Source organism: Aquarana catesbeiana, linkage group LG11, assembly GCF_042186555.1.
Source record: "Aquarana catesbeiana isolate 2022-GZ linkage group LG11, ASM4218655v1, whole genome shotgun sequence".
Lineage (NCBI taxonomy): Eukaryota > Metazoa > Chordata > Amphibia > Anura > Ranidae > Aquarana > Aquarana catesbeiana.
In genome coordinates, this window is record NC_133334.1 from 131,162,756 (window position 1) to 131,234,844 (window position 72,089).

Sequence of the window (72,089 nt, forward strand, 5' to 3'; positions counted from 1 at the left end):
TGCAGATGGGCACAGACGGGCACTGATGGCACAGATGGAACAGATGGCACAGATGGGCACTGATGGCACAGATGATGCACTGATGGCACAAGTGGGCACTGATGCGCACAGGTGGGCACAGATGGCACTAGATAGATGTCACTGTGGGCACTGTTGGGCACTTTTTGGGCGCACTTTGTGTTTTATTACTGAAAAAATCTACTCACTCACTATTCACAGAAGCTCTCTCTCCTCACTCGCTGTCTCTGTGTGAGGAGAGAGAGCCGGCAATGAGAGACGATCTCAATTGTTTACATTTGAGATCATCTCTCATTGGCCATGGCGATTGCGCTGTAAACGGCCACTGTGATTGGCCATTCACAGCGATCTGTGATTGGCTGTGTCCAAGGGACACGGCCAACACAGATTTTCCCCGAGGCGCGCTCATGAGAGCGCTGGGAATGAGGAAAGGGGACGCTGTCAATAGACGTCGTCCTGGCAATGTAGATCCGCGCTGTTGTAGTCATTTGGCAATAGCACGGATCTGAACTGGTTAAGCACTTGCAGATATGTTTCAATATTAGATTCCTCTAGAACAGGGGTCTCCAAACTTTTCAACACGAGGACCACATTGTAGATTTTACAAGTATTCGGGGACCAAAAAAAATAAGTTGTGTACAAATGAATGAATCATCATTCCCATCATCAGTGTCCCCAGCAGAGTTTTCCCCATTATCAGTGTCCCCAGCAGAGTTTTCCCCATTATCAGTGTCCCCAGCAGAGTTTTCTCATCATCAGTGTCCCCAGCAGAATTTTTTCCATTATCAGTCCCCCCCGGCAGAGTTTTCCCATCATCAGTGTCTCCAGCAGAGTTTTCCCATTAGTTGTCCCCAGCAGAGTTTTCCCCATTAGTGTCCCCGGCAGAGTTTTTCCCCATCAGTGTCCCTGGCAGAGTTTTTTCCATTATCAGTGTCCCCATCAGAGTTTTCCCCATCATCAGTGTCCCCGGCAGAGTTTTTACCATTTTCAGTCACCCCATCAGAGTTTTCCCATCATCAGTGTCCCCAGCAGAGTTTTCCCATCATCAGTGTCCCCAGCAGAGTTTTCTCTAACAGTGTCTCCAGCAGTTTTCCCCATCAGTGTCTCCAGCAGAGTTTTTCCATCATCAGTGTCCCCAGCAAAGTTTTCCCATCATCAGTGTCCTCGGCAGAGTTTTCTCCAACAGTGTCCCCAGCAGTTTTCCCCATCAGTATCCCCGGCAGAGTTTTCCCCATCAGTGTCCCCAGCAGAGTTTTCCCCATTAGGGTCCCCAGCAAAGTTTTCCCCATCAGTGTCCCCAGCAGAATTTTCCCCATCAGTGTCCCCAGCAGAGTTTTCTCCAACGGTGTCCCCGGCAGTTTTCCCCATCAGTGTCCCCAGCAGAGTTTTCCCCATCAGTGTCCCCAACAGAGTTTTCCCCATCAGTGTCCCCAGCAAAATTTTCCCCCTCAGTGTCCCCAGCAGAATTTCCCCATCAGTGTCCCCAGCAGAATTTTCCCATCAGTGTCCCCAGCAGATTTTTCCCCATCAGTGTCCCCAGCAGAATTTTCCCCATCAGTGTCCTCAGCAGAGTTTTCCCCATCAGTGTCCTCAGCAGAATTTTCCCCATCAGTGTCCCCAACAGAGTTTTCCCCATCAGTGTCCCCAGCAAAATTTTCCCCCTCAGTGTCCCCAGCAGAATTTCCCCATCAGTGTCCCCAGCAGAATTTTCCCATCAGTGTCCCCAGCAGATTTTTCCCCATCAGTGTCCTCAGCAGAGTTTTCCCCATCAGTGTCCCCAGCAGAGTTTTCCCCATCAGTGTCCCCAGCAGAGTTTTCCCCATCAGTGTCCCCAGCAGAGTTTTCCCCATCAGTGTGCCCAGCAGAGTTTTTCCAATCAGTGTCCCCAGCAAGGTTTACCCCAACAGTGTCCCCAGCAGAGTTTTCCCCATCAGTGTCCCTAGCAGAATTTTCCCATCATCAGTGTCCCCAGCAGAGTTTTCACCAACGGTGTCCCTGGCAGTTTTCCCCATCAGTGTCCCCAGCAGAGTTTTCCCCATCAGTGTCCCGAGCAGAATTTTCCATCATCAGTGTCCCCAGCAGAGTTTTTCCCATCAGTGTCCCCAACAGAGTTTTCCCCATCAGTGTCCCCAGCAGAGTTTTCCCCGTCAGTGTCCCCAGCAGAGTTTTCCCCATCAGTGTCCCCAGCAGAGTTTTTCACATCAGTGTTCCCAGAAGAGTTTTCCCAATCAGTGTCCCTAGCAGAATTTTCCCATCATCAGTGTCCCCAGCAAAATTTTCCCCCTCAGTGTCCCCAGCAGAATTTCCCCATCAGTGTCCCCAGCAGAATTTTCCCATCAGTGTCCCCAGCAGATTTTTCTCCATCAGTGTTCCCAGCAGAATTTTCCCCATCAGTGTCCTCAGCAGAGTTTTCCCCATCAGTGTACTCAGCAGAGTTTTCCCCGTCAGTGTCCCCAGCAGAGTTTTCCCCATCAGTGTCCCCAGCAGAGTTTTTCACCATCAGTGTCCTCAGCAGAGATTTCCCCATCAGTGTCCTCAGCAGAGTTTTCCACGTCAGTGTCCCCAGCAGAGTTTTCCCCATCAGTGTCCCCAGCAGAGTTTTTCACATCAGTGTCCCCAGAAGAGTTTTCCCAATCAGTGTCCCCAGCAAGGTTTACCCCATCAGTGTCCCCAACAGAGTTTTCCCCATCAGTATCCCTAGCAGAATTTTCCCATCATCAGTGTCCCCATCAGAGTTTTCTCCAACGGTGTCCCCAGCACTTTTCCCCATCAGTGTCCCCAGCAGAATTTTCCCCATCAGTGTCCCCAGCAGAATTTTCCCCATCAGTGTCCCCAGCAGAGTTTTCCCCATCAGTGTCCCCAACAGAGTTTTCCCCATCAGTGTCCCCAGCAGAGTTTTCCCCATCAGTGTCCCCAGCAAAATTTTCCCATCATCAGTGTCCTCAGCAGAATTTCCCCATCAGTGTCCCCAGCAGAATTTTCCTATCAGTGTCCCCAGCAGATTTTTCCCCATCAGTGTCCCCAGCAGATTTTTCCCCATCAGTGTCCCCAGCAGATTTTTCCCCATCAGTGTCCCCAGCAGAGTTTTTCCCTTCAGTGTCCCCAGCAGAGTTTTTCCCATCAGTGTCCCCAGCAGAGTTTTTCCCATCAGTGTCCTCAACAGAGTTTTCCCCATCAGTGTCCCCAACAGAGTTTTCCCCATCAGTGTCCCCAGCAGAGTTTTCCCCATCAGTGTCTCTAGCAAAATTTTCCCATCATCAGTGTCCCTAGCAGAGTTTTCTCCAGCGGTGTCCCCGGCAGTTTTCTCCATCAGTGTCCCCAGCAGAGTTTTTCCCATCAGTGTCCCCAACAGAGTTTTCTCCATCAGTGTCCCCAGCAAAATTTCCCCTCTCAGTGTCCTCAGCAGAATTTCCCCATCAGTGTCCCCAGCAGAATTTTCCCATCAGTGTCCCCAGCAGATTTTTCCCCATCAGTGTCCCCAGCAGATTTTTCCCCATCAGTGTCCCCAGCAGATTTTTCCCCATCAGTGTCCCCAGCAGAATTTTCCCCATCAGTGTCCTCAGCAGAGTTTTCCCCATCAGTGTCCTCAGCAGAGTTTTCCCCGTCAGTGTCCCCAGCAAAGTTTTCCCCATCAGTGTCCCCAGCAGAGTTTTTCCCATCAGTGTCCCCAGAAGAGTTTTCCCAATCAGTGTCCCCAGCAAGGTTTACCCCATCAGTGTCCCAAGCAGAATTTTCCCCCATCAATGTCCCCAGCAGAGTTTTCCCCATCAGTGTCCCCAGCAGAGTTTTCTCCAACGGTGTCCCCAGCACTTTTCCCCATCAGTGTCCCCAGCAGAATTTTCCCCATCAGTGTCCCCAGCAGAATTTTCCCCATCAGTGTCCCCAGCAGAGTTTTTCCCATCAGTGTCCCCAACAGAGTTTTCCCCATCAGTGTCCCCAACAGAGTTTTCCCCATCAGTGTCCCCAGCAGAGTTTTCCCCATCAGTGTCCCCAGCAAAATTTTCCCATCATCAGTGTCCTCAGCAGAATTTCCCCATCAGTGTCCCCAGCAGAATTTTCCTATCAGTGTCCCCAGCAGATTTTTCCCCATCAGTGTCCCCAGCAGATTTTTCCCCATCAGTGTCCCCAGCAGATTTTTCCCCATCAGTGTCCCCAGCAGAGTTTTTCCCTTCAGTGTCCCCAGCAGAGTTTTTCCCATCAGTGTCCCCAGCAGAGTTTTTCCCATCAGTGTCCTCAACAGAGTTTTCCCCATCAGTGTCCCCAACAGAGTTTTCCCCATCAGTGTCCCCAGCAGAGTTTTCCCCATCAGTGTCTCTAGCAAAATTTTCCCATCATCAGTGTCCCTAGCAGAGTTTTCTCCAGCGGTGTCCCCGGCAGTTTTCTCCATCAGTGTCCCCAGCAGAGTTTTTCCCATCAGTGTCCCCAATAGAGTTTTCTCCATCAGTGTCCCCAGCAAAATTTCCCCTCTCAGTGTCCTCAGCAGAATTTCCCCATCAGTGTCCCCAGCAGAATTTTCCCATCAGTGTCCCCAGCAGATTTTTCCCCATCAGTGTCCCCAGCAGATTTTTCCCCATCAGTGTCCCCAGCAGATTTTTCCCCGTCAGTGTCCCCAGCAGAATTTTCCCCATCAGTGTCCTCAGCAGAGTTTTCCCCATCAGTGTCCTCAGCAGAGTTTTCCCCGTCAGTGTCCCCAGCAAAGTTTTCCCCATCAGTGTCCCCAGCAGAGTTTTTCCCATCAGTGTCCCCAGAAGAGTTTTCCCAATCAGTGTCCCCAGCAAGGTTTACCCCATCAGTGTCCCAAGCAGAATTTTCCCCCATCAATGTCCCCAGCAGAGTTTTCCCCATCAGTGTCCCCAGCAGAGTCTCCTGTACATGTATGTCTGCAGATTTATGCCCATTTGCCTCTTGTTACTATAAACTGGCAAGGTTTACCCCATCAGTGTCCCCAGCAGAATTTTTCCCATCAGTGTCCCCAGCAGAGTTTTCCCCATCAGTGTCCCCAGCAGATTTTTCCCCATCAGTGTCCCCAGCAGATTTTTCCCCATCAGTGTCCTCAGCAGAGTTTTCCCCATCAGTGTCCTCAGCAGAGTTTTCCCCGTCAGTGTCCCCAGCAGAGTTTTCCCCATCAGTGTCCCCAGCAGAGTTTTTCCCATCAGTGTCCCCAGAAGAGTTTTCCCAATCAGTGTCCCCAGCAAGGTTTACCCCATCAGTGTCCCCAGCAGAATTTTCCCCATCAGTGTCCCCAGCAGAGTTTTCCCCATCAGTGTCCCCAGCAGAGTCTCCTGTACATTTATGTCTGCAGATTTATGCCCATTTGCCTCTTGTTACTGTAAACTGGCAAGGTTTACCCCATCAGTGTCCCCAGCAGAATTTTTCCCATCAGTGTCCCCAGCAGAGTTTTCCCCATCAGTGTGCCCAGCAGAGTCTCCTGTACATTTATGTCTGCAGATTTATGCCCATATGCCTCTTGTTACTGTTTGAGCCGACTTCAGCTCTCCTGCACCTACTGACTCCCGCCTGCTGCTACACATGCAGGCTGTATGTTGTAAGGAATTCCAATGTAACCACGGGGAAGCCGAAAGGTGCCATGCTGATGACGTCACCTCCTAGCAGCCAATCCACAGCGCAGCACAGCAGCCAATCCCCTGGCAGCACGGGAGGGTGTGGGGGGAGCAGCTTTGTATCTAGGACCTGCCAGACACACTGCCGATAACAGCAGCTGCTTTTAAAAGCCAGCAAATCGGAAGTGATGTGTTGGCAGAGCCTGGGTAAGCTGCGGGCCGGACAAATCACACCCGCGGGACGGATGTGGCCAGCGGCTGGGGTTTGGAGACCCCTGCTCTAGAATATGGTCTAATGTGGATATATCATCATCAAATTTAAGCACCTCATCCCTGGGTTTATAGGAGACAATTATGAATTAAATGGGATTATATTTGTGCAAAATGAAAATTAAATCAAAATTAGAATTAAAAAATTCAATATTTATTAACAATCATATATTCACAAAAAAATATGTTCATAACCCATATATTATGATCCGTATTTTTTGTATAGCGGTATAGATGTAGATCCCGACATGTTTTGCCTTAATATTGGGCTTCCTCAGGAGATGCTATCAGCCCTCCCGGATTTCTGCAATGTCACTTAAATATGTAGTCACTGATTTGCTCAAGTAAGGTGTCAAATCCACTGCAGAGCTGCAGGTGGCCACAGGAGCCAGACAAGGATCAAAAGGGTTGAGTAGTGTAAAGTGACACAGGGGTAAGGATCCACAGCACAGATCACTCACATACTGAGCTGGTTTCCTGTGATGTGTCTGTTGCCCCACGTGTCTCCAGCTTAGTCCTCTACCAGCGCTGTCCACTCTTCTTCCTCCAGGTGCCCCCTTAGCAAGCCATGGGCTATGGAAGCACCTGTGCAGGCATGCTCCCAGTCTGGGCTGTGTGCATTCATAGATACACAGTTCTGGCAAGCCACACCCCTGCCCTCTCCTCACAGGAGTTTAAATCCTTCTGCTGCTAGACATGGGGGCGTGGCCGGAAGCGGACGGAGATGTGTGTGGTGGAGTGAGCGCTTGTGTCCACCCTGCTCCAGGTGCCTGAAAACCTTGTGAACAGCCCGGTCTCCCTGTGATAGAATGCTGGTGCCTATCCTGTTCTCCCCCTGCCGTGCCGCTTAGCCACACTGCCGTGTACTGCCGTGTACTGCTTCCCTGGAGCTTGGAGCGGTGTCGGAGCGTAGTGGAGGAGGTAGTGGAGGGAGACAGACGAGCGGGGCTCGGCAGCCGGCGGAAGTGTGTGGTGAGGAGGACGCTGTGTTGGAGAAGCCCTCAGTGGCAGGAACACCGCCCGGTGCAGACTGTACTGGGGAAAGGTGAAGTGCCGGTGCGAAGATTGGAAACTGGCGGTGGTGATGATAGGAGGAGAAAAGTGGTGGCTGCTAATCAGTGCTGTGGAGACCTGTTTCAAATAACCGCGGTGGCTGTAGAAGTGAACTTTTGGGTCTGCCTACTTTAATAGAGGAGATACTCCTGCTGCAGCGCGGTATCGTATGAATTATACTTGACTTTGCTTGCTGTTCGTTATACCCTGTCTCTGATTTTACTGCATAGTCTGCTGTCCATCATACTGAGAACCCCCTGGTAGGATTGTATATTCAGAGGGCTGTTTGGAACCCCATGGGCGCAGATCAATTAAAGGTGTAACCTGCTTGGTAACACAAGTATAGCCCCGGGGGTGAAGTGGAGTGTATCACTTAGATATCAGCAGTCATACCAGGAGGTGGCGGGGGTGGCACTGGGCTAATAACCCTTTCCTTTCTCCCTGATAAGGACTGTGTATGCAGTATAAGGCTCAATTTCATAAAGAATAAAACTATCATGCCAGGAAGAAGGAAGGGAGAAGAGCATCCCAATCATGACACTATGGGAACCCAGTCCCTGCGGTCAGCAAAAGAAAAGGAGAAGGAAAAAGGTCTCTACCCTACAGTGGCAGGGGCAACTGCAGCGGCGGTGGCAGCGTCCGCTAAGTTAGAAAAAATGGTCCTGGCTGCGGAGCATACCCCGAATAAAGGGGGACAGCAAACCCTGAATAAGTCAGCAATGGACAGGAAAAGTCAAGGACAGTCGGGTCTCCACACAGGAACAAAAACCTCCTCTGTAAAAGGGTCAGGCACCACTGGTAAAGAAATGGAGGCCTCAGCTACTCCAATGGGTATGACAGAAGAGGAACCCTCTTTAAAAGATATTTTATTGGCAATAAACGCATGCAAGCAGTCCTTAGGGGTTCTAGGAGATCAAATGAAGGATATTAAAGAGGACCTGACCCTAGTACGAAATGATCTTAAGAAAACAGCAGAAAGGGTGGTGGAAGCGGAAAACAGAATTAGTGTGATTGAAGATGAGCTGTTACCACTGAAGCAAGAAGTGAAGATCTGGAGAGGAAAAATTGAGACCCTGGCGGGGAAGTTTGATGAGATGGAAAATAGACTTCGCAGGGACAATGTGAGGGTGGTAGGGGTCCCCGAGGGGAGTGAAGGTCCAGATCCGGTAGTATTCCTGGAAAAATGGTTGGTGGGGGTGTTTGGGAGGGAGACATTTACTCAACAATTTTCAATAGAGAGAGCGCACAGAATCCCCTTCAGACCCCCCCCCCCCGGTAGCCCCCCGAGACCAATTTTAGTAAAGTTCTTAAATTATAGGGACAAAGTAACCCTCTTGCGTAAAGCCCGAGAGATGGGAAAGGTCTTGTATAAGGATGTAAGGATATCAATATTCCCAGATTTCTCCCCAGATCTACAAAAACGCAGAGCTGGGTTCCTGGGGGTTAAATGTAGCCTCCAGAAATTCAATGTCTCGTATGCTCTCCTCTACCCTGCTAAACTACGGATAAATGCACTGGGGGGAAGTCAGATTTTTGAGTCCCCGGACAGTGCACTGGCATGGTTGGAGGAAAAGAAGGATCAATTGCCTAGGAAATAATGGAGGAAAGGTGTTGAATTTACTATATAGAGACAGGGCACAAGGTTTTTTATTATTCTGTCATATTTATTTCACATAAGGAGCAGGGTGGTAATGAAAGAAGGGTAATGGGTGTAACCTTGAGAGGGGATGTTGGTATATTAGGCTTTGTTTTTTGTTTTTGCTTTGAATGTTGGGGGGGTGGGGAGGGTGGGGAGGGTGGGGGGTGGAGGGGGGTGGAGTGGTTGGGGGGGAGGGTGTGGTATGGAAGGGTAGGTGGATATGGGCTGGCCATTAAAAATGCCCCTAGGGGGTACCTAGAATGGTATGGGGGGGATTGGGGGTCGGGGGGGGGGTCGGGGAGGGTGGGGGTGGGGGGTCAAGGGGATGAGCTTTGGGAATATTAGAATGCAATACAGGGTATTAAGTCACACACTCACGAAAAAAAGTTGCAATGATACAGTTAATTACACAAACTCACAAAGGATACAGATAAACACGGGGATAAAATTTAAAGGATGTAATGAGACAGTGGATTTAAGGTCTAACACACTGGGATATGTATGATTTGTATAGAATTGTATTTGTTATTTGGGTTAGCACAGAGATATCATTTTTTGTAGATGGTAAATATTTCGACGCCTGGGTAGATGTGGTAAAGCGAGAACTGAGGGTGAAGAGGCCGGGAATACCAAAACAACAGGAAGTCAATAAATTAGTAGGAACAGGGAAGATTTCCTTCCTTAAAAATATAAGGGGGTACCCTAGACTGGGCTCGGGTGGTTTTTCTTTTTTCCTCTTTCCCTCCCAGTATAGTACCTGGATCTTTGATTAATCAATGGGATCAAGGATAGGGTCATGGAATGTTAGGGGGATGGGCACTCCCTCTAAGAGAGCATTAGTATTTGACATGCTAGACTCTGTTAGAGTAGATATTGTTTGTCTGCAGGAGACGCATTTGACAAAGGATTCTATAGCTCAACTTAAAAGTAAAAAATATCGACATCAGTACCACGCGGTACACACCTCTTATTCTAGGGGGGTGGCGGTGTTAATTGGGAAAGAGACTGCGTTCTTCTGCAGGCAAAGTAATATAGATGCTGGGGGTAGGTATGTTTTTTTGCACTGCACTGTAGGGAGTCAGGAATGTGTACTGGCGAATATTTATAATCCCCCACCTTTTAGGCTAGAAGTTTTATATAGCTTGCTGGATTTTATTGTGGATAAACCAAACATACCTGTTATTGTTGTTGGGGATTTTAATGTTGCAATAAATAAAGAAATAGACAGATTTCCCCCAGGTAAGGAGTGGCAGGGATCGAATGGGAGCCGTATGGGCCAGTTTCTTGAGGAGGCCGGGTTGTGTGACCTTTGGAGGATGGGTAATCCGGGGGTGCAACAATACTCATGCTACTCAGGTGCACATTCCTCCTTCTCAAGAATAGACCTTGTCCTAGGTAATGTTATGGCCGCACATATTGTCAGTGATATAATTTACCAACCTAGGGGTATTTCAGACCACTCATTGGTGACAGCCAGGATGGCAACTGGGGAAAATAAACAACGTAGCCCCTGGAAATTAAATCCAATTTGGCTTGAGTTAATTGAGGACCCAACTGTGATTATAACTAGGTTACGGGAGTTCATTAGTCTAAATGAGGAGTCTACAGCAAGAGGGGTGATGTGGGACGCCCTGAAGGCGTTTCTGAGGGGTCTATTGATCCAGCAGGTTTCAAGAATAAAAAAAGCTTCAAGGTTGGGGGAAGAGAGGATTAGGGAGGAGCTACAAGTAGCAGAGAGGGAACTCGTGAGAAACCCTTCCCCAGAAAACCAACAAAAATGGGAAAATACACAGTCAGTATATAAAGAGGTATTGACTAGGAACTCTGAAAATAAAAGGTTATTTCAAAAACAAATAATATTTGGAGAAGGAGAGAAAGTAGGAAAAATATTGGCCCACATTGTTAAATCAGACTCTCCCCCCCCGACGATTCCCGCTATTAGAACTAAGATTGGTGAGATTACCTCCCAACCAGATAAAATAAATGAAACTTTTAAAATATATTATGAGGAATTATATAAGTCCCGGGGGACAGCGGGGGGGCTGGCACTGGACGAATTTTTCAGGAAAATAGAATTGCCCTCCTTGTCGAGGCTGGACGCTGAGGCACTGGAAGCTCCGATAACATTAGAAGATATTAAAATGGCCGTGAAGGAACTGGCCAATAAAAAATCTCCCGGTCCTGATGGTCTCCCTGCGGAGATTTATAAGAACTATGGGGAGATATTATTACCAGTGCTTCCCAGGGTGTTTGAGTGGGCATACCAGGAGGGGAAACTAACTGAATCAATGACGGAGGCCACAATAATAATGATACCTAAAGAAGGGAAAGACCCCCTGGAACCCGCATCATATAGACCCATCTCATTGCTGTGTTCAGATGCAAAAATCTTGGCTAAGATTCTCGCCTCTAGGTTACAAAAAATAATCCATAAATTAGTTCATCCGGATCAAACTGGGTTTATCCCACAGAGATCAACAAGCGAAAATATTAGGCGGTTTTTTTTAAATTTACAAATTCCAACTGAAAACTTGGGTTCCAGAGCTATAGTAGCGTTGGATGTTATAAAGGCATTTGATAGTCTTGAATGGGGCTTTATTTGATATATATTGAGGGCATATGGCTTTGGTCCCACTTTCAGTAAATGGGTAAAAATTCTATACAATGGACCCCAAGCAAAGATCAGAACCAATAATGTACTCTCGAGTAAGTTTTGTCTGGAAAGAGGTACAAGACAAGGGTGTCCCTTGTCACCTCTGATCTTTGCTTTGGCAATGGAACCAGTGGCCGCTGCGGTAAGACAAAATAGAAATATGGAAGGTTTCAGGAGAAGGATGAGGGAAGAGAGGATCGCGTTATACGCGGACGATGTACTTATCTTTCTGGGGGATACGGAGGGATCGCTCAGACAGGTGATGGGTATATTCTCAGATTTTGGGGAGATCTCGGGTCTCTCCATAAACTGGGAGAAGTCGATCTTGTTACCAATAGACCCAATTAAGCAAGGCCCCATTCTGGAAGAAACCCCGCTAAAAATAGTGGAGAAAACAAAATATCTTGGTATCCATATAACTAAAGATGTGGAGGATTTCTTACATAATAACTTAGCCCCCTTATTGGTGAAATTTAGGAAAAAGATTGATATATGGAAGAGACTCCCATTGTCGGTAGCTGGAAGATGTAACCTAATCAAAATGCTATGGCTGCCCCAGCTATTGTACATTTTGTATAACTCTCCAGTATGGATTAATGGCAAATGGTTTAAAAAAATGGACATGCTGTTTAGGGGGTTGATATGGAAGGGAGGGCACTCCAGGATTAGTTTACAAACATTACAGCTGGCAGTGACGGAGGGAGGTATGGCGATTCCACACCCTCGTAGCTACTTTTTGGCAGCTCAGTTGCAACATCTGAGAACGGGTCACGGTCCTATGGGTAATAACAACACTGCAATAATGATTGAGGGAGCGCCCCATAGGCGGGTTTTGGAGGTCTTGGAGGCAAACTCGTTTGTATTTAGAACCCCCACAGTCAAATTAATGTTAAAAGTATGGAATCTTATTAAAGGAATGAAGGACATGGAGGGAGAAGGGAGGTGTAGTCCTCTTTGGGATAATAAGAACTATCAAGAACTGTCAGAAATAGGTAAAATTATGACCTGGGAATCAAAGGGGATAGTTAAATTGGAACAACTATATGATGGCAATATGTTAAAGACCTTTGCCGCCTTAAGGGAGGAATTTGGTATCCCGAGTCACTCATACTTTAACTACATACAGATCAGGCATGCTCTGCAGGCCCAATTTGGGGAGCAAGGCCCGAAATGGAGTCAATCTCCCATCTTCCAAAAATTAGAGAGTGTGGAGGATTCAAAGGGATTAATCGCAGAATTTTACAAACATATATGCCGGTATAGCAGGGAGGAACCAGTTAAACTTAAATGCAGAAGAGAGTGGGAGTCGGACCTGGGGTCAATATCGGATGTGCAATGGAAAGAGATATTGGAGGGGAGTCACCAGGTCTCGGTCTCTCCCGCTCAGAAATTCTCGCATTTATTGCTTTTACATAGGGCATATTATACTCCAGAAAAATTGTTTAAGTATGGGAGAAGGGTTGATGACAAATGTCCTAGGTGTCATTATACAGGAGATCTGATGCACATGCTATGGAAATGCCCCAAGTTAGTTCGCTACTGGATGGAAGTAGTGGAGTCCATAAATAAGGCCTTTAACCTAGATCTTAGCGCAAACCCGAAAATGTGTATATTGGGGGTGGGAGAAGATCTAGGTAACAGAAGGGCGGAAAGAAATGCAGTACGGAGATGCCTCTACCAGGCAAGAAAGGAAATAGCGAGGAGATGGCAAGCAGAGAAACCCCCCACAATAGAGAACTGGTCCAAAACGGTGTGTGAAACAATAAGGAAAGAAAGGATAGTCTATGTAAGGGGAGGGAACATCAAAGAATTTGAGAAAATGTGGAACCCCTGGCTTATGAAGATGAACTACCCTAAGTATTGAAGATTTAGAGAGGAAAGGGAAGATGTAGTTTTTATATAATAGCAGTAATATGTAAGTAGGGTAATTACGAGTGAGAGTGGGCTGGATACTTGACTATAGACTAGGACCTGAGGGAGTAAAATGGGAGAAAAATTGAGAAAATACCTCTTATAGAAGTGACACACACATTGGATAAGAAGGAAGGTGATTTTTCTTCCTTCTTTCTTTTCTGTTTTTCTTTTGTCATGATGATATATGTATATTGTATGATGTGATGTATTTTGTATGAACATGAATAAAAAGCATTGAATTTAAAAAAAAAAATCCTTCTGCTGCTAGTGTCTCCTGTGAAACCAGGAATAAGGGAGAGCAGAGCTGCAGCCAGGGCAGCGCTGTATCAGGAGAAGTCAGGTAAGTGTTTAGGGATGGGGGAGATAGTTAGTAGGGTGTTTTTTTTACCTTAACCACCCTAGCGGTATTCCAGAGTGTGGCTCGGGGTAAATTTTCATTACCAAAAGCGGTAACCCCGAGCCACACTCGGGATTGCATCACAGGATCCAGGTAAAGTTACTTATCTTGTCCCTAGGACTCCTGCAATGTCTCCCTGCTGTGTCCATGGGCTGTGTCCTCCACTCGATCTATCACAGTGCCGGGCTCCATTCCCTGCAAGCGTTGCAACGCATGGGGATGGAGCCCGCCACCAAATTCAAAAAGTGAAAAACACAAAATACATATAGTACACTGTAATGTTACAGATTACATTAGTGTATCAAATTATTTCACATTCCTTTTGTCCCTAATGCTTTGTCCAGTGACCTGTCTGCAGTTTTATATTATATATACTGTTCTTTCTGCCTGGAAATTTGAGAATGTCCATAGCAACCAAAAAGTGTCCCTTTACGTCAAAAGCGGTTTAGATGAGCTAGAAAATAGCGATAATAAATTAGAATCACTTGCAGAATTGAGCCATAGTGATTCAAGGGGAAATTCGTCATCAAATACTGTAATGACAGCTACAATTCTGCAACTGAGCAAATTCCAGCGTTTTTGATTTGATTATATTATTGAATACATTTTATTATTATTATATTATTATTTGTTATAATTATTTATAGTTATTTATTATATTATAATTTATGAATTTGTGTTTCAAACTTTATCATACCCAGGATGTCTACTAGACTCTTACCACCAGGAAAGTTAATGCAGTAAATGCATTAAGGTAACAAACAGTTAGACTTTGGAACCACTTTAAAAGAGAAACGCGGGTTTGCAAAGAAAAAATATATTGTCTCACCTTGATGGCAGAAGCGTCAGTCTGATGCTGCAGCTGTCACCCAATGACTCAATGAGAACTGAGCATGCTCAGTCCTTGGTCTTCAGTGAGCAGTGAGTTGGTGACTGTCAGTCACCAGCTTTCAGCTCTGGCCCTCCAGCTCTCAATGAAGCATTGGGCTGTGGAAGGGGTGGGAGTGGCTGCCTCAAGTTCTCAGCGGCATGCTGAGAAGCTGAGACAGCTGCCATTCAGGCATCTGGGCAGATACCCACAATATCCCTGCAGAGCCTGAACCACCTTTGTGACATCAGCTGACAGCAGGCTTTTGTCAGATAAATCTGGGACACAGGAGTGCAGAACTAAATGTACACCTTTGGCCATACTTCTCCTTTAAGGAAGATGAAAGCTTGTGTCAGGCTTTTATCACTCCAGAACAACATACTCAAAGAGGTGCTGGGAACTTTTAGACTTGCATGTACAGTCAGATGAAGGACAACTTCAAACAAGCTCAATAACTCTGGCAAGGCAGTTCCCACACATTAAGTATATAAAGTAAAAAAAAAAAAAAAAACTACCATGCAGCCATGCTAATGTCTCTTGAGTGGCTATTCAAATGACTGGGTAGCAGCTATCATTGACATGTGTTCCCACACCTGCATTGATAATATAGAAAAATACAAAATGCACCGCTACTCCAGTTGCTTCAGTTATTTATACCCATCTATCTATATCAATAACTCAAATAGCAAAACAAAAAAATATATACAGTATGCAATATATATATATATAGATATATATATATAGATATATATATATATATATCTATATATATATAGATATATATATATCTATATATATATCTATATATATATAGATATATATATATATATAGTATGCAATTCCTCAAGAAATGTTAACAACAATAGAGTTGACTAAAATAAAGTTGATAAACATATATGCCAAAAAATATATAACGGACAAAGAGTGGATAACCCACACATACAGTCAGGTCCATAAATATTGGGAAATCGACACAATTCTAATCTTTTTGGCTCTATACACCACCACAATTGATTTGAAATGAAACAAACAAGATGTGCTTTACCTGCAGACTTTCAGCTTTAATTTGAGGGTATTTACATCCAAATCAGGTGAACGGTGTAGGAATTACAACAGTTTGTATATGTGCCTCCCACTTTTTAAGGGACCAAAAGTAATGGGACAGATTAACAATCATCCATCAAACTTTCACTTTTTAATACTTGGTTGCAAATCCTTTGCAGTCAATTATAGCCTGAAGTCTGGAACGCATAGACATCATCAGACGCTAGGTTTCATCCCTGGTGATGCTCTGCCAGGCCTCTACTGCAACTGTCTTCAGTTCCTGCTTGTTCTTGGGGCATTTTCCCTTCAGTTTTGTCTTCAGCAAGTGAAATGCATGCTCAATCAGATTCAGGTTAGGTGACTGACTTGGCCATTGCATAAAATTCCACTTCTTTCCCTTAAAAAACTCTTTGGTTGCTTTAGAAGGATGCTTCGGGACATTGTCCATCTGAACTGTGAAGCGCCGTCCAATGAGTTCTGAAGCATTTTGCTGAATATGAGCAGATAATATTGCCTGAAACACTTCAGAATTCATCCTGCTGCTTCGTTTCATTTCAAATCCATTGTGGTGGTGTATAGGGCCAAAAAGATTAGAATTGAATCGATGTCCCAATATTTATGGACCTGACAGTATTATACAGTCCTTGCCATTCCTGTGTAGACCATAAATCTATATATGTGCAAATATTTATCTTTCAAATACAGTTCACCTTATGACACAAATTATCCTAATCCATACAAGGGTAAAGTATTACACCATTTGAACCCTCCATCTGATATGCTAGCAGCTCACCTCCATGTGTGGACCTATGATATACAGTATATACAGTGGATATAAAGTCTACACACCTCTTTTAAAATGTCAGGTTTCTGTGATGTAAATAAATGAGACAAAGATAAATCTTTTCAGAACTTTTTCCACCTTTAATATGACCTATAAACTGTACAACTAAATTGAAAAACAAACTTAAATCTTTTAGGGGGGGAGAGGAAAACTAAAAAACTAAAATAATGTGGTTGTATAAGTGTGCACACCCTCTTATAACTGTGGATGTAGCTGTATTCAGAATTAAGCATACACATTCAAACTCATGTCAAATAGGAGTCATTACACACCTGCCATAATTTAACCACTTCAGCCCCAGAAGGATTTTTTTGCGATACGGCACTGTGTCTCTTTAACTGACAATTGCGCGGTCGTGCAAAGTTGTACCCAAACAAAACTGATGTCCTTTTTCCCCCGTTTTTGTTTTTTGCGCTATAAACAAAAAACGAGCAACAATTTTGAATAAAAAGCAATATTTTTTACTTTTTGTTTATAATAAATATCCCCCCCAAAAAATAAAAAAAATAATTTCTTCCTCAGTTTAGGCCGATATGTATTCTTCTACATTTATTTGGTAAAAAAATCGCAATAAGCATATATTGATTGGTTTGTGCAATTTTTTTCTTACTAGTAATGGCGGCAATCTGTGATTTTTATTGGGACTGCGACATTGCGGTGGACAGACACTTTTGACACTTTTTTGTGACCATTGACATTTATACAGCAATCAGAGCTCAAAATAGCCACTGATTACTGTATAAATGTCACTGGCAGGGAAGGGGTTAACACTAGGGGGCGATCAAGGGGTTAAATGTGTGTCCGAGGGAGTGATTCTAACTGTGGAGTATGAACAACAGATTGCTCTCCTCAACACTGACAGAACGGAGATCTGTCTGTTTACACTGACAGACCTCCGTTCTTTGTCTCTCAGGAGCGATCACTGGTTCCCGGCAAACATCGCGGCTGCCGGATACGAGCATCGGCTCCGCGTCGCGCCACGGGCGTGCGCGCCCCCTATTGATCTTAAAGTGACCGACGTATACCTACAGCGATTTGCCCAGGTGAGCCAACCTACCGCAGTAGAACTGCGGTGGCTGGTCGTCTAATGTTTAAAGTGCCTCTGATTACCTCCAAATAAAGTTCAGCTGTTCTAGTAGGTCTTTCGTGACATTTTCTTAGTCGCATCCTACAGCAAAAGCCATGATCCGCAGAGAGCTTCCAAAGCATCAGAGGGATCTCATTGTTAAAAGGTATCAGTCAAGAGAAGAGTACAAAAGGATTTCCAAGGCATTACATATACCATGGAACACAGTGAAGACAGTCATCCTCAAGTGGAGAAAATATGGCACAACAGTGAAATTGCCAAGAACTGGATGTCCCTCTAAAATTGATGAAAAGTTGAGAATAAAACTGGTCAGGGAGGCTGCCAAGAGGCCTACAGCAACATTAAAGGAACTGCAGAAATATCGGGCAAGTACTGGCTGTGTGGTGACAACAATCTCCTGTATTCTTCATATGACAGGGCTATGGGGTAGAGTGGCGAGATGGAAGCCTTTTCTTATGAAGAAAAACATCCAAGCCCAGCTAAACTTTGCAAAAACATATCTGAAATCTCCCAAAAGCATGTGGGAAAATGTGTTATGGTCTGAGGAAACCAAGGTTGAACCTGTTGGCCATAATTTCAAAAGATATGTTTGGCACAAAAACAACACTGCGCATGACCAAAAGAACACCATACCCACAGTGAAGCATGGTGGTGGCAGCATCATGCTTCAGGGCTGTTTTTCTTCAGCTGGAACTGGGGCCTTAGTCAAGGTAGAGGGAATTATGAACAGTTCTAAATACCAGTCAATATTGGCACAAAACCTTCAGGCTTCTGCTAGAAAGCTGAACACGAAGAGGAACTTCATCTTTCAGCATGACAATGACCTAAAGCATACATCAAAATCAACAAAGGAATGGCTTCACCAGAAGAAGATTAAAGTTTTGGAATGGCCCAGCCAGAGCTCGGACCCGAAGCCGATTGAAAATCTGTAGGGTGATCTGAAGAGGGCTGTGCACAGAAGATGCCCTCGCACACTGACGGATTTGGAGTTTTTGCAGTGGGCAAATAATGTCAAGTCAAGATGTGCCATGCTGATAGACTCGTACCCAAAAAGACTGAGTGCTTTAATAACATCAAAAGGTGCTTCAACAAAGTATTAGGTTAAGGGTGTACAGTTATGCAACCATATTATTTTATTATTTTTTTTTTACTTCCCTCCACCTAAAACATTTCAGTTTGTTGTTCAATTGAGTTCTACAGTTTATAGGTCACGTTAAAGGTAAAAAAAAGTTCTGAAATGATTGATCTTTGTATAATTTTTTTTACATCACAGAAACCTGATATTTTACCCAGGGTGTGTAGACTTTTTTATATCCACTGTAGGTCAAACACGCTATTTCCCCTTTAATTTTGGAATCAACTATGGTGGACGATGCTCCTCTTGGTATACACCTTATAGTGTCAGGTAATTATATATATGAATGCCTCTTTCTCAATCAATCACTTCCACTGAGAGATGTACTCAGGGAAATAAAACCAAGAAAGAGTAAAACCATCATCAAGCAAATTATAAATAAATCCATAAATAAAGACACCATTTTATTATGTACTCACATAGAAATATGGAAACATATACAATAGTGAATCTGTGATTTGTGACACACCATGTGACTCCTCCACCATATGTACTAGCAGCTCACCTTCATTTATTGAACTATTTATGAATAGGTCAGAAGCCTTTTATTATCCCTTTTAATGGGGATCAGGTACAGTATAACAATGGTCGTGTCTCCTCCTGGTGTGTACCTTTAAATTATGGATAAGTAATGGCCACCTTTCTTCCTTGTTCCACCACTTTCAATAAATGATGAATCAGTGCTCAAAGTAATAAAAATGAAACCATCATCATATAGATTGTAAAAACTCAATGTATTTATTAAAAAACTAAAGCCTTATGCACTCACATGAAAAACTGCATATAACCTGTGCTATGCAATCAAAGGTATAAATACTGGACACTGGTCTCTTAAGAAGCTAAAAGACTGGTTTAATTTATCCTGGCTATGCTGACATCACTTCTGTTGCCGTGATGATGTCATTGGATTATGTGATGTGATGCTATCATTGGTGGTGGAGCCAATAACGTCATCATCTCACCAGAAGTGATGTCAGTTTAGCCAGGAGAGATGGATTTGATCTTTTAGCTCTTTAAGAGGCCAGTGTCCAATATCTAGACACTGCCTCCCCAAGCACACTAAATAAATTGATTAAATGATGAAATTGTTACAGATTAGGGATGAGCCAAACATCCCCCTGATTCGGTTTTCACCAGAACATGCGAACAGGCAAAAAATTTGTGCGAACTTGTGAACACCGTTAACCACTTGCTGCCCGCCATATAGCAGAATGACGGCGGCAAAGTGGTTTCAATATCCTGACTGGGCATCATATGATGTTCTCAGGATATTAAGCCGCTGCGCGCCCCCGGGGGGGCGCACCACGGCGATCGTTGTTGCGGTGTGTCAGTCTGACACACCGCAACTCTGATCTAGGTAAAGAGTCTCTGACGGAGACTTTACCACGTGATCAGCCGTGTCCAATCAGGGCTGATCACGATGTAAGTAGGAAGAGCCGGTGATCGGCTTTTCCTCACTCGCGTCTGACAGAAGCAAGTAGAGGGGAGCCGATCGTCTGCTCTCCTGATGGGGGGGTCTGTGCTGATTGTTTATCAGCACAGCCCCCCCTCGGATCCCACCCAGGACCACCATCATGCCACCCAGGATCACCAGGATGGCCATCCACACTAGACCACCAGGTATGCCCCCCTAGACCCCCAGGGAAATACCAATCTGTGCCCAAGCAGCTGCCAATCAATGCCCAGGCAGCTGCCAATCAGTGCCCACTCCAATGCCTACCACTGCCAGTGCCACCAGGGATGCCTATCAGTGCTGCATATTAGTGCCCATCAGTGCCACAGATCAATGCCCATCAGTGCCGCCTATCAGTGCCCAGCAGTGCCACCTATCAGTGCCCAGCAGTGCCGCCTATCAGTGCCCATCAGTGCCCAGCAGTGCCACCTATCAGTGCCACCCATAAGAACCCATCTTTGCAGCCTTTCAGTGCCCATCAGTGTCGCCTATCAGTGCCCATCAGTGCCCACCAGTGCCACCCATGAGTGCCCATCAGTGCCTCCTATCAATGCCCATCAGTGCTGCATGTCAGTGCCACCCATTAGTGCCGCCTACCAGTGCCCATCAGTGCTGCATATCAGTGCCCATCGTCAATGCCCGTCAGTGAAAGAGAAAACTTACTTATTTACAAAAAATTTTTTAAGAAACAAAAGCAAAACTTTTATTTTTTTCAAAATTTTCGGTCTTTTTTTATTTGTTTAGCAAAAAATAAAAACCGCAGAAGTGATCAAATACCACCAAAAAAAAGCTCTATTTGTGCGAACAAAATGATAAAAATTTTGTTTAAGTACAGTGTTGTATGACCACGCAATTGTCATTCAAACTGCGACAGCACTGAAAGCTGAACATTGGTCTGGGCAGGAAGGTGTCTAAGTGCCCTGTATTGAAGTGCTTAAAGTCTATGGGACACAAACATAAAAAAATCAAAAGTGCTAATTTTAAAGGCTTATATACCAGTTATTGTGATAAAAAGTTTATGGGGACCCGGGTACTGCCCTAGGGGACATGTATCAATGCAAAAAAAAGTTTCAAAAATAACCGTTTTTTTCAGAAGCAGTAAATTTAATGATGCTTAAAGTGAAACAATAAAAATTAAATATTCCTTTAAATATCATGCCTGAGGGGTCCCCTTAGTCTGCCTGTAAAATATTGCATCTTTCCGATGTTTATTACAGTACCACAGAAAATTAAATTTCTAAGGGAAAAAATATTATTTAAAATTGCTAGCAGCTGTATTGTATTGTCGGCTCCCAGCAATACTAGGGCCTTCGGATCGGATATGGATATTAAGGGGAACACCACGCCAAAATGTAAAAAAAAATGGTGTGGGGGTCCCCCCCAAAATCCATACCAGACCCTTATCCGAGCATGCAACCTGGCAGGTCAGAATGGGGGGGATAAGTGAGCGTCTCCCCCCTCCTGAACCGTACCAGGCCACATGCCCTCAACATGGGGAGGGTGCTTTGGGGCCTCTTTAAGGCTTTCAGAACAATACACATCTCCATGTGGATTTCATTGCAATCACACCAGTTGCTGCCCTCTGCAGAACAAACAGTCTTTGGCTACTCACTGTTCTTGGTGCGTGAGGATCTGGAACTCTGCCATCTTTTTCCCACATCAGACTTCCACCATTTGTGACCAGTTGAGGGTTTTGTAGCTCATTGGTAGTGCAACACAGTGAATTTAATACACACCAGAAGTACATTTCAGGGCTGTTCCTGCCCACTTTTATTTAAAGACAGAAAATGTTCACAAATGTATAGCTTCCCATGCAGGAGGTTCTCACTATCAAAATGACAAAGAACAATATTCAAGCCTTCTGGCTCTCTCTAGCGCAGGCCACATGCCTTGGTCCTCCAGACCATCTAGCACCCATCCCCAGTGCTAGTACACAAACACTGTACCTCTTTCAGCTCTGCATCTTTCCTTTACAGCTCCCAGCTATTCTGTCTCTCATAGACTCTGACTCGGGCCTCTGGATTGGGGCACCTCTGACCCCTGGGTGACACCCTGTCTCTTGGCTTCTTAGCCTGTCCCGTCCTGGACAGCAAAGTGCAGGTATGTACCTTTTGTCTCCCTTACAATCTCTGACCCCCTTAGGAGAGTGGGGCACTGACCTCTAATCCTGATACTACTAAAAGAACAGCATACACCTGTGCCATTAGTAGGCCTCGCCATGCTACCATATATATATATATTTTCTGTTTTGCTTTTTGAGTTATTGAATATATAGATACACAGGTATACATAATTGAAGCACTTGGAGTAGGCTGCCACCATTCATTTTAGGATATTAGTAGTGCTGCATTTTATGATTTTCTATATTCCCACACAGCAAGGCGTGCCCTGAAGCACATCCAATGGCAGCCCAAGCATAGAAATGCAAAAAGGAGCTCTAGACCAAAACCAGATAAAAGAGTTCAAGGTAATTTTAATCATTGGTAAAAAAGTCATATAAAGACAGCACATGTGTTTTGGGGGCAAGATCGTTCCCCTTCATTAGAGCTACAATAATAGGCAAAAAACTGTCATAATGATGAAAAATTATGTCTAGATATGCATATGAGTAAATACCCCAAATTTTAGAACATATAACAACAAACTTGGCACATTCATTTCAGTTCTCTCGAATATAAGGCTGCTGAAACAGAAATCATTGGCTATTATAATAGGTATTAAAAGAGCAGCCTGAATTTTACTTCTTTGCACATTTTCTTTTTGAAGCAATTTAATATGCTGTATGTTTACAATATATGTCCACTTTGTATGTTATACTATGTATAGCACTTGTATCTTGTTTTAATTGAGACAACTAAAGGTCATGTGACAAGCTTGTTGTTGTTATGTGATGTTGTAGATTTTGCGGTATATACTGATATGCATATCTAGACATATTTTTTCATAATTATGACTATTTTTTATTTTTTTATTGTTGCCTTGATGAAGGTGGAGTAGTATTGCCCCGAAACACGTTGAAAGTTTTTATCTGACTTTTTTTTACCAACAATTAAAGGTATATTTATTTGGTTTTGCTCTGGCTTTCTTATTTGTATTTCTAGGGCTTTTATTTATTTTTGTCGGTGTCTCCATTTGGCTAGTTTCCATGCACTTCCTGTCCCTTTAGTGACTGTATAAGAAATTAGATTTGCCATCACTTCTTGCCTTGACAGTAAGCGATAGGAAATCTCCCCAACAGGGAAACAGACTCCAGTACAAATCTGATAGAGGCTATAACCCTTCCCTCCTCTATTCAAAACAAAAATGTTGATCTTCTAAGATAGCTTAGAGGAAAGGGGCTTGTGTCCTCTATACAGGAGGCAAATTAGAATGACAATGTTCTCACCTTCGCTGCTAATAAATATTACATGATGCCATTTGCCCTGGTTTTGCCAGAACAGTCCTTCATCTTGGCCCTCTTTCTCACTGATTTCCCAGGCCATGTCATTAGATCACAGCATCAACCTGAAAAGCACCATTGTGGATAAACCCATTTTGTTGGAAGGATGTCATCCAAACTCTAATGCACACTGACCACAAGCTGCAGACAGTTTCCACATGGACAGAAAAGTCAGTAATACCACAACTCTGCTGGAAATGACATTGCTAGTACCTGGTACCTAAGTTAAATCCCCCACACCTCTTGACTAATGCCCTGACTGCTGAAAAAGCTGCTTATTATTTTTTGTATGGTTTCCAGCATCACGAGTGTGAACATACAAGGCCAGAGAACAAAGAAAGAAAAGACCATATGCTGGGATAGCTTTCCCATTCAACTGAGTGTAGACACAGGTGCAACCATGAAAGATGCTGAAAGTGACCTGGGAGAAAGGGTGAATGGTGATGTATACAAGGGGTGCAGGTGAGCTGGGGAAAGGTAAAATTTGAGCAAGGGATTCAGGTGAGCTGTGGACAAGGGGTTTAGGGTACAGATGAGTTGTGGACAAGGGGTTCAGGGCTGTGGGTGAGCTGTGGACAGGGGTGCAGGTAAATTGTGGACACAGAATTGAGGGTATAGGTGAGCTGTGGAAAAGGGGTACAAGTAAGCTGTGGACCAAGGGTGCAGAGGTGCAGGTGAGTTGTGGATGAGGGATGCAGGTAAGCTGTGCATGAGGGGTGCAAGTGGTGTAAGTAAGCTGTAGATGAAGTGTGCAAGTGAGCTGTGGTAAAGGGGTGCAGAGACAAACTGTGATGTGTGTGTGTGTAAGATTGAGCTGTAGATGAGGGGCTGCAAAGGTGAGCTATGAACAAGTAATGCAGAGGCAAGCTGTGGATGATGGGTGCAGCCCCCAGTGGAGGATGAGAGGAGCTGTGAACAAGGAATGAGCAGTGGAGGAAGGGTGCTGAGGTGAGTGGTGGATGATTTATGCAGAGGCAGCTGGTAGATGATTTATGCAGAGGCAGCTGATGGATGTGAAATTCTAAAGCAAACCATGAATGAGGCATACAGAGGCAAGCTGTGAATAGTGGGAGGCTGAGCTGTTGAGAAGGGGTGCATACAGTGGACAATCTGTGAAGAGGCAAGTGGTGGATGAGGGGTACTGAAGCAGGCTGTGGATGATGGTGCAGAGGGGGACTGTAGAAGAGCAGGGCAGAAGCAAGTGATGAAAAAATGTTATTGGTTATTATTGCATCCACTGACTCCAATTTTACTAGTTATTTTTGCAGTCCTTGACAGAAATTCTGGGGGTTATTATTGCACCCTCTGAAACCAGTGCTGAGGGTTATTATTGCACCCTCTGATACCAGTGCTGGGGGTTATTATTGCACCACTGACACCAGTGTCGGGTGTTATTGCAGTCACCCGGGCGCTAATAGGGGGGACCACCGGTCCTCTTGTAGGGGGCCTAAGCACACAGGGGGGCCCGCACAGGGAGGGGGATTAGTGATGGACAACAATTGTCTCTCTCTTCTTCCAGCAGCTGAAAGCTGGTCTCTGCCTCTCTCCCTGCTGCCAGCTTTTATCTGCTAAGAAACTGACAGTCATCCCCCACTAATCCCCCTCCCTGTATGGTCCCCCTCCCTCTCAGCACTTGCTCTAATGTTGGCTGTGCTCCTGAGTTTATTATCTCTGCATATAAAAGAAAAAAACGCGCTGAAAAATATAAAAGAAAAAAACGCGCTGAAAAATGTGTCCTTGAATGGATGAGGCATGTGGTGACGCTACCACGCGATTGGATGAGGAGGACGGGCTTATGCCGGCTGGCTTTTTTATACATGCGATATTACTATTTCTTAACTGTAAGTGCAATACTATATTTTATTAAAGCTATTTTGAATGTGTTACACTATGGACAGTTCTTTTCTCTTCTGGGCTATATACTGAGAGAATGGATACCGTAGTCGGAATAAGTGAGTGATTTCCATCATCCGAGTCATCATTCCTATTGTGATCATCTGCAAGCTTAGAGGCCTGGGCTGGGCTAAAAGCCATCTGCCTTTAAAGCTTGCTGTCTGGTAAGCTTAATCTACAGCTACGGTGGTCGGGCACTTTACCTTGTTTGTGTGTGTACACTATGGTGATTACAAGATTCTAAGTGCTTTCATTGGATATTCATATTTTTTGGAATTATTTTTATCTTTTTTAGCGCAGCTTCTTTATTTATCTTTATTATCTCTGTAACTTTGTTTCTTTCCCTCTGTCCCTCTGATCCGAGAGCCCAGCCCGTATATTATTTTCATCTCATCTTAATTTTTATTAATTAACTCATTAACTTATTAATTATAATCTTTTATATTTAGCAGGGATTATGTGAGTTATGTTGTAATAATGGAGCTTACTATACTCATTTTTTCTCTTCAAAGTACCCCTAGGCCCAATTTTGGCTAAAATATACCAAAGCAAAAGAGGGAAAGGTGCCACACTACAAGCGAAACACCTTGAAGTAATACAGAAATATTGACCACACCCACTTTTTGGCCATACCCACACACTCTTGGCTGGAGGTGTGCTGTGTGCCGCATTTTTCTAAATGTATTCAAGGTGTTCCCACAAATGATTTTCAAATATTGTCAACTATGTGACTGCTTAACTGTGGCTTGTTACTTTCTAGCCAGGGCTGGTGTTTGGGGTGGGAAAACTAGGCAGTTGCCTCTCTTTCTACCTGAAGATTTGCAACATTTGCAGATCCCACAGATGATCTGGCATTCTAGCTCTGGCAGAAGAGCAGGACTCTGAGCAGGACTCTGCTCTACCTACTATTCTCTGTGTTTCACAGGATATAACTGTTTCCAGCTATAGGCTGTGACAGACTGGGCTTTCAGGCTTCTTTACTAGGGATGGGAGAACGATTTGGTCCGAGCATAAGTTCGGGCCGAACTTTGGTTGTTCAGACATTCGGCGAACAATGAACATTATGCGGTATTCACGGCAAAGCCGTGGAACCCCGTTGAAGTCTATGGGACACTAACATAAAAAAACAAAAGTGCTCATTTTAAAGACTTATATGCAAGTTATTGTCATAAAAAGTGTTTGAGGACCCGGGTCCTGCCCCAGGGGACATGTATCAATGCAAAATAAAGTTTTAAAAACGGCCGTTTTTTCAGGAGCAGTGATTTTAATAATGCTTGAAGTGAAGCAATAAAAATGAAATAACCCTTTAAATATCATGCCTGGGGGGTGTCTATAGTATGCCTGTAAAGTGGAACAGTTTTCCTGTGTTTAGAACAGTACCACAGCAAAATTACATTTATAAAGGAAAAAAAGTCATTAAAACTGATTGCGGCTATAATGAATTGCCGGGTCTCAGCAATATAGATTGAACTCATTGAAAGAAACAACATGGGTCCCCCCCCAGTCCATTACCAGGCCCTTTGGGTCTGTTATGAATATTAAGGGGAACCCCGAACCACAAATTTAAAAAAAAATTGCGTGGGGCTCCCCCCAAAATCCATACCAGGCCCTTCAGGTCTGCTATGGATTTTAAGGGGAACCCCACGCCAAAATAAAAAAAAAGGTGTAGGGGTCCCCCCAAAATCCATAGCAGATCCCTATCTGAGCACACAACCTGGCAGGCTGCAGGAAAAGAGGGGGAATGAGAGAGCGCCCCCCCCTCCTGAACTGTACCAGGCCACATGCCCTCAACATGGGGAGGGTGCTTTGGAGTAGCCCCCAAAACACTTTGTCCCCATGTTGATGGGGACAAGGGCCTCATTCCCACAACCCTTGCCCGGTGGTTATGGGGGTCTGCGGGCAGGGGGCTCATTGGAATCTAGAAGCCCCCTTTAACAAGAGGACCCCCAGATCCTGGCCTCCCCTCATGTGAATTGCTAACAGGTATATTGTACCCCTACCGTTTCACAAAAAAAGTGTCAAAAATAGTAAAAAAGACAAGAGACACTTTGGGACAAGTTTAAGCCTTTATTAAAAAATAAAAAATGAAAATGTCCCACGACGTAGATCCATCTCACGCTGCCCAATGAGCTGATGCTTCTTCTCGATGACAGCTGTTATATAGCTGAGGGTGAGCTAACGCTGAGTGATGCTTCTTCTCGATGACAGCTGTTATATAGCTGAGGGTGGGCTACTTGGTGATGTAAACGGGTGACCCCGCCTTCCTCTAATGTCACGTGGCGTCAGAGGGGAGGCACTTTTCTTTTTCATTGATATATGTCCCCTGGGGCAGGACCCCTGTCCCCAAACACTTTTTATGACAATAACTTGCATACAAGCCTTTAAAATGAGCACTTTTGATTTTTCATGTTCGTGTCCCATAGACTTTAATGGTGTACATGTATTTGTCCAAATTTTTTGCCTGTTCGCAAGTTCTGGTGCGAACCGAACCAGGGTGTGTTCAGCTCATCCTTATTCTTTACATTTAAACTTGCTTGTCAATCAACATGACCTACTTGAGTGGATACCATCACTTTGCAAAAGCATGACTGTAAAACCCAATGCCACTGTTTTGCATATTTGCTAATTTCCCATATCAGAGACTTTGGGGATAAACACGACAGGAAAAACAAATGTTGAATAATACACAAAAAATATAGGGACATATATCCAAAGCAGTGAATATGACATCATCCAAACATCCACTGCAGGTGAATGAATCATTGCAATTTAAAGTACATGCACCACTTCACCTGCAGTGAATGTTTGGTGAATATCACATTTAGTGATTTATGAACATACCCTTTAGAGTTTACTGATGTAGTTATGTGTACACTTGAAAAAGCTATAGTATATGATACTAATATTTTTACCACCCCTAAATGTTATATCTTCCTCCTAGTTGTTAAGAAACCATAAAGTTACTTCATGCCAAATGATGTGGACCTGCATCGTGGACAATGTGATTGATGATGGATGTACATCATGGGATTCACATGAGGTGGCTGGTATCTGTAGGCTCCTTTATTTTCGAAGGAGGCTTCAAGATTCTGATAAACCCTCTGCCAACAGACCCCTAAAACCACAGTGCCAGGGTTGTGAAGAATGAAGGGTTGGGAACAGGCCCTTGTCCTCCTCAACATGGTAACAAGGTGCTTTGCTAGAGAGTCTCCTCTGGCAAGGTCCCCCCCCCCTGCTGAGCGCATGTGGCCATGTTTAGTTCAGGAAGGGGAGACAAACGCTCACCCCACCTCCTTTCTGTTACTGCAAGACACCAGACTCATACCCTGTACACACGGTCGGACATTGATCGCGCATTCCGACAACAAAATCCATGTATTTTTTCCTACAGATGTTGGCTCAAACTTGTCTTGCATACACACGGTCACACAAAGTTGTCAGAAAATCCGATCGTTCTGAACGTAGTGACGTAAAACACGTACGTCGGGAATATAAACGGGGCAGTAGCCAATAGCTTTCGTCTCTTACTTTATTCTGAGCATGCGTGGCACTTTGTGCGTCGGATTTGTGTACACACGATCGGAATTTCCGACAACGGATTTTGTTGTCAGAAAATTTTATTGCAAGCTCTCAAACTTTGTGTGTGACGGAAATTCCTATGGAAAATGTGTGATGGAGCACACACACAGTCGGAATTTCCGACAACAAGGTCCTATCACACATTTTCCATAAGAAAATCCTATCGTGTGTACAGGGCAAAAGGCATCCAGTGTGGACAACTGCACTCCTGGAACCACAGGAACTCTTTTATTCTTCCTTTCTTTAACCTCCTGTACTTCCTGGCCAGTCACATACATAGTTACATACTAATTTTTCCAAACACTTGTGGCGGAAAAATTAAGTCTTCAAAAGACTCACAATGGCTCTTAGAAAATGCCATTGGGTGTTTGCTTTCCAAAAAGTGCCCATTTTGTGAGTGTTTCTACTGTCCTGGTGTTCCAAGGTCTCCAAAATCGGATAGGTAGTGGGAAATTAGATGCATAATTTTTTTCCCCTAGAAAGCCTGAACATGCTCCTTGGATTTTGGCCGCTCTGTATGGCTGTGGAAAAGTCTCTCACATGTGGTATCGCCATACTCAGAAGAAGTAGCAGTATATGTTTAGAGGTGTAATTCTAATGCCGTGTACACACGATTGGATTTTCCGACAACAAATGTTCGATGGGTGCTTGTTTTTGGAAATTCCGACCGTGTGTAGACTCCATCGGACATTTTCCATCGGAATTTCCGACAAACAAAATTTGAGATCAGGATCTCAAATTTTCCAACAACAAAATCCGTTGTCGGAAATTCTGATCCTGTGTACACAGTTCTGACAAGCAAAATTCCACGCATGCTTGGAATCAAGCAGAAGAGCCACACTGGCTATTGAACTTCATTTTTCTCGGCTCATCGTACGTGTTGTATGTCACCCCGTTCTTGACGTTCGGAATTTCCGACAAGATTTGTGTGACTGTGTGTATGCAAGACAAGTTTGAGCCAACATTCGTTGGAAAAAAAACTTGGATTTTGTTGTTGGAATGTGCGATCGTGTGTACGTGGCATAAGTATGCCTATGATGTATGTTAGAAATATCCTATTAATTGACAACTTTTATATATATTTTGATTTTCTTTCCTGCATTTTCAAAAGACTTGTGTCAAAAATGTAATTTTCAAAAAAAATAACTGTGCCATTCAGAAGATACCTTGGAGTATTTGCATTCAAAATGTGGTAATTTTGTGGGTGTTTCTACTGTCCTTGTGTTCCAAGGCCTCCAAAACGTGAGAGAGGGAGTTAGAAATGAGATGCATAATTTATGCCCTAGAAAACCTGAACATGCTCCTTGGATTTGGGCCCTTCTGTATGGCTAGGCTGTGAAAAAGTCTCACACACGTGGTATCGCCATACTTTTATGAAATAGCAGAATATATTTAGGGGTGTAATTCTAAGTATGCATATGATGTGTGTTAGAAATATCTTATTAATTGACAACTGTATGCAAAAAATACATTTTTATTTTCTTTCCTGCATTTTCCAAAGGCTTGTGGCAAAAATTACATTTTCAAAAGACTCACTATACCTTTCAGAAAATACCTTGGAGTATTTGCTTTCTAAAATATTTTGTGGGTATTTCCACTGTTCTAATGCTCTGGGGCATCCAAAAATGTTATGGGTAGGAAATTAGATGTGTAATTTATGCCCCACAGAAAGCCTGAAGGTGCTCCTTGGATTTTGGGCCCCTCTGTGTGGCTAGGCTGTGAATAAGCCTCACACATGTGGTATCGTCTTACTTGGAAGAAAAAGCAGAATGTGTTTTGGGGTGTAATTATTAGTATTCCTATGATGTGTGTTAGAAATATCTTATTAAATGACAACTTTATGTAAAAAAAAAAAGAAAAAAGAAAATTTTTCCTGGCAGACTCCATGGCAGACTACTTGTGGGTTAACCCCACCTCCTCTCCGATGCTATAGGACCCCACTCCCATAAATTTGAGCTCACCACTAGAGACTGCGTCCCAAATGGGATCTTTCCCTTGTTCTCGGCTCACTGTCTGGTCTCAGTATCACAGGATCCACTCCGCTTTCTATCAAAGATCCTTCTGCAAAAGTTGCCTTCCTAGTTGCCATCACTTTGGCCAAAAGGGTTTTGGAGATCGGGTCCTTGGGTCATGAAGAACCTTTCCTGTCTTTCTTTCCAGACCGGGTGGTCCTCATCCCTATGCTCGGCTCAAACCCGAAAGTTACTTCAGTGTTCCATGAGAACCAAGAAATTGTCCTACCTACATTCAGGACCCCGGGGTCCTCTGAAGTTCATCCTCTGGATGTATGCAAAATACTGAAGGAATACTTGCAAGTTACTTCCTCCTTTAGACGCTCCGACTACCTGTTTATCTTGCACTCAGGCAGTAACAGAGAGAAGCGAGCTTCGTCCAGAACCATTGCAGCTTGGATTTTCCAGTCCATCCAGCAAGCTTATAGGGCCAAGGGCTTGGCTCCACCAGAGGTGGTGATGGCACATTCCACCAGGGGTATGGCGGCGTTGTGGGCAGCAGCCTGGCATGTGGCTCCAGACGTCATCTGTAAAGCGGCCTCATGGGCCTCCATTAATACCTTTATGTCACATTATTGCATAGAGCCTGCGTCTCTATCTTCTGTGAACTTTGGTTTAAGAGTCCTGTCAGTTGATGGGCTAAATTAAATTTCTTTTTGACCTGTATACCCACTCGTGTGGATTGGCTAGTTGTTTCCCACAAGAAGTCTGCCATGGAGTTTGTCAGGAAAACGGAAAATTTATTATCAAAACTCACCGTAATTTTCCTTTCCTGATGGACTTCATGGCAAATAAAGTTTCACCCCATTGGTCAAAGAGTTGGCTAGTTACGGAATGCAGTCTCTAGTGATGAGCTCAAGTTTATGGGAGTGGGGTCCTATAGCATTGGAGAGGAGGTGGGGTTAACCCACACATAGTCTGCCATGGAGTCCATCAGGAAAGGAAAATTACGGTAATGCCGCGTACACACGAGTGGACTTTTCGATGGACTAGGTCCGACAGTCTTTCCGACGGACTTTGCAGCGTACGTCCGCCGGACTTTCAAACGAACAGACTTGGACACACACGATCACACCAAAGACCAATGGATTTGCACGTGATGACGTACGACCGGACTAAAATAAGGAAGTTGATAGCCAGTACCCAATAGCTGCCCTAGAGTCGGTTTTAGTCCGTCGGACTAGCATACAGACAAGCGGATTTTTCAGCCGGATTTGAGTCCGTGGGAAAGATTTGAAACATGTTTTATTTCTAGGTCCGTCTGACTTTTGGGAAGAAAAAGTCCGCTGGAGCCCACACACGATCGAATTGTCCGATGGAGTCCGGTCCATCGGACCAAGTCTGCCAGAAAATCCTCTCGTGTGTATGCGGCATAAGTTTTGATAATACATTTTCCGTTTTTCCTGCATTATCCAAAAACTTGTAGCAAAAATCAGATTTTTAAAAGACTCACTATGCATTTCAAAAGTGGGGTAATTTTTTGGCCGCATCCACTGTCCAACTGCCATGGGCTGCAAAAATGTGATAGATAGTCAGGAAATGCCCCTTGAAAGCCTCAAGGTTGTAGGCCCCCCTATGCACCTAGGCTATACAGGAGGCATAGCAGAATTGTTTTTTTGGATGTAATTATAAGTATATCTATGCTGTGGGTGAGAATAAACTTTGTGAGAAAAAAATAAATTTTGATTTCTTCATTTTCCAAAAATTGTGACAAAAAATGACAACTTCAAAAAACTCACCATTCCTTTTACTAAATGCCTCGGACTGTCTGTCTACTTTCCAGAAAGGGGTCATTTTGGGGTATTTGTATTATCGTAGAATTTTAGGGCCTCAAGAAATGTGTCAGGGGGCTAACCTGAATAAGCGTATATCTAGCAGATGTGCCAATCTTCAATATGACTTCAATATGACCGCGCTAATATGCGCAGGAATGCGTGTGGAAGTTTGATGAACGTTCGTGCCCACAGGCCCACATGTTGCACACGCGTGTGTTAGTTTAAGGGCGCTCAATGGCCTTTATAAAAACTGTGCTCTTGTTCAGAAATTGCTTCCTTCTATCCTGTGTTCCTGTTTGTTTTATATTCTTGGATTACCTGTTACTGACTTGGCTTGTTTCCTGGATCTGTCTTCAGCTTCTTTCCTGGCTCTAATCACGGCTTGCTCTCACGGACTCAGCTTCTGCTTGCTCCCAGTGTATGACCCCAGCTTGTTGCTGACTTTGCTTTTGCTTCTGTTCCTGACTGATCTCCTGACACCGACTCCTAACTACTCTTTTGCTCTAGCCTGCTGCTCAGGCCCACCTGCTCATCCCAAGTGTCATCAGCCCTGCCTTCATAATGAGTCCCATCAACACAGACCATCATGTAGCTGGCAACCTGTGCTTCTTTGGGCGCAACTGTCACCACCTTCAGTGGTGCTCTGCACTCAGCCACAAAGGGAGCCCTTTCATTCCTTCGGCCTCTGACTAGGTATGTGACAAAATTAGATAGGCAGTCAGTAAAACAAGACTGATCAATTTTAAAATATATATAATATACATATCATGGTTTGTAGACTCTATAACCCTCATACAGACTAAATATAACACACTGATTTGGGTTGTTTTTTTACCAAATAAATAAAGCAGAATACATTTTTTGAGAAAATCATGCTTTTGTTTAACATTTTCAGTATTTTTTCATTTATATAGTACACAATAAAAAAAAACCCAGTGGAGATTAAATACCACCAAAAGAAAGCTTTATTTGTCTCAATAAAATGATAAACATTTCATTGAGTTCAGTGTTGCATGACTGAGTAATTGTCAAAGCGTGACAGTGGTGAAAACTGAAAAATGGCCTAGACTGGAAGGGGTTGAATGTGTCCGGACTTGAAATGATTAAAGCAGAAATTAATATAAAAAAATTAAAAAGTAGTGCACAGTTTTTTTTTTTTTTTTATCCACTTCAGCTCCGGAAGGATTTGCCCCCTTCCTGACCAGGCCATTTTTTGTGATCTGGCACTGCGCCGCTTTAACTGACAATTGCGCGGTCGTTTGTACTAAAACAAAATTTATGTCCTTTTTTTCCCCACAAATAGAGATTTCTTTTGGTGGTATCTGATCACCTCTGCGTTTTTTATTTCTTACCAGAGAGCACTCATTTGCTGATCTCCCCTACATAGTAAAAATTGGGAAGTGAGGAATTTGTCACTTCCAGGTTCAGGGTGTCACTTTCCTCAGCCACTGTGGTCAGAAAGTGCATTATCTAAAAGACTCCTGTCTCAGTAAAGAGAGCCAGTGACAAGAAAAATGCTATCACATAGAGGGCTTGTCAGATCCGCATGTCATAGCAATAAATTTAAGTGAAAGTAATTTTAAAAGCTTTAAAAAAGGGCGTGTCTAAAAGGTGGAGTTGCTAAACTTCAGAGCTCTGCACTTCTCGGCCAAAAACTACAGCATTTCTGATCCTGATACCTGTGAGATGGAGAACCTCTACACTCATTCTTCTGTCAAATGTCCCTAACCCCAATCAATATACCTGATATCACCTCCCCTGCACTTTCTAAGTGACACCTGACCAATATATCTTAGATTATCGATGCTCACAAATAGCAGTCCTTGCTCCATCCTCCTCCTATTGCCCCATTCCCCCTTTATCTTCTGAAGCTTACAACATACGTCTTTAACCTACCTCCCTATTCTCAAGTATCTTCTCTTACAGCCCATCTCCCTTTTATCCTCCCATTGGGCTCCTCAGCCTTATATTACCCTTCTTCTTCTTCATACATACTGTACTGCTATACATCAGCCCTTATCATTCAGAGAATAAAAATACAGGAATGCTGTAATATAGCAAATTCCAGATAACAAATTTACCTAAGTTGTTGTAACTCTTTATACTTAGATCAGGAGCTTGTTTCTATTACATACCTAATGCTACTTTCTACGACTAGTATATTCCTTTGAACTCTCAATACGTGTTTATGTAATGATTGCTGTCATTTTCTTGCATTAATGTATTTCCCTCACCTCTTGGCACTTCAAGACATTTTCATGTTCCCTGTCATGTTCTTAGTATTCACGAATACAAGTGTACCTTTTAATTGATTTCACATCAGTGAAATTCTTTACTGTATTTTTGTGTTTAAACTCCAGATACTCGGCACTGAAACACTGGTCTGAAGACTCAAAGCCTAAAGACATACTGCGCTCTCTGCCTACAAGACAGGACTTGAATGCCCCACCTACAATATCTTATCTGAAAGCTATGACACAAGTTGTATTCCTTGGAATCTCCACTTTTTTGCCTATCCAGATGTTGGTGGCATGGGCTGTGGACAGGATTCTGCTAGGAGAGTATGAATATGCTCATTTATGTAATCTGTAGGGAAGCTATTGTCATAAAAAGTGTTTGGGGACCTGGGTCCTGCCCCAGGGGACATGTATCAATGCAAAAAAAGTTTTAAAAACTGCTGTTTTTTCGGGAGCAGTGATTTTAATAATGCTTAAAGTGAAACAATGGTATGCCTGTAAAGTGGTGCATGTTTCCCGTATTTACAACAGTCCGAGAGCAAAATGACATTTCTAAAGGAAAAGAAAGTCATTTAAAAGTGCTAGCGGTAGTGTCGGCAGCTATAATGAATTGTCGGGTCTCTGCAATACTCATAAAAGTCATTGAAAAAAATGGCCTGGGATTCCCCCACAGTGCATTACCAGGCCGTTTGGGTCTGGTATGAATATTAAGGGAACCCGAACCAAAATGTAACCACTTCCTGTCTGCCATATAGCAAAATGATGGCGGCAAAGTGGTTTCAATAGCCTGACTGGGCGTCATATGACATCCTCAGGATATTAAGCTGCTGCGCGCCCCCGGGGGCGCGCATCGTGGCGATCGTTGTTGCGGTATGTCATGACACACCGCAACTCCGATCTAGATAAAGAGTGTCTGAAGGAGACTCTTTATCACATGATCAGCCGTGTCCAATCAGATGCGAGTAGAGGAGAGCTGATCAGCTGCTTTCCTGATGGACAACCAGCACAGCCCCCCCTCGGATCCCACCCAGGACCACCGGGGAAGCCGCCCAGGACCACCAGGGAAGCCGCACAGGGCCACCAGGATGGCCATCCACACTGGACCACCAGGTATGCCCCCTAGACCCCCAGGGAAATACTAATCTGTGCCCAGGCAGCTGCCAATCAATGCCCAGGCAGCTGCCAATCAGTGCCCACTCACAATGCCTACCACTGCCAGTGCCACCAGGGATGCCTATCAGTGCTGCGTATCAGTGCCCATCAGTGCCCTGTATCAGTGCCCATCAGTGCCCAGCAGTGCAGCCTATCAGTGCCCATAAGTGCCCATCAGTGCCACCTATCAGTGCCCATCAGTGCCGCCTATCAGTGTCACCCATAAGAACCCATCTTTGCAGCCTTTCAGTGCCCATCAGTGTCGCCTATCAGTGCCCATCAGTGCCCACCAGTGCCACCCAGTGCCCTCCATGAGTGCCCATCAGTGTTGCTTATCAATGTCCATCAGTGCTGCATATCAGTGCCACCCATCAGTGCCACCTACCAGTGCCCATCAGTGCCGCATATCAACGCCCATCGTCAGTGCCGTCAGTGCCCGCTCATTGGTGCCACCTCATTGGTGCCACCTTATCAGTGCCTGTCAGTGCTGCCTTATCAGTGCCCATCAGTTAAAGAGAAAACTTACTTATTTACAACATTTTTTAACAGAAACAAAAGCAAAACTTTTATTTTTTTCAAAATTTTCAGTCTTTTTTTATTTGTTTAGCAAAAAATAAAAACCGCAGAGGTGACCAAATACCACCAAAAGAAAGCGCTATTTGTGGGAACAAAATGATAAAAATTTAGTTTGAGTACAGTGTTGTATGACCGCGCAATTGTCATTCAAACTGCGACAGCACTGAAAGCTGAAAATTGGTCTGGGCAGAAAGGTGTGTAAGTGCCCTGTATTGAAGTGGTTAAAAAAAATGTGTGGCGGTCCCCCCAAATTCCATACCAGGCCCTTCAAGTCTGGTATGGATATTAAGGGGAACCCCGCTGCAAATTTTTTTTAAAAATGGTGTCGGGGTCCCCCTAAAAATCCACACCAGACCCTTATCCGAGCACGCAACCTGGCATGCCACAGAAAAAGAGGGGGGACGAGAGAGCGCCCCCCCTCCTGAACGGTACCAGACCACATGCCCTCCCCATGTTGATGGGGACAAGGGCCTCATCCCCACAACCCTTGCCCGGTGGTTGTGGGGGTCTGCGGGCAGGGATTCATTATAGCTGCCGGCGCTACCGCTAGTACTTTAAAATCACTTTTTCTTCCTTTAGAAATATCATTTTGCTCTCGGACTGTTGTAAACACGGGAAACATGCGCCATTTTACAGGCATACTAAAGTATTAGCGGTAGCGCCGGCAGCTATAATGAATTGTCGGGTCTCTGCAATACTCACAAAAGTCATTCCCCCACTTCTTCCTCTTCTTCCTCCGATCCTCTGCTTCTTCCTTCGGTCTTCTGATCTGCATCTTCCTCCGGCTTCTTCTTCCCCGCTTTATTCTTCGGACGATCCACATCCATGGAAGTTTCCCGCTGTGTGACGCTTCTGGTCTTCTGACAGTTCTAATATAAATGAGGGTGGGGCCATACGATGACCCCACCCCCCTCTGACACATGGGGACTTCACGGGGACTTCTCTATGGTTTTCCCCGTGATGTCAGAGGGGGGCAGGGTCACTGGGTGGCCCCGCCCTCAGTTATATAAGAACTGTCAGAAGAACAGAAGCGTCACACCATGGGAACCTCCCATGAACGCGGATCACATCGGGAAAGCGGGGAGGAAGAGGTGGATGAGAAGACCAAAGGAAGAAGCAGAGGATCGGAGGAAGAAGAGGAAGAAGCGGGGAAAGAACAAGATGGAGGAAGAAAACCGAATGAAGACCAGAAGTAGATGGAAGAAGAAGTGGGGAAAGAAGAAGACATTAATAAAGGATTTGTCAAAAACCGTCTCTTGTATTTTTTAAAATTTTTGACACTTTTTTTGTGAAATGGTAGGGGTACATTTGTACCAAATTACCATTTCACACAGGGGGGGCCAGGATCTTGGGGTCCCCTTGTTAAAGGGGGTTTCCAGATTCCAATAAGCCCCCCGCAGGACCACCACAACCACAGAGCAGGGGTTGTGGGGATGAGGCCCTTGTCCCCATCAGCATGGGGACATCCTCCCCATGTTGAGGGCATGTGGCCTGTATGGTTCAGGAGGGGGGGCTCTCTCATCCCCCCTCTTTTCCTGTGGCCTGCCAGGTTGCGTGCTCGGATAAGAGTCTGGTATGGATTTTGAGGGGGACCCCCACGCCATTTTTTTTTTACATTTTGGCACGGGTTCCCCTTAACATCCATACCAGACCTGAAGGGCCTGGTATGGAATTTGGGGGACCCCGACACATTTTTTTTTTTAATTTTGGTTCGGGGTTCCCCTTAATATTCATACCAGACCCAAAAGGCCTGGTAATGCACTGTGGGGGAACATCAGGGCGTTTTGTTCAATGACTTTTATGAGTATTGCAGAGACCCGACAATTCATTATAACTGCTGGCGCTACCGCTAGTACATCTTTTAAATGGCTGGCTTTTTTTACCTTTAGAAATGTTATTTTGCTCTCGGACTGTTGTAAACATGGGAAACATGCGCCACTTTACAGGCATACTATAGATACCCCCCAGGTACAAAATTGAAAGGAATATTTCACTTGTATTGTTTCACTTTAAGCATTATTAAAATCACTGCTCCTGAAAAAATGGCCATTTTAAAAACTTTTTTTTGCATTGATACATGTCCCCTGGGGCAGGACCCAGGTCCCAAAACACTTTTTATGACAATAAGTTGCATATTAACCCCTAAAATTAGCACTTTTAATTTTTCACGTTCGTGTCCCATAGACTTTAACGGTGTTCGCGTGTTCAAATAAATTTTTTGCCTGTTCACATGTTCTGCTGCAAACTGAACAGGGGGGTGTTCGGCCCATCACTAGTAATCTGCCTGAACCTGTTCATTGTGTGATATATACAGCGCCTTGCAAAAGTATTTACATTGAATGGCTTTTTACCCTTGGCTTTTTACCTATTTTGTTACATTACAGCCTTTAGTTCAATGTTTTTTTTTATCTGAATTATATGTGATGGATCAGAACACAATAGTCTAAGTTGGTGAAGCAAAATTAGAAAAATATATACATAAAACTATTTTTCAGAAATAAAAAAAAACATAATTGGCATGTGCGTATGTATTCACCCCCTTTGTTATGAAGCCCATAAAAAGCTCTGGTGCAACCAATTACCTTCAGAAGTCACATAATTAGTGAAATGATGTCCACCTGTGTGCAATCTAAGTGTCACATGATCTGTCATTACATATACACACCTATTTGAAAGGCCCCAGAGGCTGCAACACCTAAGCAAGAGGCACCACTAACCAAACACTGCCATGAAGACAAAGGAACTCTCCAAACAAGTAAGGGACAATGTTGTTGAGAACAAGTCATGGAGTAGTGGAAGAGGACTCCAGTGGCAACCTGTGAAGCTCTGGTGAACTCCATACCCAAGAGGGTTAAGGCAGTGCTGGAAAATAATGGTGACCACTAGGGATGAGCTTTCTGTTTGGGTCTAACATGTTCACACGTTTGTCGAAAAACGAAGATTATGAGCCGTTCGCACCAAATTCGAGCGGCGCATAGTGGCCCATAATGCATTGCGGGAGCGCAGTGCATTGCTGTATGATGATTGGCCAAAGCATGCACCATGACCTGCATGCTTTGGCCAATCCCAGCGCCCTAAGCTAAAAGAGCCATAATTGGCCAAAGGCAAGGTGACTTTTACCAATCATGGCTCAGGGGGACTAAGTCCACGCCCTAAACTATATGAGGCTGCCTGCACGTCGGCCCCGTGTAGTGTATGGTTGGCATGGGCGGAGAGAGAGTGTCATTTAGATTGAGCAGGCAGGCAGGTTATTCAGTTAGCTGCAGTGTATTTAATTTAAATTAATTATTTATATATATATATATATATATATCCACTGTATCCAGTTTAGCTATATCTAACTGCAAGCCGTTGCTGGTGTACTTTTTCTAATATACTTCTGGCAGGCAGGTTATTCAGTTAGCTGCAGTGTATTTAATATATATATATATATATATATATATATATATATATATATATATACAGACAGTTTTATATATATATATATATATATACAGACAGATATATATATATATATATATATATATATATATATATATATATATATATATATAGGAAAAGGGAAAAGGAATGGGAAAAGTCCAAACAATGATAAAGTGACTGGTGCTCAAAATTAGCGAGTGTTATCCAAACAAAACAATATTGTTTTAAGTTGTCCTAATTAGAAAGCACAGATGATACTGTGCTTAAAAGCTTGTCCCTCTTGATAAAAAAATATTGTGCGATACAATCTTCTTATTCCAATGTTCATTAGTGACTGTTCCTTTAATTGTGCTCCTACTGTGCAAACACTCACCGGATACTGTCACCCCTGCAGGGGTATTGCTCGGTCACAGTCTGTGCCACTGTGCAGCAGTTCCTGGCAAAAAAGTTAAGCATGTATGATGTGAATTTAAACCGTCAAAAAGTCCTATGCTTGATCTGTTAGGAGATGACGCAAGACGTTGGTCAGGCCACGCCCTACGCGTTTCATCACTGGACATCTACGGGAGAGTGCCGCTTGCTACATCTCCTATCCTTATATAGTGTGCGGTATTCATGCTGCACTTGCGCATTTAGTTTGGCAGTGGCTATTTTCCCTGTGATTATTACAGACTGAAGTCCATGCCGATTTCCTATCTGCTGTGGTTATACAAGTTTATTCCCACTAGGCTTGTATTCAAATTGGTGACTCCGCAGGCTTGTCACTCATATCTGGGTTGTTGACACCGCTCATTTTGTGCTTTGATTATATGATGATACAATTATTTGCGCAAGGCAGATTTTGGATGAAATACCGCATGTCATAACCAGAATCTATTATGTGAACGGTTATACACAACAATGTATGAAATGAAGATAGTAAAAACAGATTTATAATAAAATGTAAAAACACATAACTAAAATCATATTAAAAACAGAACCTTGATTAATGGGTATTTCCATGTATCTTATTATGTTCCAAATAAGATATTATTTGAAGTATATGTAATGTACGAATATTTGAATTACTTTTGATAAGGAATTAATACTGTGATTGGGAGATTATGGATCAGTAAGGATTCTCTACAGAGAAGGAAGGAGGTGTTATATGAAAGTTTTCCCTAAAAAATAATAATGAAGGATAAAGAGATTGTCTGTTTTGGGTATAATAAGGCACTTTTCTTTTGAATCTAAAATAGGCAAAAAATCACGCTGGAGTTATGTCCTTAGATTCAAAATAGGCAAAAAATCGTACTGGAGTTATGTCCTTGGATGTTGGGCGGGCATTACCCAGATATGTATTTCTTTGCCTTGATGTCCCCTCCTGATGTATAAAGGACATGTATGTGTGACCCTCGTATTACGGGTACATATTAAAGGCCAAATATAAATAAGTTGATCAAATTCTATTAAAAAAGGGAAGGTCATGGGGATGAAGCGTAATGAATGTGTAAGTTGAAACAAAAGACGTGTAGTAAGCATTAAAAAGTTATGCTGCATTCGATAACTTGGGTCGAATGTAATATATTCATAAACCCCTAAAAAGGGATTTTTTATACCAACATTTAAATTAAACCTAGTGATCTACTAAAGTTATTGTGTGAACATTTTTATTCAAGCATTTATATAAAGCATAATGTATGTGTAAGTTTGAACAAAAGATGTGTAGTAAACATTAATAAGTTATACTGCATTTGATCACTTGGGTCGAATGAAATATATTCACAAACCCCTAAAAAGATTATTATAACAACATTTACATTCGACCCAGTGATCTTATTAGAGTTATTTTATGAATATTTATATTAAACCAGCGAACCAGCGAACCAGCGACCCTTCTTACTGCTGGGTAGCACTCTCGCCTAGCAGTAAGAAGGGTCGCTGGTTCGAATCCCGACCACAACACTACCTGCCTGGAGTTTGCATGTTCTCCCTGTGTCTGCGTGGGTTTCCTCCGGGTACTCCGGTTTCCTCCCACACTCCAAAGACGTGCTGGTAGGTTAATTGGATCATGTCTAAATTGGCCCTAGTATGTATGAATGTGAGTTAGGGACCTTAGATTGTAAGCTCCTTGAGGGTGTAGGGACTGATGTGAATGTATAATGTATATGTAAAGCGCTGCATAAATTGACGGCGCTATATAAGTACCTGAAATAAATAAATATTAAACCTTATTGTTTACTAGAGTTATTATATGGGGTCAAATGGATTATGCTACGTTTCATTGATTGGATCGAATGTAATATGTTCATAACCCCTGAAAAGATTTTGATAACCACATTTAACCTTGTGGTCTGCTAAAATTAGTATGTAAAGTGGAGACATACCACCCAAAATATAGGTCACAAATTAGGAATATATATTTGGTGGACCCCTTAATAACAGCTAGATATAATGTATTTATAGGGCCCAGGAAGTTTTTCCTTTAAGTTAATTGTTATTCCCAACATTTTAAACATATGCTGGAAACTATTATATGGGTTGGATGTAATATAGTTATAAAACCCCCACCATAATTATTATTTGTGTCTGAAAATGATTATTGTTAGTCTCAAAAATAAATTGTTATTATTACATAATGTTTACCTAGCATGCTCCTAATACTAAAAATTTGTAAGGAAACAGTTTTGGTCCACATCAATGTTCATTCCTATTGGTTGGAGGGTATCTAACCGAAAGATCCATTTAGTCTCATTTTGCGAGATCTTAATTCTTTTGTTGTCCCCTCTCCAGTGTCCCTTTATTTTGTCAATGCCATAATAAACCATGCAAGTTGGGTCTTTGTTGTGATAGTCTCTGAAGTGCCTAGAGACGCTGTGTTTGTTAAATCCATTTTTTATGTTGGTAATATGCTCTCTGATTCTAACATGTAGCTGCCTAGTTGTTCTTCCAACGTATTGTTTATGGGACGGGCACTCCAATACATAGGTGACATGGGTGTTATTGCAGGTTATTAGTTCCTTGATGTTATATTCCCTTCCATTGGATATGGACCTAAATGTTGTTATTTTTTTATTTGTTTTCTTGCTGACCCTACGTGGTAAGCACTTTCCACATTTGTAAAATCCTTTTAAATTTTTTACTAATTTAATCTGTTTTGGAGGGTCAAGGGCATTTTGTACTAGCTTATTTCTGAGAGTTGGGGCTTTTCTGTCAATAAAAGTTGGGTTGCCCTTTAATTTCTTATATGTGTTTGATGTTTTCAATAATTTCTCCATTTCTAATTCATAATCCCTCTTATTTAATATGACTAGGCCTCCGCCCTTGTCAGCAGGCCGGATGACTATATCCTTTTTTCTCAATTTCCTTGATGGTATTCCAGATATTAGTTTTTATTTTCTTTGGTTTGGTTTTATTTTTCTTACCCATCTTTTTGAAGACCGTGAGGCTTTCGTTTTGTTGCATATTGGGGTGAATGTGGAATTATTTCTTAATTTTGAATGTTTGAAAGAGGAAGTGTCCTTCTCTGTTTGTCCCCTATCATTAGCTTTCGTTAGGAAGAATTTTTTGATATTTAGTTTTCTTATGAATTTTGGAGGTCTATGTATGCTTCAAAAGGGTCTAGAGGGTCAAGGGCATAATGTACTAGCTTATTTCTGAGAGTTGGGGCTTTTCTGTAAATAAAAGTAGTTTTTTTCGGTAATACAGAATTTAGGACTTTGTCTGACTGCAGAATAGGCCAGTGTTTTTTTATTATGGATTCTGTATCGAGCCCCTTGCTCGCTCGGTTCCACTCTCCCGACACTCCTCTGCAGCTATAGAATCAGATTGCAGATCGCAACATCTGATGGTTCGGTCATCTGATGCTCCGGGATTTGAACTACAGCTATGTGCTGTTCTAACCCAGTTGTGATAGCTCAGAACAAACACCAGGAAGGCTGTATGTAAGTTCAACCAGGAATCTCTTTTATTGCAATATACAGGCTCTTTTATACACTAAAAGAGGAGGTGCAGACCTCCTGCTCATATTACTCTAACAATACAGCTGTAACCTAATTAACCTAATTAACATAAGCTAATTAACTAATCCCTTTAGACAGCCTAGATGACTCAGACATGACCTTTAGGCCAGACTGGCCATACTGTAGTTCAGAAAATCCAATCAACATTATCACAATAGCAGATTTAATTAAACACAACCAACAATGGTGATCTAATGACTCTTAGATCCCATACTAGAGACTTATTTACAATACACATTTTAGCAGGCAACAGACAGGTAGCTGGAATTGATGACATTAGCATTTAACAGTAGGAGTCTCAATGATATAAATCAGTCACTATTCTAATATGGCAAATCCAGGGTTCCCAGAGTCTGTGTGTCCTGGGGGACCAGGACCCGAATCCACAGTAATACCACCTCAAGGGTCCCCAGGCATACAGCTCACAAAGAGCACCGTTCCCCCAAATGCCAGGGCCCACAATCGATCGGCAAGAGGCTAGCATTCAGTCCCCTCCAAAAGTCTCTCTCCCGGCTAGGTCTGTCACATTTCTCCCCTTTCGGCAGGAGACTAACACAGGAGGAGACCCCAGACGGGTTGACTCTGAAGTTAGTCAGTAGTTCCAGTCCTCTAATGCCTGTACCCACACAGTACCCCAAACAAATTGTTCCAAACAAAGCATTACTCACCCAGCCAACCTCTGCCTCTCTCAGAGAACATATCTGCCGCTGGGGAGAGGCCTGGACTGGCCCTTCTCCCTGGAGTCCTTTCTGCCGCTGGAGAGAAGACAGGGTATCTGGGCTCACTCCGTCATGCTGTTGGGGATCTGGGTCAACTGCCCAGCATCCCTGGGGTATACAGGTGGAGACTGAAGTCCCATCCACCTTCACAGGATATCCATCCTCTGTTAGTTGAGGGCAGAGTCCAGCAGTACTCGGCCCTGTTGCCAGCCCTTCTGCTGGAAACACCACACCATCTGCTCCGGCTAACTGTTGGGGAGGGACAACAAACACCTCCTCTCCCTTCTCCCCCTGTATCTGCTGCTGGGAAGTGATTGCCACCTTCTCACCCTGAGCCTCCAAAACTGCCACAGGTGTGGGGCAGAGGTCTTGGACCCTCTGTCCGGTTGCCAGCGCTTCAGCTGGGGAAGTTCCTTGTAACTTCACAGATACTTCTGTTGGTGCTGGGCAGAGCACAGTGAAGTTTGGCCCTAATAACAGCTCCTCTTCTGCTGGAGGCTCACCAGGTTGTTCTTCCTCAGCAGAAAAGTCTATCAAATCCCCTGTCTCTGCAACTGGTGTCTGGGGATAAAGGTTCACCATCTTCTCTCCATGGAACCCAGAAGATGCTATCAGTGCTGGGCAGAGCACAGTAAAGTTTGGCCCTAATAACAGCTCTTCTTCTGCTGGAGGCTCACCAGGTTGTTCTTCCTCAGCAGAAAAGTCTATCAAATCTCCTGTCTCTGCAACTGGTGTCTGGGGATAAAGGTTCACCATCTCCTCTTCGTGGAACCTAGAAGATGCTATCAGTGCTGGGCAGAGGTTAGCAGAACTCTGCCCTGTTGTCAGCACTTCAGGTTTGGGGACGGCAATCTTTAGATTTTCCACTGCCGATTCTCTAGCATTCTGCTGGACAGGCACATTCCTCCATCCAAGATCATCCAATGCAGAAACAGGTTCATCAAGGTCAGTCAGCACTTGCTGCATCCGCCATAAGACCTCTGCCTATTTCTATCCATGGTCTTGAAAAATGTTCTGGTATTTAGGTATCCATTATTTTTATAAACCTGTAAATCAAGGTAATCTATGCTTTGTTTGCTCCAGTTTCCCGAAAACGTAAGCCCGTAGATGTTATGATTTATCTCATCAAAAAAAGATTGCAGCTCCTCTTCTGTGCTGCCCCACACTATGATGATGTCGTCTGTATATCGACGGTATAGCTTCAAATTTCTCCTGTTTATACTGTAAATTTGTTCTTCCTCTCACCTGTTGAAGAACAAATTAGCTACACTGGGGGCATACTTAGCCCCCATTGCTACTCCCTTTACTTGGGTGTAGAAATCTCCTTTATACCAAAAATAGTTATGGCTCATGGCATAAATATTCCACCACCAGCATGAGGAACGGACAATCCCTAACACAGGGATTGTCCGTTCCTCATGCTGGTGGTGGAATATTTATGCAATCAGCTTGTTAGGGAATCATCTCTTAATAAGCCAATCCAGCGAAGTTATTATTTACTGTTTGGGAATGGGAGTTCTCTTTGCCCAATTCAAAGATGGCGAGGACATCCTCGGACGCCTTGATCTCAGAGGGGGGCGTTCCGCATGATTGAGTTGATCTATTTAGGTGGAGTGTCAGCACGCCGCCCGTACCCCAGGAAGACGACAGATTTGTCGAAACGGCGTAGGGAGGATCGGCGTGCTGACGTCACCACCATACAATGCTGATCCCGGAATCTACGGGCAGCAACTGCTAGCCGGCCGGCACATATTGGTTTACATGCGATTTGAACTTCACATATTGTAACTGCATTTCTTATTCTTCTTTTTTAATAAAAGTTACTGTGTTATGCTATGGAGTTTTCTCTTTTTATCTTTGGGATCTGAGCGGTTATCTATCAGTCTGTGGAACCTCTGAGCGGTGACCTGTGCAATATTCCCAACAGAGACCCAGTGGCTGGGGGACACAGCTACTTGCCCGCATGATCTCTGTGACAGGAGATCTAGTGATCTGGTAAGGGGCAGATGTGTTTGTGGTGGAGGACTTTTCTTTCAATCATCACGCTCCCCAGGATGACAGTGTTGCATGCTTCACACCTTTAGAAGACTGGTGGTGCTTTTTCTCTATTGTAAAAGATTTTTTCAACAAGGAATTTATTTTTTTCATTGTATGGACTTTACTTACTTCATGGCCTCTGTATTCCTTTACCCTAAGAATGGACTGCATCAATTGAATTCTATGAGATCCCAGTTTTCTTTGTTTGTCAGCATCACTAAAAACTAATAATTTTTCTTTTTTTCCCATTGTTGTTCACCACACAAGGGTGTCATAGTTGTGGTCACATTAATTAATCACAATCACTTTCACTCAAAACTAGCAGCGCAGCCTTTTCCACACACAGTTATTAAAATGGGGGTTGTCTCGCATTTAAGGTTGCAGCAGCATTAAGTAGTTTGTGTTTTTCACAGACGCACTTTTGGTTTCTTTTTGGCTTCTGAATTGAGGTATAGCGCAGTATTTTTTTGATTTAGATTTTTCAGTTTGTAGATGTAATGCCGGATGACTATATCCTTTTTTTTCTCAATTTCCTTGATGGAATTCCAGATATTAGTTTTTATTTTCTTTGGTTTTATTTTTCTTAGGTCTTGTTCAACCATCTTTTTGAAGACCGTGAGGCTTTCGTTTTGTTGCATATTGGGGTTGAATGTGGAATTATTTCTTAATTTTGAATGTTTGAAAGAGGAAGTGTCCTTCTTTGTTTGTCCCCTATCATTAGCTTTCGTTACAAAGACTTTTTTGATATCTATTTTTCTTACGAATTTTGGAGGTCTATATATGCTTCAAAGGGGTCTAAATTTTGTCTGGGGCATGTTTGAGGCCCAAGTCAAGCACCTTCATTTCCTCCTCATTTAAGGTTGCTTCACTTAGATTGAAAATGCCTCCTTCTAATATTCTCTTCTTCTTTTTCTTGTTCCCTCCTCTCTTTCTTCTTGTTCGTTTCCTCTTCCCCATCTCTGTGGTCTGTATATTTGATCCATTCTCTCTTCCCATTGTGTTTCTTCCTGTATTCTGTTCCTTGGTCTTGTGTCTATGTCTCTGTTTGCCCTGGGATTCCACCCTTGCCGGGGGTCTCCATTGTTTTCGATTCCTGGGGCGGAACCTGAAGGGTTTCCACCCCCTTAGTAGTCTGGGAGGGCTGTTGTTTCCCCTCAATGGTGACGGCCTCTTCCTGAATGCCGGGGGTCTTCCTCTGTATTCTCTGGGAAAAAACCTCCGCCTATGCTGTGGTTCTTCATAGGGGGTGTATTGATGTTCATATCTTAATGGGGAATATCTATTCCTATATCTTGGTGTTCTTGGTGTAATCGGAGCATTATTAGGTTGTTGTGTTCTATTTTCATACCTTTCCTGCTGTCTATAATTTCTACGATCCAGGCTAAATCCTTCCCTTCTAATCCTAGGTGTTGGTATTTCTTCAGGTAAATCTCTCTGTGTTCTATTTGGCGCAGGTCTTGTTTCCTGCCACATTGTTGTTTCTCTCTCCATTGAGCTATCTCTAGATTCATCTATCATTGAAATGTTATGATTTTCCTCGATGTAGTTCTCATCAGTTTGCCATTTATAGACTTGCTGGTTCTTGTAGTCCAACACGTCTCTTTTAAAATGTTTCTTTTTTTTGTTGTATTTCCTTATCATATTTCTTTACTGCTTCTTGTAAATGATTTTCTTTGTCTTTGCATTCTCTTGATTCTAGGTAAGGTATTAACTGGTCTCTTATCTGTAAAATTTCTGATTCTATATTCTTTAGTTTATGTTGTCTTCATACCACTATTTTTTGCAGTAATGCGGTCTCACTTTCATTAAAAAATTTATACCAAGAAAAAGAAGAAGAGAATATTAGGAGGAGGCATTTTCAATCTAAGTGAAGCAACCTTCAATGAGGAGGAAATGAAGGTGCTTGACTTGGGCCTCAAATATGCCCCAGACAAAAATCTAGACCCTTTTGAAGCATACATAGACCTCCAAAATTCATAAGAAAACTAAATATCAAAAAATTCTTCCTAACGAAAGCTAATGATAGGGGACAAACAGAGAAGGACACTTCCTCTTTCAAACATTCAAAATTAAGAAATAATTCCACATTCACCCCAATATGCAACAAAACGAAAGCCTCACGGTCTTCAAAAAGATGGGTAAGAAAAATAAAACCAAACCAAAGAAAATAAAAACTAATATCTGGAATACCATCAAGGAAATTGAGAAAAAAGGATATAGTCATCCGGCCTGCTGACAAGGGCGGAGGCCTAGTCATATTAAATAAGAGGGATTATGAATTAGAAATGGAGAAATTATTGAAAACATCAAACACATATAAGAAATTAAAGGGCAACCCAACTTTTATTGACAGAAAAGCCCCAACTCTCAGAAATAAGCTAGTACAAAATGCCCTTGACCCTCCAAAACAGATTAAATTAGTAAAAAATTTAAAAGGATTTTACAAATGTGGAAAGTGCTTACCACGTAGGGTCAGCAAGAAAACAAATAAAAAAATAACAACATTTAGGTCCATATCCAATGGAAGGGAATATAACATCAAGGAACTAATAACCTGCAATAACACCCATGTCACCTATGTATTGGAGTGCCCGTCCCATAAACAATACGTTGGAAGAACAACTAGGCAGCTACATGTTAGAATCAGAGAGCATATTACCAACATAAAAAATGGATTTAACAAACACAGCGTCTCTAGGCACTTCAGAGACTATCACAACAAAGACCCAACTTGCATGGTTTATTATGGCATTGACAAAATAAAGGGACACTGGAGAGGGGACAACAAAAGAATTAAGATCTCGCAAAATGAGACTAAATGGATCTTTCGGTTAGATACCCTCCAACCAATAGGAATGAACATTGATGTGGACCAAAACTGTTTCCTTACAAATTTTTAGTATTAGGAGCATGCTAGGTAAACATTATGTAATAATAACAATTTACTTTTGAGACTAACAATAATCATTTTCAGACACAAATAATAATTAAGGTTGGGGGTTTTATAACTATATTACATCTGACCCATATAATAGTTTCCAGCATATGTTTAAAATGTTGGCAATAACAATTAACTTAAAGGAAAAACTTCCTGGGCCCTATATTAAGGGGTCCACCAAATATATGTTCCTAATTTGTGACCTATATTTTGGGTGGTATGTCTCCACTTTACATACTAATTTTAGCAGACCACAAGGTTAAATGTGGTAATCAAAATCTTTTCAGGGGTTATGAACATATTACATTCGATCCAATCAATTAAACGTAGCATAATCCATTTGACCCCATATAATAACTCTAGTAAACAATAGGGTTGAATATAAATATTCATACAATAACTCTAATAAGATCACTGGGTCGAATGTAAATGTTATAATAATCTTTTTAGGGGTTTGTGAATATATTACATTCGACTCAAGTGATCAAATGCAGTATAACTTATTAATGTTTACTACACGTCTTTTGTTCAAACTTACACATGCATTATGCTTTATATAAATGCTTGAATATAAATGTTCACACAATAACTTTAGTAGATCACTAGGTTTAATTTAAATGTTGGTATAAAAATCCCTTTTTAGGGGTTTTTGAATATATTACATTCGACCCAAGTAATCAAATGCAGCATATCTTTTTAATGCTTACTACACTTCTTTCGTTTCAACTTACACATTCATTACGCTTCATCCCCACGACCTTCCCTTTTTTAATAGAATACCCCACAAAAACCATAAAACTACACAAACTCTAGTACCACCAGTAATTTCAGCGGACCATTCTAACCGGAATATAAATAATGAAGGGGCACATACCATTGGGGCTGTGTCTGATAATTTCAGGAATATATTGCATCCGATCCACTTTTTTGATAAACTCACTTATATCTGGTATAGGAATATATCACATTCGATCCATTTTTTGATCAACTTATTTATATTTGGCCTTTAATATGTACCCGTAATATGAGGGTCACACATACATGTCCTTTATATATTAGGAGGGGACATCGAGGCAAAGAAATACACATCTGGGTAATGCCCGCCCAACATCCAAGGACATAACTCCAGTATGATTTTTTGCCTATTTTGCCTATTTTGAATCTAAGGACATAACTCCAGCATAATTTTTTGCCTGCTTTAGATTCAAAAGAAAAGTGTCTTATTATACCGAAAACAGACAGTCTCTTTATCCTTCATTATTATTTTTTAGGGAAAACTTTCATATAACACCTCCTTCGTTCTCTGTAGAGAATACTTACCGATCCATAATCTCCCAATCACAGTATTAATTCCTTATCAAAAGTAATTCAAAAATTCATACATTACATATACTTCAAATAATATCTTATTTGGAACATAATAAGATACATGGAAATACCCATTAATCAAGGTTCTGTTTTTAATATGATTTTAGTTATGTGTTTTTACATTTTATTATAAATCTGTTTTTACTATCTTCATTTCATATGTTGTTGTGTATAACCGTTCACATAATAGATCCTGGTTATGGCATGCAGTATTTCATCCAAAATCTGCCTTGCGCAAATAATTGTATCATCATATAATCAAAGCACAAAATTAGCGGTGTCAACAACCCAGATATGAGTAACAAGCTTGCGGAGTCACCAATTTGAATACAAGCCTAGTGGGAATAAACTTGTATAACCACAGCAGATAGGAAATCGGCACGGACTTCGGTCTGTAATAATCACAGGGAAAATGGCCGCCGCCAAACTAAATGCGCAAGCGCAGCATGAATACCACACGCTATATAATGATAGGAGATGTAGCAAGCGGCATGCTCCCGTAGACGTCCAATGGCGAAACGCGTAGGGGGTGGCCTGACCAACGTCTTGCGTCATCTCCTAACAGATCAAGCATAGGATTTTTTGACGGTTTAAATTCACATCTTTCATGCTTAACTTGAATTTTCACAATATGAGTATGATTGTATCGCACAATATTGTTTTATCAAGAGGAACAAGCTTTTAAGCACAGTATCATCTGTGCTTTCTAATAAGGACTACTTAAAACAATATTGTGTTGTTTGGATAACACTCACTAATTTTGAGCACCAGTCACTTTATCATTGTTTGGAATTTTCTCATTACTGTTCCCTTTTCCTTCCTTCCTATATTTCTGGTGGTGTACACAATACAGTACACCCATAGCTGTTATTACACTTCTGTTGGTGTACACAGTACCGTGCACCTCTGGTGCAGTTGCTACTACTTTTCTGGTGGTGTACACAGTACACAATACAGTGTAGTGTGGTTTTGCTACACAAAATTTACAGCATGTCCGGAAGGCCACCAAGGAGAGGCAGATGCTCACAGGCCACTAAAAGAGGGCAAGCAGGCTCTGTGTCTACAGTTGACAATGCTGGTCATGGACACGGTGCATCCTCATCACGTGGCCGTGGGGCATGATTGTCCTTTTTTCCTGCAGCTGGCCGTGTTATTGAGCCACAACATGCAGAAAAGTTGGTGGAATGGATAACAATGCCATCCTCATCCTCCTCATCCTCTGTCACCCAGGCTCAGAGTAGTTTGCCTGCCAATGCAGCTGCCAAAGCGGCCTATTCCATCGGCTCCATGTCAACAGTCACTCCTTCCCTAGCCCCACCATCATGCATGGAGGAGTCCCCCGAATCATTCGACCACAGTGTCGGGTACATGCTGCAGGAGGATGCGCAGTGATTTGAAGGCTCAGATGATGGTACCCAGGTTGAGTAACATGAGCCTAGAGAGAGGGGGTGCCCAAGAAGGTCAAGAAACTGGCAGTCATGTTCCCCCAGCTGCAGCATACTACCAATTTTGCTCCAGTGACGAGGAGGGAGGGGATGATGAGGTCACTGACTCTACTTGTGTGCCTGATAGAAGAGAGGAGGGGGAGGAGGCACATCTCCAACGAAGCAGGATGCCCTCCAGGGGGTAGCTTAAGGGCAGCCACCCTATTGCATCACACAATAGAGATAAGCAGGTGCAGGGTGCTGGTGACTCCCCACATATTTTGAAAAGTTCTTTGGTGTGGGGCTTTTTTGACACATGTGCAGCAGATCGCACCGTTGCTGTTTGCAACATATGTCTGAAGCGTATCAAGCATGGCCAAAACAGCAGCCGCTTGGGCACCACATGCTTGACCAGACATATGACGACCTCCCATGCAGGAGGCACATCTCCAACGAGGCAGGATGCCCTCCAGGGGGTAGCTTAAGGGCAGCCACCCTATTGCATCACACTGCAGAGCTAAGCAGGTGCAGGGTGCTGCTGACTCCCCACATATTTTGAAAAGTTCTTTGGTGTGGGCCTTTTTTGACACATGTGCAGCAGATCGCACCATTGCTGTTTGCAACATATGTCTGAAGCGTATCAAGTGTGGCCAAAACAGCAGCCGCTTGGGCACCACATGCTTGACCAGACATATGACAACCTTCCATGCAGTCTGTTGGCAACAGCACTTAAAAGACGAGCATCAAAGTACAAGGCGGACCTCTCCTTGCTCCTTATCAGCTGGTATCTCCAACCCCACTATACCTCCAGTCCTCTCAGGACAGCACTGAGAGGAATGAAGGTATAGAAATAGGTGATCCAATTACTTGTGGCCAACCTGCTAGTAGTACACCAACATCTGATTTTAGCAGGCAAATTTCCCTACCCCAGTTGCTAAACCGTCTAAAGAAATTCGGTCCCAGCCAACAACATGCTCAGCGTCTGAATGCTAGCTTAGCCAAATTGCTAGCACTGCAACTGCTGCCTTTTCAGGTGGTAGACTCTGCCCCCTTTCGTGAATTTGTGGAATGTGCGGTACCTCAGTGGCAGGTTCCCAACCACCATTTCTTTTCACAGAAGGCCATTCCGGCTCTCTACCAGCATGTGGAAGGCAATGTCTTGGCCTCGTTGGACAGGGCGGTCAGCAGTAAGGTGGATATTAATGCTGACTCATGGTCCAGCAGGTATGGACAGGGACGTTACCTTTCTTTCATGGCACACTGGGTAACTCTGCCGGCAGCTGCGAAGGATGCAGGACAGGGTTCAGTATTGTTGGAGCTTGTCCCGCCACCACGCCTCCAAAATGCTAGTGGTGATTCTATCACATCTCTCTCCTCCACCCCCTCCTCTTCTTCTTCCTCTATGGCCTCTTCCTCTGCAGATTTCTCCTCTGAACCAGCGTTGCTCTGTAGGCGTTCAAGGGGCTACGCAAGCACTCAGGCAAAAACATGCCATGCGGTGCTTGAGTTGTTCTGCTTAGGGGACAGAAGCCACACTGGGGCAGAGATTCTGTCAGCTCTGCAGGGGCAGGCTCAGAGGTGGTTGATGCCACGCCAGCTTCAGCCAGGAATGGTTGTATGCGACAATGGCACCAACCTCCTCTCCGCCCTCCAACAGGGACACTTGACCCATGTTCGATGTTTGGCTCACGTCCTGAATTTGGTGGTGCAGCGGTTCTTGAGCAGGTACTCTGGCTTACAGGATCTCCTGAGGCAGGCCAGGAAAGTCTGCGGTCATTTCCGCCGGTCATATAATGCCAGTGCTCGGCTGGCTGACATTCAAAGAGAATGCAACCTGCCCAAGAACCGTCTCATTTGTGACATGCCCACCAGGTGGAACTCAACTTTGGCAATGCTGCAGTGGCTGCACATGCAGCAGAGGGCAATCAATGAGTACCTGTGTGAGTATGGCACCAGGACAGGGTCAGGGGAGCTTGGCTTTTTTCGCCATGCCAGTGACTACTGATCAAGGATGCATGCACTGTCCTCTCACCATTTGAGGAGGCCACGAGGATGGTGAGCAGTGACAGTGCATGCATCAGTGACACTGTCCCTCTTGTCTTCCTGTTGGAGCACACGCTTCGTGGAAAAATGGACAGGGCACTTGAGGCAGAACAGCAGGAGGAAGAGGAGGGCTTCCTTACATCTCAAAGCCTCCTTTATCCAGATACTAGTATTCTTGCAGGCCCGCCGATCATACAGGAAGAAGAAGAGGAGGAGGAAGATTGTGTTAGCATGGAGCTGGAGGATAACACTCAGCATCAGCAGCAGTCTTCAAGGGATCATTTGCAGTCCCCAGAAACCCATGGAGTTGTACGTAGCTGGGAGGAGATGGTTAAGGATCATGTGATCCTTAGTGACCCAGAGGACTCAGGATCGAATGCCTCTGCAAATTAACGTTGCATGGCCTCCCTGATCCTGAAAAGCCTGCGAAAGGACTCTAGGATTCGTGGTATCAAGGAGAGGGATCATTACTGGCTGGCAACCCTTCTTGATCCATGTTACAAGGGTGAGGTTGCGGAACTTATCCAGCCTTCGCAGAGGGAGCAGAGGATGAAACATCTTCGGTAGGCCTTGCAGAAAGGTTTGCATTCCAGAGCCTGGGAGGATACAAATTCCTGGTACAGGACAACGTGTTGCTGAGGCTTCGTTCAGTCACAGAAAGAGCGGTGGAGAAGGTGGCTGGCTGACCGATGCTTTCAGACAATTCTTCAGTCCTCAGAGCCCAGGTCTTATTGGTTCCAGCAACCATTGCCAGCGTCTGAATTACATGGTGCAGGAATATCTAGGGGCAAGATCAGACTTGGAGACCTTTCCATTAGAACATCTACTGGGTTACTGGGTCTTGAGGATGGACCACTGGCCAGAGCTTGCTCAATATTCAGTGCTGCTGGAGGCTTTGTAACTGATCACAGAGTGTGGCTGTCCACAGACTCTTTTGATCTGCTCACATTTATAAAAAATGTATCAGTCTTGGATCACCAGCTACCAAGCACCTGATGCTGATGTAACCAATTGATTTTTGTATGGATGTGGGATCCCTTGAGTGACTATCCTATAATGCTGAGTGACTATCCTATTCCTCCTCAATCGTCATGATGATAGCTTCTAGGAATATTTTCAGTTCAGGGCACCGCCACTACTGCCTTAGGCCCAATTTTTGTTCTAATATTTCACAGCAGGGCCTGTTCCTGCGCTCAACAAAAGTATCTGTGAGGCTTTACAGTGTTGTGCCTGTGCCATCACCACCACCGCCTAAGGCCCAATTTTTTTGCCCCTGTTTAAAAGGGGCGCGTAATTACAATTTTTGATCTAATATTTCACAGCAGGGCCTGTTCCTGCGCTCAACAAAAGTATCTGTGAGGCTTTACAGTGTTGTGCCACCACCACCACCGCCTAAGGCCCAATTTTTATGCCCCTGTTTAAAAGGGGCACGTAATTACAATTTTTGATCTAATATTTCACAGCAGGGCCTGTTCCTGCGCTCAACAAAAGCATCTGTGAGGCTTTACAGTGTTGTGCCACCACCACCACCAGCACTGCCTAAGGCCCTAATTTTGATGCCCCTGTTTAACAGGGGCGCGTAATTACAATTCTTGATATTATATTTCACAGCAGGGCCTGTTCCAGCGCCCACCAAGAGTAACTGTGAGGGCTTACAGTATTCTGGTACCACCAACACCTAAGGCCGAATTTTCCGCAGAGTGTATAGGGCAGGCCGTATAGTATATACAGACGGTCCCCTATTTTCAAACATCCGACTTACAAACAACTCCTCCTAGAAATGGAGGGAGACAACAGGAAGTAAGAGGAACTCTACCCCTAGGAAGGGAACTTCTCTCCTGTATGAGTTAATATGGGAAAAAGGTGTCTCCACTGATGCTTTATCACCAATCCTTGTTTCCCTAATAACCCAAAATTTTCTAAATCCAATTGTCATTGGGACAGAAAGTGAGGTGAAATCTTCTGAACAGGGGCACAGACAGCAAAACAAATGTTACAGAGGTGATGATAACCCTTCCCTACGTTATCCAAAAGTTCCAGGGCACCTTCCCCACACCTGTTAATAAGTGCCCCAGGTCCAGATGCAGCAACTGTAAGAAGCTTTTTCTTCTGGGGCTTCCAGAGGCAGCTTCTGTCAGCGCCTGCTGCCTGTCAGATCAGTGTAGCACGGAGCCGAGTGAAGCGCTGTGAAAGTCCTCCTCGGCTCTGTGTACAATGATGATCTGACTGGTGACGCTGTACAGCGAGGAGACTGCACAGTAGAATGTTCTACCTAATAGGAACGGAGCCAGCTGCACTGTTCTATTGCCGCGAAGATAACCTGTGTGCTATAAACCATGAAGAGGTGAGAGAGCTACGAATGGAAAGGGGGGAGGAGAGGGGGGAGGTAGGGGGAGGGGTGGCTACACAGAGAGACCAGAGGGGTGTAACACACAGAGTACTGGACTCAGGAGTGCATAACACACAAGAGTACATATTATGCAGTGCTGAGGAGTGTGTATCACACATTGTGCAGAAAAAATAGCATTCCCATTCACAGCTCACCTTCTCTCCTCCCCTTCCATAGCTAGCTCACCCTCTCCTCCCCATCCACAGCTCAACCTCTTCTCTCCATTCACAGCTCACCCTCTCCTCTCCATCCACAGCTCACCCTCTCCTCCCCGCCCACAGCTCACCCTCCCCTCCCCATCCCCAGCTCACCCTCTGTCAACATGTCACCTCTGCACCCCATCCACAGATTGTCTCTCTGCCCCTCCACATGTCACCTCTGCACCCCATTCACAGACTATCTCACCTCTGCACCCCCATCCACAGACTATTTCACCTCTGCACCCCCATCCACAGACTATTTCACCTCTGCACTTCCATCCACAGACTATTTCACCTCTGCACTCCCATCCACAGACTATCTCTCTGCCCCTCCACATGTCACCTCTGTACCCCCATCCACAGACTCTAAAATAGAGGAAAATAACAACAAACATATTAAGCAGGGCACCCACCGATACATAACAACTTGTAACTAGCTGATGCAAAAGGATGTATCTTACCAAAAAGAGCATATTCACAAGCTTCACTGATACCATAATATACAGGGATACCGACATCATCTGCACCGAAGGAAAGAGGAGCCTAAATGTCCGGGGTTCACTGCCCACTAATAAAGTCCCCCAAATTGACCACAGGTGGCAAGACACCACCCAGGACTTTTAAGGGCGCCAGGGTGGTTTAAAGATAGCCATCGTGGTGCCCAAAGAGAAACTGTGCATATGTCAATGCATACCCAATCCGCCACCGCTGCCATCTTGGAGCCTGATGGAAAACACTGCCAGCCACTGTGACCCTGGGTGCTGGAGACAAGATATACCTGTGCTCAAATCCCAATAGCTTGTACATGTATTTAAACTATCAGGTGCTAAAGGGGTATGACCACATGTTAACACTACAATTTCTGGATGATCCTCTGCACACTGCTATACACCCTTTCCAACAAACTATGCAATGAAAAACAGGGTTTTTTTAGTTCACACATATGGCAATACATTTGGCCAGCTGCGTCAGTAATCCCTCTTATTGCCAGTCCTACACTGCTCTGCCACTGCAAATGCTATGGTGGACACAATGCCAACATGGGGCAATCAGACACAAGGTGGGGGAGAGCTATTGGGTTCAGGTCTGGTCACTGGGTCCTGGAGGTGCGCACACCTAAACCTGCCAGTTCGAGTATGCACACATTGACTCCCAGAGAGACCCTGCAATGAGAAAACTATCACAGGGTCCCTTTTATCCGATAAATTAGAGCTTGACCCTCCCATCGGGTCAACAAACCATCCCCCCACCAACCCATCCCCACAAACCCCAGGGGACGCGGCCAACCTATAAAGAGTGACATGGCAACACAAATAAACTATAAAATAAAACATACAGTATATATACAGTATATATATATATATATATGTAGCTCAGGACTTGAAATTTTGATCCCTGCTGTATATATATATATATATATATATATATATATATATATATATATATATACAGCAGGGATCAAAATTTCAAGTCCTGAGCTACTAGCCAGGCCTCAAGGGTTACTCATCACCAACCCAACCCCTACCATGTCCCACCCCTAATTCTGCCCCTTAACATGCCCTCATAAATGATCTCATGAAATGACACTGAAATGTTTTATGCAGAATTAAGTTACAACAAATAAATATTAACAACAACTTTATCAGTGCCCCTCAGCACAGCCTCACCTGTGGTCATCAATGCAGGCTCACCTGTGCCCACCATTGCAGCCTCACCTGTGCCCACCATTGCAGACACACTGTGCCCACCATTGCTGCCACACTGTGCTCACCATTGCAGCCAGACTGTGCTCACAATTGCAACATCACTGTGCCCACAATTGCAGCCACACTGTGCCCATCATTGCACCCTCACTGTGCCCACCATTGCAACCACACAGTGCCCACCATTGCAGCCACACTGTGCCCATCATTTCAGCATCACTGTGCCCACCATTGCAGCCACACTGTGCCCATCGTTACACCCTCACTGTGCCCACCATTGCAGCCTCACTGTGCCCACCATTGCAGCCCCACTGTGCCCACCATTGCAGCCATCATTGCACCCTAACTGTGCCCATCTTTGCAGCCTCACTGCGCCTACCATTGCAGCCATCATTGCACTCTAACTGTGCCCATCATCGCAGCCTCACTGTACCCACCATTGCAACCTCACTGTGCCCACCATTGCAGCCTCACTGTGCCCACCATTGCAGCCTCACTATGCCCATAATTGCAGCCTCACTGTGCCCACCATTGCAGCCACACGGTGCCCACCATTGCAGCCACACTGTGCCCATCACACACCGCCCTACCTCCTCCTGACCTGGTGCCTGTGATAGACAGAATGTAACCCAGCATTGTATCCACATTCTGTCTATCACAGTCTATGGGTCAGGAAGAGGCAGGGCAGTGTGTGAAGGTGAGCAGAGCAAGGACAATTGTAATGTAAGTTGTAACAGCGTGCTATCCTGCTCTGTGATCCCAAGGCTGTCCTTTTCCTCTATGCTCTCTTCCCCCGGGGCGATCGCTGGGAGAACGGCTCCCGATCAACCCCGCCCCCCCACTCCCAGGCATCCCAGCTCCTCGCCAGACCTCATGTTCCACTCACAAAATGCGAGTGGAAAATTTGAGGGCTGTGCACAGTATATATATTTATTTATTTTGGCAAGATCTCAACAACATCTCATTTTGACAATAATTCATAATACATATATCCCTAGCAGAAAAATCTATATTTCTGTAACCATTATCCTTGCATTTAAATATTGAAATACCAAGTAAATTTGAAGTCCTATAAAGCAAATTACAGATCAATATGATACCACAAAAAGGAAAAACAAAGACACAGGCACCTAATAATGAACCAGATGCATAAGGTATAAAACAACATATAGACAAGCCATGTTGAACATATAGCCTGGATATATAGTATGCCTGCAGATATGTTCAGTCTCTATATGGTCATACAATTTATAAATCATGACTGCCTAAACTGGATGAATCTTCATGCAAAAATCCCCCAAAAATCAAAAAAGGTGATTCTGGTGAAGAAAGCAGAAAGATAATATATTGCTTAGACATTTTAGGTTTGCATACAGTACATACAGTAATGAACTATGCGGCCCTTTAGTTAAACAGCTCTTACTACATCCATATCTCTGTGAAAAAAACAATCTCTGCAACATTTATAAAGCACATCATTGTGCATTACCTGTATGCTTTTTGGTTCCCTTAGTTTGGAACTCAAATGTAAGTGAAGCCCTATTCATTTTAATGAATAGGGGGAAGTGGTGGAGGAGGAGGAAGAAGAACCTTTCATATGACTTTGACTGTGCCCACATTACGGGCTTGGAATTTTAAAAATCTAATTGTAAAATGCAGGCCTGGTCTGTAGTAATCATTATGATGTCCCGATTATAAAAAGGGCCCTATGTGTACACATATACATAGGGTGGATTACATAGATATCTATAATAAAATTAATATAGTCTTATACTTATCAATATGAACCCAATCATCTCTAAACTCTAATGTATTTTGAACCAAAGCACTGGTTAAATAAGAGGCCACACAGTGCAAAGGACCTGTATGTATTCATTGGACTAAAAGAGCCAATAAGAGCCTAGTGAGGGTTGTCCTTGCTATACATTAGAAAATGCTAGTTGCCTGGCTTTTCTGCTGACCAAGTGGTATCAAAGCCCAACTCCAGGAAACTTAAAAAAATCTCCCTTCAGTGCACATGCACGAGAGCTCCCACATGGACGCCTAGTGCCGGAGCTCCGCACCACCTCTGACCAATGGTGCTCACTGTGCCCAAGCACAGCCACCCGGACCACCAAGAATGGGGCACAGACTCCCTCCAAGCACTACTCCACACCCGCGGATGTCGGAGGCGGGCACTTGGAGGGACCTCAGGCAGCAATTCAACAGCCAGGCTCCGGACTGGTGTACCAAGATGGCCGCCATGGCCGGACAAACACAGGCTCTCAGCGCTGAGTCCCCAGGGCCTGCTGACACAAGGCACCTCATCTCTCCAGCAACCCTCACCTACACCCCCATCTCTCAGGTAAAAGGCCAGCACTTCCCTGCCCCATCCCCAGCATACACAGATTCCTTACTGGGCCACACTATGGAGGACTATAACTTCTCCCCAGCAGGGCCTACCCTAGCCTGTCCCCCTGAGGCCTTCTCACCTGGATTACCAGGTGTGTACACAGCCCTCCTTTCTGCAGATCTATTATGCAAAATGTCAGAATTACTGGACAGGGGTTTATCCAATACAGCTGCAAAAATAACGGAAGACATTAAATCTGATTTTCAAAATTTGGGTGTCAGAATGGATGCCATAGAGCAGAAACTGGACATCACGGTCTCAAGGACCAATCAGAACTCCGACCACATCCAAGTATTACAGGATCAGCTCGATACAGCTCTCACCAGAATAGACAACCCTGAGAATAGGTCGAGAAGATATCATTTCAGGGTCAGGGGTCTCCCTGAGAAAATCACTAACATCCCAACAGCAATCCAGGATCTCATGAAGAACCTGATTCCAGGTATCCCCCAACATCGCCTTGAACTGGACAGAGCCCACAGCGCTTGCTCCCCCCCCCCCCCCAGGAAGGACTGATTGATCCCCTAGGGATGTCATAGTCAAGCCCCACTTTTACGCCACAAAAGAGGAAGTGATGTGACATTCTCAAGCCAAAGCCCAGGTGATGTGCCAGGGTCATCAAATCCAAATATTCACAGACCTTTCTCCCACGACAATTCAAAGAAGAAGATCCCTCAAACACTTCCTAAATGTTCTTTACCAAATGGAAATAAAATATTGGTGGGGATTCCCATTTGCTGTAAAATTCACCTTTAAGGGCAAAGCATACTCCTTCAAAGACTTCCCAGACAGAGAAAAAAACCCTGCTAAACCTGAAATGAATCACACAAGAATCGGCAATGGATTTTACTAACGCAGCGACTGGAACCTCCAAGTGTCCTCTTCCAGCCAGCCCGGTGGCCCCAGTTTGGAACAAAGCCAAGAGCAAGAAAACCACTCACACAAGGCCCCATTAATCAAAAATCATAAGGTCCTCATAGCCTTTCCTGCTTTCACGTCTACAGGACGCAACCCATAGTTGGAGCTTTAGCTCCCATCTTTTCCGAACTTCACATTCCTGAAAAGGACATCGGACACTCTGGCCATGGATCTTTCTCCCTTGCCCACTGAACGATGATCCAGTGAGTAGACCTCATACTCCTGTTACGCTTCGGTAGCCAAGAGTTGAATCCTCAATCCTCGTCCTCCCTGACCTCAGATTACCACCCACTGGCACACATTTTCCACAACCCCGACTTTCCTCCAGGTCCAGACATAAGGTCATTCAAGTGGTAGTTGGACAAGGGAATGTACTGGATTTGTCACTTCTTTAATTCCATGTGTCCTCTATCCTTGAGCTACTATGTGAGCACTCTGGAACTACCGAACTCGGAAAGCTTCAGACACAGACAAATTACCCATTTCCTAAAAAAAATATGGACCAACAAACCAAACCCCCCCTCCCTTACAGCCTATGAAAAATGGTGCAGTCAGCCAGGGGAACTAAGGGGTGGCATCACAGTATTCTACCAGTCTCTTGCCAACCCAACTGACAAATCCTCCTACATGACAGCCTGGGAAGATGAACTTCAGATACATTGAAATATTGAGAAGTCATAGAGGGTCCACTTCAGATCTTATGCTGGTTTACTAAACATCTCCCTAATATAGGCTAACCTCAAGGTAATGTCCAGATGGTATTATACTCCTACTAACTCCTACTAACCTGGCTTCCATCTTCCCAACAGCGAATCCCCTATGCTTCCAAGAATGCCACCTTTGGGGTACCATGTCCCACATATTGTGGGAATGCCCACGAATTAGGCAATTTTGGAAAAAGATCTTTAACTTGATCTACAAAATCACTGACTGTCTACTCCCTAGAACCCCAACCATAGCCCTCTTGAACGACGACTTGCCAAAGACTCACAAACACACCCTTAAACGAATTCTCTTCCTCCTAGTGCCAAAATAACCATTGCTAAAGCATGGAAGCAACCCAGGATCTCCCTTGCAGCTGCCATTCGCAAAATTTCATGGATTATGACCCAAGAAAAATTATCCGGCACAGACTCTACATCCAAATTTGAAGCCATTTGGGAACACTGGCGCATTTCGCTGGGATCCCCATTACTACGATCCCCAGGTTCCCAATTTCTCTTCAACTCCTTCCAGGTGATTAGCCTCCTTGCCCCCTTCCTCACACTTATCAACTCTTCAGTTGAATTCATCTTGTTCAAACATTTTTTACCTAATTCAGTTTTCTAGATGTTACAGGATCTTCACCCTTGGGTCGGTCTTACTATTTGTAAAGAAGAAAGAAATGGCTGTACATCCAGAACTTCCGATTGCCTTTTATTTTGTTTCACAAAGATAACACCAAAGATACCAAACTGTGGTCACGTAGATGCGTTTCACACATACATCTTGTGCTTAATCATTACAATGGCTGAGACAACTGATAGATCTTAAACAGACCGCCCCAATAGCTACAGTTGTTCTGGGGGCAGTGATAATCAGTGATGAGAACACAGAACAGCTCGATCAATCACCAAACCTCAGCCCCAAAGAGCATGTGGCTAGAAACTTGAGTAAAAGCTCAAACTGAAGGTCCATGTTCCCATGCATACCAAAGAATCCTGCATACACATAGGAACATGGATCAACAGTCGCATGTAAACATTTATAAATAATACTGTAAACCAATAAACCAATAAAAACATTTGAAAAAGGAGAAAAACAAAAAATAAATATACATACATAAAACGTGAAAAACGAACGACTTAATGAAAAATAATTCTATACACATATGCACATATATGACAATAAACCAATTGTTCCATATAGGCATGTATGCATGTGCAGGCGCACATATCCACGTGCCCCCACACACATGTACACAAGGGGCGTGCATATAAAATCATTTGCTAATCCATATTGGACCAATGAAAAATCGAATGAAATCGAACGAAACAAAATGCATGTGTGTCCACATATATAAGCATGCATATATACATCAAAGGAAGCTGCCTCCATTATAGGATCCATAAAAGTGCACCATGTCCCAAGATAAATGCAGACACAGTGAGACACCCGACTATTGGATCCATACATATGTGACATTCATTTACCAAGATAAATCCAGAAACAATGCATCTACATAAAAACATTTGCAATAGGAAATGGCGAGGACTATTCTAAGATGCACATAGAATTATAGTAATCATATATATAGATAAAATGAAAAAAAATTATATATGTAGCAATAACTCTCGGTGGAGCTGCTGGTTTAAAGCGGGCTGTTACCTTCACTCTCGATACCTCTGTTTCACCGGCACCGGGTCTAGGGTTCCGTTGAGTTTACCTCTGGGCGATGAAAGCACTGAACACTCGAGTATATTTTTCCAATGCTTTAATGAACAAATAAAAGAAGTAGCAGGAAAGAGGCAGAAGGAAAGCTGCAGGGAAGCTCAAAAACCTTTCAGTAGCATTCTTCAGAACATTCTTTGGAATTGAACACTTGTAGTTGAATAGTCTCCCCTTTTTTTGTAGGATCTAATCTTTGCCCACCTGGATAGACATCTCTCACTTGCCTAGCAGCCAGTATGCAGCACGAACAAAAGTCTCTGCCACAGACTTGTTTGGAATGAAACCCATACGATCCTCTGCCACAGGATGTATTGGTTTGCTATGAATGTCAGACACAGTACTTGAATCTTTAAGCCAACCCGGCAGTACTATGCAGTAAGATTACTTCAGGATTAGGGATGAGCCGAACACCCCCCCGGTTCGGTTCGCACCAGAACCTGCGAACGGACCGAAAATTCGCACGAACGTTAGAACCCCATTGACATCTATGGGACTCGAACGTTCGAAATCAAAAGTGCTCATTTTAAAGGCTAATTTGCATGGTATTGTCCTAAAAAGGGTTTGGGGACCCGGGTCCTGCCCCAGGGGACATGTATCAATGCAAAAAAACTTTTAAAAACGGCCGTTTTTTCGGGAGCAGTGATTTTAATGATGCTTAAAGTAAAAAAAAAAAAAGTTAAATATTCCTTTAAATATCGTACCTGGGGGGTGTCTATAGTATGCCTGTAAAGTGGCGCGTGTTTCCCGTGTTTAGAACAGTCCCTGCACAAAATGTCATTTTTAAAGGAAAAAATCTCATTTAAAACTGCTTGCGGGTTTAATGTAATGTCGGGTCCTGGCAATATGGATGAAAATCAGTGAGACAAACAGCATGGGTACCCCCTAGTCCATTACCAGGCCCTTTGGGTCTTGTATGGATATTAAAGGGAACCCCGCACCCAAATTAAAATAAGGAAAGGTGTGGGGCCACCAGGCCCTATATACTCTGAACAGCAGTATACAGGCGGTGCAAACAAGACAGGGACTGTAGGTTTGTTGTTAAGTAGAATCTGTTTGTAATTTTGAATGGGTACATTTTTAACGTGTTTAGCTCCAGCCAAAAAATCTTTTTTAAGCTTTTTGGAAAACATAGGGAAGGGTTATCACCCCTTTGTTTTGCTGTCTGTCCTCCTCTTCAGAAGATTTCACCTCACTTTTTGTCCCAATGACAAATGTTTTTTGAAAATTTGGGTTTTTTTGTGGAACAAGGATTGGAAAGCATCAGTGGAAAGGAGAAATGTTTTTCCCATATTAACTCTTACAGGAGAGAATTTCCCTTCCTAGGGGTAGATTTCATCTCACTTCCTGTTGTCTCCTTCCGTTTGCAAGTAGGAGTCGTTTGTAAGTTAGATGTTTGAAAGTAGGGGCCTGCCCTATATACTCAGCAGAAATTTGGGCCTTAGGTGTTGTTGTGGCCACAACACTGTAAGCCCCCACAGGGCCCTGCTGTGAAATATTAGATCAAGAATTGTAATTACATGCCCCTGTTGACCAGGGGCAGAAAAATTGGGCCTTTGGTGCTGGTGGTGGTGCTGGTGCCACAACACTGTAAGTCCTCACTCGCTCTTGGTGGGAGCAGAAATGGGCCCTGCAGTGAAATATTAGATCAAGAATTGTAATTACATGCCCCAGTTGAACAAGGGCAGAAAAATTGGGCCTTTGGTGGTGGTGGTGGTGGTGCTGGTGCCACAACACTGTAAGTCCTCACTCACTCTTGGTGGGTGCAGAAATGGGCCCTGCTGTGAAATATTAGATCAAGAATTGTAATTACATGCCCCTGTTGAACAAGGGCAGAAAAATTGGGTCTTTGCTGGTGGTGGTGGTGCCACAACACTGTAAGTCCTCACAGACACTCTAGTTGGAACACAGGAACGAGCCCTGCTGCAAAGTATTGCATCAGCATAGGCAGTCTTTGAAGGGATCTGAGATTTCAAAAAAAATTATTCGGTTACATCAGCATCAGGTGATTGGTAGCTGGTGGTGATCCAAGACTGATTCATTTTAATGAAGGTCAGTCGATCGACCAAGTTGGTGGACAGACGCACCCTGTGATCGGTTACAAAGCCTCCAGCAGCACTGAATGTGCGTTCCAAAAGAACGCTGGATACAGGACAGGCCAGTAGCTCAATTGCATACTGTGCAAGCTCTGGCCAGTGATCCATCCTCAAGACCCAGTAACCCAGAGGATTTTCGGTGGGAAAGGTGTCCAAGTCAGATTTTGCCCCTAGGTATTCCTGCACCATGTAAAACAGACGCTGGCGATGGTTGCTGGAACTGATCATACCTTGGGGCTGCGGACCAAAAAATTGTCTGAACGCATCGGTCAGACGGCCACCTTCTCCACCGCTTCTTCTTTGACTGACTGAAGCCTCAGCAACACGTTGTCCATAAACAGGAGTTTGTAACCTCCCAGTCTCTGGGAACGCGTTGCACAGACCTTTCTGCAAGGCCTCCCGAAGATGTTTCATCCTCTGCTCCCTCTGCGATGGCAAGATAAGGTCCGCAACCTTACCCTTGTAACGTGGATCAAGGAGGGTTGCCAGCCAATATTGGTCCTTCTCCTTGATACCACGAATACGAGGATCCTTACGCAGGCTTTGCAGGATCAGGGAGGCCATGCAGCGTAGGTTTGCTGAGGCATTCGGTCCGGAGTCCTCTGGGTCACTAAGGACGACATGGTCCACAGCCACCTCCTCCCAGCCAAGTACAAGTCCATGTGTTTCTTGGGACTGATCCCTTAAAGACTGCTGCTGATGCTGAGTGCCAGGCTCCACCTCCATACTGACACAATCTTCCTCCTCCTCCTCCTCCTCGTCCTCTTCCTGTGTGATCAGCGGGCACGCAGGAACACTGTCTGGATAAAGGGGGCCTTGAGAGCTAAGGAAGTCCTCCTTTTCCTGCCTCTGTTATGCCTCAAGTGCCCTGTCCATTATTCCACGCAGCGTGTGCTCCAACAGGTGGACAAGGGGGACAGTGTCACTGATGCATGCACTGTCACTGCTCACCATCCTCGTGGCCTCCTCAAATGGTGAAAGGAAAGTGCATGCATCCCTGATCATGGCCCACTGGCGTGGGGAAAAAACCAAGCTCCCCTGACCCTGTCCTGGTGCCATAGTCGCACAGGTACTCATTGATTGCCCTCTGCTGCGTGTGCATGCTGCTGCAGCATGGCCAACGTTGAGTTCCACCTGGTGGGCATGTCACAGATTAGGCGGTTCTTGGGCAGGTTAAACTCCTTTTGGAGGTCCGCCAGCCAAGCACTGGCATTATATGACCGGCGGAAATGCACACAGACTTTCCTGGCCTGCCTCAGGACATCCTATAAGCCCGGATACCTGCCCAAGAACCGCTGCAACACCAAGTTAAGGACGTGAGCCAAACAGGGCACATGGGGCATTTGTGCCTGTCGGAGGGCAGAGAGGAGGTTGGTGCCATTGTTGCAAACCACCATTCTTGCCTTAAGTTGGCGTGGCGTCAACCACCTCTGAACCTGCCCCTGCAGAGCTGACAGAACCTCTGCCCCAGTGTGGCTCCTGTCCCCCAAGCACACCAGCTCAAGCACCGCATGGCATCTTTTGGCCTGCGTACCTGCGTAGCCCCTTGAATGGCTATGGAGCACCACTGGTTCCGAGGAAAAAGCACAGGAAGAGGCCATGGAGGAAGAAGAAGAGGAGGGGGTGGAGGAGAGAGGTGTGTCACAATCATTAGTAGTGGCATTTTGGAGGCGTGGTGGCGGAACAACCTCCAACACTACTGCACCTTGTCCTGCATCCTTCCCAGATGCCAGCAGAGTCACCCAATGCGCCGTGAAACTTAGGTAACGTCCCTGTCCATGCCTGCTGGACCATGAGTCAGCGGTAATATGCACCTTACCGCTGACCGCCCTGTCCAGCGAGGCATGGACATTGCCTTCCACATGCCGGTAGAGAGCCGGAATCGCCTTCCGTGAGAAAAAGTGGCGTTTGGGTACCTGCCCATGAGGAACTGCACATTCCACAAACTCACGGAAGGGGGCAGAGTCTACCAACTGAAAAGGTAGCAGTTGAAGTGCTAGCAATTTTGCCAAGCTAGCATTCAACCGCTGGGCATGTGGATGGCTGGGAGCGAACTTCTTTCGGCGGTGCAGCAGCTGGGGCAGGGAAATTTGCCTGGTACAATCTGACATTGGTCTACCAAAAGCAGATTGCCCACAAGTACTTGGCTGTGACACACCTAATTCTACACCTTCATTCCTCTCAGTGCAGGTCTCAGAGAGGACTGAAGGTATAGTGGGGTTGGAGATCTCAGCTGATGAGGAGCAAGGAGAGGTCCTCTTTGTTCTTTGGTGTGGGTCTTTTAGATACGCTTGCCAACAAACTGCATGGCAGGTCAACATATGTCTGGTCAAGCATGTGGTAACCAAGCGGGAGATGTTTTGGCCACGCGAGATACGCTTGAGACATATGTTGCAAATAGCAGCGGTGCGATCTGATGCACTCGTCCCACACCAAAGAACTTTTTGAATAACGCGCAGAGACTGCAGCGCCCTGCACATGTGGAGCTTTGGGGTGTGATGCAGTCAATGTGCTGCCCTTAGGCTGGCCCCTGGAGGGCATCCTGCCTCGTTGGTGATGTGCCGCCTCCTTCTCCTTCTCCTCTCTCCTATCAGGTACCCACGTTGAGTCAGTGACCTCATCATCCCCTCCCTCCTCATCACTGGAGCAAACCTGGCAGTATGCTGCAGCAGGTGGAGCATGACTGCCAGATTGCTGTCCTTCTTGGGCACCCCCTCTGTCCGTGCTCATGTTACTGCCTTCCAAACGCTGGGCATCCTCCTGGAGCATGTACCCAACACTGTGGTCAAACAGTTTGAGGGACTCCTCAGGAGGACATGGTGGGGCTAGGGAAGGAGTCACTGATGACATTGAGCTGAGGGAAGAGGCCGCTGCTTTGCCAGACAAAGTACCCTGAGCATGGGTGAGAGAGGATGAGGAGGATGAGAACGGCTTGGTCATTCACTCGACCAAGTCTTCCGCATGTTGCGGCTCAACACGGCCAGCTGCCGAAAAAAAGGCCAAGCGTGTCCCACGGCCACGTGCTGATGAGGATGCACCGTCTCCACGACCAGCACTAGACACAGAGCCTGCTTGCCCTCTCTTATTGGCTTGTGACTGTCTGCCTCTCCTTCTTGGCCTTCCAGACATACTAATGACCTGTAGCTGCACTAAGCTGGGATATATATATATATATATATATATATATATATATATATATATATATATATATATATATATATATATATATATATATTAATATATATATACTGATACTGCAGCTAGCAAAATCAACTGCCTGCCTGTAGTATGAGAACACCACCAACCTTCTACAGGTAGCTTTAGCTGAACACTATGCAGAGCTCGCAAAAAACTAACTTGTAGCTTTTTTAGCTGCCTGCGGTAGTGATAGGATCAGGAAAAAACCACCAACCTTCTACAGGTAGCTTTAGCTGAACACTGTGCAGAGCTCGCAAAAAAATAACTTGTAGGTTTAGCTGAACACTGTGAGGAGGATGCACCACACTAACTTGTAGTTTTAGCTGAACACTGTGAGCAGGACGCACTGCACCAACTTGTAGCTTTAGTTGAACACTGTGCAGAGGTCTCACTACACTAACTTGTAGTTTTAGCTGAACACTGTGAGCAGGACGCACTACACTAACTTGTAGCTTTAGATGAACACTGTGCAGAGTTTGCAAAAAAATAACTTGTAGGTTTAGCTGAACACTGTGAGGAGGACGCACCACACTAACATGTAGTTTTAGCTGAACACTGTGAGCAGGACGCACTGCACTAACTTGTAGCTTTAGATGAACACTGTGCAGAGGTCTTACTACACTAACTTGTAGTTTTAGCTGAACACTGTGAGCAGGATGCACTACACTAACTTGTAGCTTTAGATGAACACTGTGCAGAGCTCGCAAAAAATAACTTGTAGGTTTAGCTGAACACTGTGAGGAGGATCCACCACACTAACATGTAGTTTTAGCTGAACACTGTGAGCAGGACGCACTACACTAACTTGTAGCTTTAGATGAACACTGTGCAGAGGTCTTACTACACTAACTTGTAGTTTTAGCTGAACACTGTGAGCAGGACGCACTGCACTAACTTGTAGCTTTAGATGAACCCTGTGCAGAGGTCTCACTACACTAACTTGTAGGTTTAGCTGAACACTGTGAGGAGGATGCACCACACTAACTTGTAGTTTTAGCTGAACACTGTGAGCAGGACGCACTGCACTAACTTGTAGCTTTAGATGAACACTGTGCAGAGGTCTCACTACACTAACTTGTAGTTTTAGCTGAACACTGTGAGCAGGATGCACTACACTAACTTGTAGCTTTAGATGAACACTGTGCAGAGCTCGCAAAAAATAACTTGTAGGTTTAGCTGAACACTGTGAGGAGGATCCACCACACTAACATGTAGTTTTAGCTTAACACTGTGAGCAGGACGCACTACACTAACTTGTAGCTTTAGATGAACACTGTGCAGAGATCTCACTACACTAACTTGTAGTTTTAGCTGAACACTGTGAGCAGGACGCACTGCACTAACTGTAAATAGTCTAGCTGCTTGACTGTGGTACTAATAGGATCAAAAGAACACCAGCAATTTTCTTCAGGTAGCTGTAACAAGACAAGCCTGCCTGTCAGTAAGAAGATAACAGGAATGGATCTAGCTAAACTGAATACAGTGTATATATATATATATATGCAACACCTGGGATGCATATATATATACACAATACACTGTAAGTGCAGCTAACTCACTGATTGTCCTGCCTAATCTATCTAACTCAAATGAAATGACACTGTCTCTCTGTCTATCTATCTCTCTTTCAATGCCGGAACACACACTACACAGGGCCGCCGTGCAGGCGGCCTTATATAGTGTGGGGCGTGTTCTAAACCCCCTGAGCCATAATTGGCCAAAGCCACCCTGGCTTTGGACAATTACAGCTCTCTCTACCGACGGCGCTGTGATTGGCCAAGCATCAGCCAGCAATGCACTGCGATGCCGCAGTGAATTATGGGCCGTGACGCGCCACACAAATTTGGCGCGAACGGCCCATAACGTTCGGAATTCAGCGAACAACCGAACAGCCAATGTTCGAGTCGAACATGGGTTCGACTCGAACACGAAGCTCATCCCTATTCAGGATACGTCCTCCAACCGAGTCACCAGGCCCCTCTCCAGACCAGCACTCTGCATGATCCTTCCATGACGGGTCCTCCCCTGGGATCTTCTCGGTTGTCCAGCTTCTTCACTCAGGATAGACAGCTCAGGACCGTTCTTCTGCTGCTGTGATAGGCCCCAGACAGGCTTCTGGGCCCACCCACATGCCGCAGCGACGTGGGCCTCCGGAAGGGAGAACCACGAGGTGGTACTCTTAACACATACCTGTCGGCCAGGAGGGCAAGCAGG